General features: G+C 37.4%; 2 protein-coding genes and 1 long non-coding RNA gene across 5 annotated transcripts; 1 reads left to right on the forward strand and 2 right to left on the reverse strand.

The window, feature by feature from the left end:
- The first annotated feature begins 38,375 nt into the window (after positions 1 to 38,375).
- Positions 38,376 to 39,644, forward strand: LOC113288312. The gene is made up of 3 exons (XR_003330567.1): positions 38,376 to 38,446; positions 38,924 to 38,991; positions 39,510 to 39,644. It is a non-coding gene; the product is annotated as an uncharacterized LOC113288312 (long non-coding RNA).
- Positions 39,645 to 40,303: 659 nt separating this feature from the next.
- On the reverse strand, positions 40,304 to 44,253 carry LOC113288310 (probable inositol transporter 2). Of its 2 annotated transcripts, none has more exons than XM_026537314.1 (6): positions 43,687 to 44,253; positions 42,890 to 42,960; positions 42,067 to 42,402; positions 41,762 to 41,869; positions 41,056 to 41,655; positions 40,304 to 40,946 (listed from the first exon to the last, which is right to left on the reverse strand). In XM_026537314.1, the coding sequence occupies exons 1-6, from the start codon at positions 43,820 to 43,822 to the stop codon at positions 40,464 to 40,466; spliced, it is 1,734 nt and encodes a 577-aa protein (XP_026393099.1). In that variant the 5' UTR covers positions 43,823 to 44,253; the 3' UTR covers positions 40,304 to 40,463. The 2 variants fall into 2 exon arrangements, with proteins under 2 accessions (XP_026393099.1, XP_026393100.1); XM_026537315.1 differs by lacking the exon at positions 43,687 to 44,253 and adding an exon at positions 43,066 to 43,645.
- A 782-nt stretch (positions 44,254 to 45,035) lies between these two features.
- On the reverse strand, positions 45,036 to 47,620 carry LOC113288311. Of its 2 annotated transcripts, XR_003330566.1 has the most exons (5): positions 47,429 to 47,620; positions 46,205 to 47,226; positions 45,910 to 46,084; positions 45,775 to 45,816; positions 45,036 to 45,637 (listed from the first exon to the last, which is right to left on the reverse strand). XR_003330566.1 is itself a non-coding variant. In XM_026537316.1 (4 exons), exons 1-4 carry the CDS (start codon positions 47,599 to 47,601, stop codon positions 45,356 to 45,358), a joined length of 672 nt encoding a protein of 223 aa, XP_026393101.1. In that variant the 5' UTR covers positions 47,602 to 47,620; the 3' UTR covers positions 45,036 to 45,355. The 2 variants fall into 2 exon arrangements, 1 of the variants encoding a protein (XP_026393101.1); XM_026537316.1 differs by lacking the exon at positions 46,205 to 47,226.
- Between the last annotated feature and the right edge of the window lie 13,371 nt (positions 47,621 to 60,991).

Consider the following 60,991-nt stretch of genomic DNA (forward strand, 5'->3'; position numbering starts at 1 on the left):
ATTCTTGGTATTACTTAGTAGTGGTATTTACCACTCCTCGTGGGAACGACCTGTACTTGCCATAGTCTACAAGTTATACGTTGTGCACTTGCAGTAATATTATTGTAGGTTTTCGATCCTACCAAGATTTTGGCGCCGCTTCCGGGGAGTGGTTGCAAAATACTCTCTAGTTGATATTGTATATAGTTTATTTTTAGTTTTGCACATAATTTATTTTTATTTTTCTTTTAAATTTCTTTTAGTATTTTTATGCAGTTTGCTTGATTTTTTGTAAGGTACCTTAGTCCGAAGTGCTGCGGGCGAAAAGCAAGTATGTACTCGGCAAGCTTTTGCAAGAGCCATTTGGAAGATCCATTAGAGGTTTGCTTAGCTCATTTTGGGTTTGGTTTTGATGATGATAGTGTTATTTGTGAAGTCAATGCCTTGTTAGACTCCACATTGTTGCTAGACACTAATAAATGGAACCCCAAATTAGAACCTCTAGTTTTGTCCGAGTCTCGACTAGTTCCATCAATCGAGAAAGATCCGACCTTGATCCTTAAGCCATTAAGTCCTGAATTTTTTCGTCTTGATGATATTAATAATGAAACCGTTTTAGATGATAATGGGTCTATAAGTCGTGATATTATTGCTCCATTGAGCTCTTGTTCCGCGGAAATTGTTTCAGCTGATTTAGAACCTGATTTAGAGTGTGTTCCGCCAATAAAAACTGTCAAACAATCTGAATTTGTTGCGTATGGGAATGATTTACTTATCCCAGCTATGCATTATTTGAATATCACTTACAGTTTTCGATTGAGAATGAATTTACATATCGTTTTGGAGGTTTATAGTGTTCACAGGGACATATCTTCAGCTGACCGGATTAGTTGGGATGATCCTCAACTTTTTAGACTCTATATATATGATTGAATGTCTACTTTGGGGTACCAACCTCACCTTGTTTGAGACTACATGCTATTGGCAAGTAGGGAAACAAATACATTTCGTTTCATGGGAGTCAACCCATCAGATTTGTTCCCTCTACTCCATCTCTTATTTTTATTGTTTATTTTTGTATTTCTCATCTTAATTTCTACGTTGGATGACTCAATTACATTGAGGACAATGTAATGTTTAAGTGTGGGGGAGTGGTAATTATACATATTTTTGCAGGTTTTCACTTTTCTTAGAATAATAAATAAATAAAATAAAATAAAATAAAAATCAATTGCATAATATCTCTGTTTTGCTCGAGGACTAGAAAAATATAAGTGTGGGGGTGGTCATAAGCATGTATCTGCTACATTTTATACCCATATTTATATTAGCTATGATACAATATTTTAGTTACTAATACTATTTTAGTGCTTTTTCGAAAGTACAAGTGAATTCGATCATCCAGCGAATAAACAACAAATGTGAGACTTAATGGTGTTTGCGACGAAAATGGAAAAAGGTGGTTGGCATGGTACTTCCATATATCAGCAACCACAATGATGAAATGTGGTTGGCCTGGTATTCCATATATCAGCAACCACAATGAAAAAAATGACAAAATATAGATGGTCTGGTATCTCCATATATATCAGCAGCATAAAATTGTTTCATAGGCGAGTCACAAACGCAACAAAGGAATTGAAATCAAAATGGGGTTGGCACATGCAAACTGAAAATGAGAAGTATTTTATCTTTCTTACTTTATTACAAATATATTCCATCGGGAAAGATAATTTATTTGCCATGTGAAGAATTAATTGAAGAATATTTACACGTGAGATTATTTTGGAAATAAAATAATTCTTTCTTAATTTAGGAGATTTTGGAAATAAGGAGAGTTTATTATTTCATTGGAAGAACGGGGTGGCAATATTATTCGGGGAAAGATACCGATGACGACATCAAATTGTGTGCAAGTATTTCATAGAATAATTTATTTTGATACTTTGTTTAATGAAATAAAAGAAAGGGAAGGTGTATAAGAATAATGTCGAATATTTGAGAGGAGGGGCACCCGGCCACAGTGCCGCAACAAAGGAAGGGTTTTGAAGTTTTGTTTTCGATTCTTAATTTTTCATTAGCTAGAGTTTAATTTTAATATGTTTATGGCTTTTGATAAAGCCATTTATAGCTAGTGTTATGTTAGGATTTAGGTAGAAACCAATAAATTGTGTAAACTCTATATTTATATGCTCAATAATGATTTGAATGACTAGTAGTTTTTCTTCATATAGCTTGGTATTTTATTGTTCATGTGATTTCATTGATTATTTATGCTTTTAAATTGATATGGCGTGCTTTGGTTAAATCCCTTGACGTGATATGCTTTAGGATTGATAGGTAATGCTTTAGAATCACTACCCTTGAAGCGAAGAAAATTACAGCGGAGAAACAATATTTGAAAAATGCATGGAATAAGTTTTTAAAGATTAGTAGGGTTTGCATAATTAATTGGTGGAAACCGAAAATCCTAACAACCTTCTATCATTCTGTTTATCGTTAAATTTATTTATTATTTCATTTTGTCTGAATTTCTGAAAACTCTTAAAAACATCATATTGTTGATTAGTTATTCTTGGTATTACTTAGTAGTGGTATTTCACACTCCTCGCGGGAACGACTTGTAATTTCCATTGTCTACAAGTTAGACTTTGTGCACTTGCAGTAATATTATTATAGGTTTTCGAGCCTACCAATTGACTCTGGGACGACTATTGTCTTGGTTTAGGCAGGAATCCTACAGATTGATCTCTCGAACTTAAAGCACTCCCTTCTTGCAGTGCATCTGTGTGAGGTTGTGCATTTTCTCGGTTCAAGGAGTCTCCTCCGCACGGTCATCTCCTCGATCCTGTAAAAACCAGCAAATCGTTTTTCCCCATCTACAGTGAGAACCAGTCCGCGAACCGGCGGAAGGTATTTTGCCGAGATTTTCTGCTGGAGTTTGTAAACTCTTCCTGGTTGCTTAAGTCCACGAACCTAGTCTTCGAACTTAAGAACGGATTATCAATTGGTTCATGTTCAACTTGATTATTATCAAAAGACGGAACAAAACCTTTAGGGTTTGTCTGTGGGATACAGATTGATCCTTTGATAGACTTGTATGTGCGAGACAGATTTTTTTATTGTCAAAGCCTGCGATTTTGGATCGTAGCAACTCTTAGTTGTGGGTGAGATCATCTAAGGGAATCAAGTGCGCAGTATCCTGATGGGATCAGAGGCGTAGGAGCATAATTGTACCTTAGATCAGCGGGAGATTGATTGGGGTTCAACTACAGTCCAGTCTGAAGTTAGCTTGGAGTAGGCTAGTGTCTGTAGCGGCTTAATACAGGGTGTTCAATCTGGACTAGGTCCAGGGGTTTTTATGCATTTGCGGTTTCCTCATTAACAAAATTTCTGGTGTCTGTGTTATTTGAATTTTCGCATTATATTGTTTTATCTTTATAATTGAAATAATACAGGTTGTGCGTTAGATCATCAATTAGAGTAATCCAACCTTTGGTTGTTGATTGTCATAGATTGATCCTTGGATATTGGTCTTTGGTACCGTCCAAGTTATTCCTTGTGTTTGATTAAAGACTCGCTGATTTCTATTAGTGTGAGTAAATCAAAACAAGAGAGAGATATTAACTCCTCGATATACTTTAGTATAGATTGAGTCTGACTGTCTAGTTGATTATCTAGCAAAGTGTATTGGAGTTAGTCCATACAGATTGCTAAGCGAAATATTGTGTGGTGTTGTTAGATCCCAACTTTTTCAATTGGTATCAGAGCAGGCAAACACGTTCAAGACCTTACAAGTCTGTGTTTGTAGCGATCTGACTCTATGGACAGAGGTGTTATCTCTATTAACGTACCACCAGTCTTCGATGGCTCTAATTACTTATGGTGGAAAATTGATATGCGAGCTTTTCGTCAAGCACGTGATTTTCAATCATGGGTATATGTTGTTAATGGCTATGTTGCTCCTGTTGTGGTAGATGGAGATGTAAACGTTCCCAAGAATATTGGTGAATACAATCCTGCCGAGATACTTGCTGCAAAGCAAAATTCCGACTGTTTGAATGCGATCATACATGCCATTACCCCAAATCTTCAGCACCATGTGTCAAATTACACAAGGTCTAAAGATGCTTTAAATATCTTAGAAACCGTATTTGAAGGTAACTCCAGTGAAAAGGAAGCTAGACTTCAAAATCTTAATTACGATTGGGAGAACCTTCGTATGGCAGATGAAGATACATTTGATGAGTTTAATCACAGAGTGTCTGAAATTGTTAATGCTTCTTTTGCATTGGGTAAGACTAGTCCTGAAAAGGACATTGTGATGAAAATTCTCAGATCGCTGCCATCTAGATACGAGTCTAAGAAGCATGCCATCTTTGAGGGAAATAACCTTAATAATCTTTCCAGAAATACATTGGTTGGAAAGCTAAAGATCTTTGATCATGAGCAAACATCCAAAATTGGAAAGTATGTTTCCTTTAAAGCACAGAAGAACACTAAATTACTTGATAAAGGTAAAAGTGTTTACGTCTCTGAGGATGATCGGTCTGAGGATGATTTTTCGGATGAAGATCTTGAAAAATCAGTCTCCTTGATCACAAGACAGTTTAGGGATCTTCTATTGAAGAGAAGTAAACGGTTTTCAAGAGACAAACCTAGGTCATCAGATAAACCCCACAATCGCATTCCTCCTAAAAACAGGGATGCTGACGAGGCGGATGACGAGGATATGCCACAGTGCTTTAAGTATAAAGGCTTTGGTCATTTTGCAAACAAGTGCCCAAATCGTAGAAAATACACTGGGAACAAAGGTCTTGCCGTAACACTTGATGAGATGTCTGAGATCTATGATTCTGAGGAAGACAGGAAATCAAGTATCGGTCTTCTATGTGAAAACACTGATTTTGATAAGCAATACATATATCAACCTTGATGGTTTCGGTGAAGAAGAGAATCCAATCAAGATGGAAGAATCAATTGACCCATCCTTTGGAAACTCTGGTTGTAATGTTTCAGGATATACTATGTGCATAGCTGCGTTCACACCACAGATGCCTGAATACTATCCAAGTTTGACGTGCTCGTTTTGTTCTCATAAGGGTCACGAACTATCAAGATGCTACAAGTACAAACATCAAGTGAGGCACGCACCCAAACTTCAACGAAGAGCAAATCGATTGGCAAGGAAGCTTAAACTTGCTCAGAAGACTGTTGAGGTATGTAGGATTTTATCTTCGTCTAAGAAGTTGGTTTCCAAAGACAAAATAAGACCATTAGAGAAGAAGGTGTGGTCAAATTGCGTTGATAGACAGAAGTATGAAGATTCCTCTCTAGAGGAAAATTGTGGACAAATTGTTGTTCACCACAGCGCAAATTGATTGTGTTGTTTGGAAAATATTGTCTCATGTGCCTGGTCAAAAGAGATAAGATTGTGTACCGCTCAGGCTTTAGGAAAAGTTTTTTTTTGGTTTGTTTTTCCTATCTATCAAATAAAGTAAAGGGTTACTATCGACATTCTACTCTTTATAGGGTTTAGAGTTTGGCGTCCACGAACCTGTTTAAATGTTGCGAACCCTACATTCATTTTTTCCTCTCTAATATCCTTTATATCTTAAGACTGCTTGATGAGATTGTGAATTCCACTCAGAAAAACCAATTGTTTATAACTATTCTCTAAGCATCATGTCTTTGGATTGAAAAGATGTCAATATGATTGTTAAGCCATCAATCAAGGAAAAAGAAAAATCTCCAGTAACTCCTTCCTTGAAAAGAAAGAAGAGGAATACAAGAAAGCCAAGGGTTGTCCCTTCTAACTCTCAGAAATTTTCCGATGTTCTTGATGAGTGGAATGAAGTAAGAAAGGAGATTAGTGAAATAAAGGCTTGCGTTTTAAGATCTTTGGAAACTCAGAAGGCCCTGGTTCAACATCATCAGCCAAGACGGTTCGTTAGTGTTGACTCATTCCTCCATGAACCTTATATTCCAATGGCTGTTGACGACAAGGAGTTCGGGAATGATAAGGAATTTCTCAAAGATATTGTTGCTTAGTATGCCTTCTTTTTGGTTTAGTTGGAAGAATAACTAGTGCTTGAATAACAATGATTGTGACTACACATAGCTATTATTTTTCATCTTCTTATTCTTTTTAGGTTTTTGGTTTAAATTCTAAAGATATTTGGAGGATGATGTTTTTGCATTATTAATCCTTGTGATATGTTATATTGCAATTTTTTATGGGATATTGATGTTTATGTATGTGAACTATGTTTGTCCCATACTCTGTCAAAAGTAAAGTCGTTTGTGATCGGTATTCACGTACTGGTGAAAGAATGAATATACTTTTGACAAATACAAAAGTTAATCCTATATTGTCAAATATTTGATGGAAGATAGGTTAAAATCTTTTGTTTTCAAGGATTATGTCTATTAATATCGTTATGCAAATATTGATTGAAGATAGAATGAATCCTTGAGTATTCCGCAGTATTGATCATCCCTGGTCCATATTTTTATGTATTACTGTGAGGCTCCGTAATGCATCTTATGTTGAGCATTAAACAACCAAGTTGATTTATTAGCTTAGTTGGTGTTCCGTGAGATATGTAAGTTTTCTTATGTCGAGCAAAACAAATGACAATTAAATTGATTACTTTTGTGATTAGTTTGGTTGTGTATTCCAATTAGATTAATTGTGGGTTCTCTTGTAATTAATCTAGTTGAGTATTTTTCGTATCTCCATAAGTTCTCTTATGTTGAGCATAATCAATTGAATTGATCACCTCTTGTGTTTAATTCGATTGCGTATTCCGATTAAATTAATCATGGGTTTACTTGTGATTAATTTGATTTAGTTTTTTGGATATAGAAAATCATTCTCATGGTTTTTGGTGTCCAATAAAATCCTTCTTTTCTTTGAAATTAAGGTCGCTCTTGTTGTTCTTTCGGGAATGACATCAAATGGGGGAGAGTTCTTTTGAACTTGTGCTTAATGGTCATATCTTGAGGGGTGTGTGGCTGTGGAATATTATAGGGGTTATCTTGTATCTTTAAAATCCTTGATGAATGCATTTAGCTTCGGCTTTATGATTACATCTAAATTAGTTGGTATGTATTCTTCTTTTAGTCTATGAAACGTCTCTTTAGGAAATTTCATTAGGATCCCGTTCTTGTACATTTACCAATTTTATTGACAAAAAGGGGGAGAATTAATATGTAGTTCATACTACAAATACATATGGTTTTCGGATCATTATGTAAGGGGGAGTGGTTTCCATGTGAGATGGAGTATTGACTAAGGGGGAGTATACATATCACCGTAGTACTATTGTTAAAGTTGTGATACAATTGAACTTTGACACTGTGTAATAATACTATGACACTGTATAACAATGATCGAGACCGATGCTTTCTCATTGTTATAGCTACGGATATTCAACAACGGTGATGCTAAACTTACAACCTTTGGGATCATTGGAGTACTTGGTAGTGACGAAGATTTCGAGGAATGTTGAAGATTAGACATTTGGAATAGGTGCTACTAAAGTTTCTTTATCTTTTTTGTATTTCATATGTATTGATAGTTTTGTCACTAAAATTGACAAAGGGGGAGATTGTTAGAGCATTGCTCGGTCGAACTCGCATGCGTTGCTATCTCAAGCATGTTTGTCAATGTTAGTGATCAAAACTATAAGTTTTGATTTCTAGTCTATTATAGCTAAGTCACGGACTAGGATAGAAAGTATAGTTGAGCTCAAGGAATTCATGGTGATTCATCATACAAGCAGAAGAACTACTCAAGGAACCGGTGGAACTTCTTGAAAAAAAGGTATGTGAAGACTTGAATTTTTCTATCACTCAAAAGTCTATCTACTTTATCTCCTACTCTTTGAGACAAGAAGCCGTATGCTATATATATATACTTGGATTATACACATTTGGTATTTCGGTCCGAGTATATCTCGCCTATATATATCTCGAAATATGTGTTGGTAAGCTTTTCTCTTTGATCAAGTTTATCTTTACCTAGTGACGAAAGTCATGATATTTTTCAATCATCTTGAAAATTTCTTTGACGAGAAATGGTGTAACAACTATATAACGTCCTCTAAGAATGTTTCCATGATTGAAATGAGAGTTTAGATTACATAACCAATGATGGACATAAGCATTGTTGTGGAAACACATTTATGTATAAGTCCTATTCCTTGAACCAAATTTTGCGAACTTTGTTGATCAAGAGAAACCGGAAGAATGGCTTGTTGCCAAGTCTGCAAACTCAGTCCGCGAACTGCCGAACTTCTCATCCCGAGAAATTCTGCCGGAGTTGACAAACTAGTTGCGTGAGTGTAGATGGTGGATTTTCGACAAAGGCTAAAATCGTAAAACCATAATTGTAGTACTCCTGATCCAGCAATCATATGAGTATTGAGACCCATGTCTCTCGCCGAAAGCATGAAAGCTTGTGCTACAAAATTTCTGACTGAGAATACTGTCTCTCAGAGTATATGTAGATGTGTAGTCTCTCAGCTGAGGCAACAACACATCTCATAAATACTTAGAAATTTCAGTAATTAATTCTATATAGAATCGAATGATTGGACGGCTCCTAGACAGCTTGCCTGCTAGTATAAAGCAACAACGTCTTCAGGATGCAACGATGTTTTCCCTGACTATAAAAAGGAAAATGACGTTTCAACAAGCTCATATCTCTCAATTCTCAGATAATTAATGCTCCTAGACAGCATGCCTGCTAGTATAGAGCCATCAGTTAATTATCTTTAATCGTTAACTGAATATTCTACAATTCTTCGTAATATTTCGTCACTTCAATTTGTGGTTTTTCCCAGCATAATTCCCCGAGTTAGTGATTAATATTCAACGTGCGGGCATCAGAGCAGCTCTCGAGTAAGCCCCGACATACGAGCACCTGAATGCACAAACGAGCATTCCAAAACACGAAGGAACGATTCACCTATGCAAAATAGGAAGAAAATAATAAATAATAAAATATTAATTAAGGCGCTGGGGGAATGGGCCCACCGGCCGGACGGTCGTGCCGTGGCCAGTCCCACGCCCAATTTTATATTTTATCATATTTTTATTATTTTCCCCGATCTCATGAAAATCCCTTCATTTGAGCAAATCTCCTTCGTCTCAAGGAAACTCCCCAGTCTCATGGTGTTTCCTCGTATCAAAGAAATAATAATAAATTAGGAAAGATATCGTGGGACCGGGTTCACTAGCCGACCGTCCATGCGCTAGCCGTGGCCGGTCCCACACCTCATGACTCCTTATTATTTTATTATTATTTCCCTCATCCCATGAAAATTCCTTGAATTCATGAAATTTCTCTCAAGTCATGAAAATCATGTGAAATTATGAAACTCGTGGGACCGGGCCCTAGCCGGACGGTCATGCCCTAGCCGGTCCGACACGCCCCTTAATTTATTATTATTATTTTTTTATGTTTCCCTCGTCTCATGGAAACTCCCTGATTTCAACAAATTCCCTGGCTTCAACAAACCTCTTGATTTTATGATATTTCCCTAAAATCATGAACAATATTATAAATTTGGGAAAAGTGCCTTGGGACGGGGTCTTTGGCCGGCCGGCCATGCCTTGGCCATAGCCGATCCCACACTTCATGATTCCCTATTTTATTATTATTATTTCCATAATCTCATGGAAATTCCTTAACTTCATGAAATTCCTCAGTTTCATGATATTTCCCTCACATCAGGGAAAATACATAAAATTGGGAAAGGTGTTGCGGGACCGAGCTTGCTAGCTGGCCGGTCATGCCCTAGCCGTGGACGGTCCCACACCTTGCAATTCCCTATTTTATTAATTATTTTTCATCATCTCATGAAGATTCCCCAGTTTCAGCAAAACCCTGAATCCTTTATATTTTCTCAAAATGTTGCTCAAACGCGCATCAGAAAATATCGAAACTCTCAGGACTGAGACACGGAAATTATGGTGACATGGTCATGTCTCCTTGACCGACCAAGGCTGGACCCAAGGCTTGCAAAGAGCCGGTCCCACGTGTTCTAACAATTTTGACCTAATTTGCTCATTTGTTCATATTAGGTCCAAACTCTTCCAAGACAACTTGGAATTTGCTCAAACGACCATCAACTGGTCCCATGATCACTAAGGGCCGGCCTCGTGCCCCCTTGGTCGGTCCCTCATCTCTCCATAATCAGGTTTTACTATCTGACGCTTACACGAGCACCATTTTAATAAATGACTAAACCAACATTTAATCATCTTTTCACCGACGGGTCTTCATGAGACTTTTAGTATTTTGATCACTTGAGCATCTGGGAGCTACATGATCGACTCATCATCCCATGTAGTCGCTCCCTCCTTCATTTCGTGGTTGATTTTCAATAAATCATCAATTGATCAGCAATTGATCAAAATTAGGGTTTCGAATCCAGAGCTCTGCAAAAACGTAATTCTGAGTAGATTCAAACGCCAATAATTTTTATGTTGATCCCATGATAAACACCCTAATTAATTATACTTGGCTCAACTGCCAGTATTTTAAGTTAATATTTATCTTGGTCTTGTTACCAATGATTCCTCAAACGAGCAACATTTGCTCAGATGAGGAATATTTGCTCACACCAAAGAATATTGGTTCAACTATTAATATTCAACAATTCATTAAATGAGCAACATTCGCTCAAATGGACAATATTTGTTCACGCTGAAGAATGTTGGTTCAACTACCAATATTCAATAATTCATCAGATGAGCAACATTCGCTCAGATGAGCAATATTTTTTCAGACTAGCAATATTTGCACAGACTAAGGAATATTGGTTCAACTATCAATATTCAACGATTCAGCATCACAGTTTGCTCAGGTTATCAACATTTATTCGACAATGATATTTTTTGTCTTAGCAGACATGTTCAATTCATGAGTCTCAGAACATTTGCAAATTATGTTCAACTCAGCAATACAAGGACTCATCGTCCCATAAAGTTAGCAACTGACTAACTAAATACACGTTTGTCTTGAAGACTCCACATTCATGAGATATCAATCGTGTCACATGGGGGGATATTAACTAGGGTTTTGATCTGGCGGTCTACGGCACGTGTGTTCATATACACGATGAGAATGTGAGCAAGTCGTGCAATCAGTTGGAGGAGTTAGCAAAGTAGTGGGTGGAAAGTTAACCAAGTATCCGCACGATAAGCAACTGGTTTCAACACGATTTTCCACTTCCCCACTCTTTGACTTCAGCAATTGTCACACTTCATGGGATCATGGTGTTTTCAATTCAGCAATATAAAAAGGCCTTTGAATCTTGATTGAAAAAGACAAGAATTTCTCGACAAGTTCATACAGACAATCTTTCGTCTACACGAACTCATCGTCTGAGTAATCACTCTCAACTGAGTAAATTCAACCATTCAGAACTTTCTTACGCAGAATACACAACACACCTATAATCTCGATCACCATTGATCTCACACGTTTCTCAGCTTCCCTCCTATAGATCAGCCCATCCTCTCTTGTGACCGAATTGATGATAAGCATGTATATGCTACATTTATACCCATATTTATATTATATTCAATAATTCATCAGATGAGCAATATTTGCATAGAATAAGGAATATTGGTTCAACCATCAATATTCAACGATTCAGCAGCACCGTTTGCTCAGGTTATCAACATTTATTCGACAATAATATTTTTTGTCTCAGAAGACATGTTCAATTCATGAGTCTCAGAAAATTTGCAAATTATGTTCAACTCAGCAATACAAGGACTCATCGTCCCATAAAGTCAACAACTGACTAACTAAATACACGTCTGTCTTGCAGACTCCACATTCATGAGATATCAATCGTGTCACATGGGGGGATATTAACTAGGGTTTTGGTCTGGCGGTCTACCGCACGTGTGTTCATACACACGATGAGAATGTGAGCAATTCGTGCAATCAGTTGGAGGAGTTAGCAAAGTAGTGGGTGGAAAGTTAACCAAGTATCCACACGATAAGCAACTGGTTTCAACACGATTTTCCACTTCCCCACTCTTTGACCTTCAGCAACTGTCACACTTCATGGGATCATGGTGTTTTCAATTCAGCAATATAAAAAGGCCTCTGAATCTTGATTGAAAAACACAAGAATTTCTCGATAAGTTCATACAGACAATCTTTCGTCTACACGAACTCATCGTATGATTAATCACTCTCAACTGAGTAAATTCAATCATTCAGAACTTTCTTACGCAGAATACACAACACACCTACAATCTCGATCACCATTGATCTCACACGTTTCTCAGCTTCCCTCCTACAGATAAGCCCATCCTCTCTTGTTACCGAATTGACTCTGGAATGGCCATTGTCTTGGTTTAGGCCGGAGTCCTACAGATTGATATATCGAACTTAAAGCACTCCTTTCTTGCAGTGCATCTGTGTGAGTTTGAGCATTTGCTCGGTTCAAGGAGTCTCCTCCGCACGGACATCTCCCCGATTCCGTAAAAACCAGCAAATCGTTTTTCCCCATCTACATATTGGCGTCCACAGTAGGAGATTAATCTCTCGGTTGCAATCTCAAGATTTCACAAGATGGTTGATCTTAGGTCACACACGATCGCATATCCTAACACAAATGATGCTAACACTAGGAACGACACTAATGATGATATTCCAGAAACCGTTCCTGCTTCCAACAATGTCGGTGGCGTCACTCCTCATCAGAGCGATAATGGAGCACATCCCTTGTTTGGTCGTTTCCCTGAGGAAATCATAGAAAACCCACCTACCATAGCTGATCTCATGAAGGTGAAAGAGACTCTTGCCAAGAATCAGACTGACATGGCTGCAACACATAAGGAGCTGTGCAATTATCTCAAAAATCTCACTGACAAGCTGTCATAGAAGACTCAACAAAAGGGAAAATAAAAAGAAACATCCTCAGATGTTGATCCCGAAGTAGTTCCAATTCATACAGTGGATGACAGCGAAGTTCGCAAAGCTGCAGATGATCCATCAGCAAAGGAATCGTCGATTTCATTACTCGGGAATATTTGGAACGCCTCTTAGAGAACCGTGGAAAAGACAAGACATCACGTATCCATCGTCACCATCCTCCATACCCTGCTGCTATGCAAAGGATTCCTCTTCCAAAAGGTTATACCTCTCCAACCTTCACTTTATATGACGGAACATGCAATGCTCGGGAGCATGTTTCTCGGTTCCTGGAAGCCTTGGGTGAACATGAGCATAACCATGTTTTTCGCCTCAAATAATTCTCAAAGTCCTTGAAAGGCAGGGCATACACCTGGTACAACAACATCGCACCTGGAACTATCAACAATTGGGGAGAAATGATTAACGCCTTCTACAGAAAGTACTTCTTTGTGTCAGAGCAAGTTACTGATCTTGGAAGAATGTTTCAGATAAGCAATAAACATCCCAATGACTATGTGAAAAGATTCAGGATTCAAGCCTTGGACTGTCATGATCCAAACATCACGGAGCAACAACTTGTAGACTTGTGCATCAACGTAATGATCCTGGTCTATAGAGCCTTGCTGGAAAATATCTGTTTTCAAACTTTCTCACAGATTCATGAAGCAGTCAAACGATCAGCGACTACTGCACATGCTTTACTGGAAATATCAAAGTCTGCAAGGTCGAGGAACCTCGAAGCATCCAACGCCTAGACAACGATCAGTACAATCTCCAGCCTTCAACAAACATTGTTGCTGAAAGGAAAGCCGAGACACAGCATCAGAACGCTTATCCAACATCCTAGGCTCCTCTGAAGGCACAAAGAAAAGATAACCAATCCTGAAATGCACAAACCTCAACCCGGCATCAACGAACGGGGAAATGGTCTGACAGACTCAAACTTCTCTCTTCTCATGAAAGAGTGATCGATTTACTAGAAGTCTGGGTTCAAGATGGTACAATCAAATTTTCGTTCATTAGGAGAAAGCCAACTGAAGAAGAAATGGAGAATCTCCGGTACTGTCGCCTTCATAGGTTCATCGATCACCCAACAAGAAAATCCAATATTTTGAAGCATATTTTCAAAGAGAAGGTTGATCCACAATAGCTTCAATTGGGGACTGAAGGAGTACATAAGAATCCTCTCCCAGTCAGAACCTATACACTCTCTGAACAACCTATCAAAGAGGCAGTTCAATCCTTGGTCGAACGTGAATTGCGCTATCTGTCGAAGGAACAAAGGAGAGACATGTTCACAGCACTGAACCACATCATGTCAAGAAGTCCATTACGGAAATATTTCTTGAGCCTCCATCCACAGACCAAGAGATGTACGACTGGGGACTGCTTACCACAGTCAATCTCAGAAGAAACGAATTTGGAAGAATGTTGATCGATGATGGAACCGCCATCAACAACATTCCACTGAAAACCATCGGATCCACAGACATCACTCGATAAGAACCTACTCATGCTCCCATCTCAATCAGAGACCTTGAAGGAACGCTCGAAAATACTTATGGCTACATCACTCTCAAAGTGAACATAAGTTCAACATGGACATAAACCAAGTTTCACATAATCAGGAAGATCCAGGATATGATATGTCCTTCAGATGAGCGTGGATCCACGCTGAAAAGATGGGTACTCACAAAGCACCTTTTGTTACGCATCTCTCCAAAGAAGAAAGTTCTGATCCAGAAGATTTGGCGGACGTTCCATCATCAGAGCACTTGGAGGAATTGACGAGGTTGAAACAAGAACCTGCAAAAGATGCATAAGAATTCATCAAAAGGTCCTGCACTCAGGCAAGTCTCATTCCTCCCATGTCTATGTCATTTATTTCCTCACATGTTATTCTAGCATGGGGACTCAATTCTGCTAGCATCTCTGCTATTGCAAGATGCTATAAATGGGTAATTTCACTTCAGCAATATTTTACCAAGAGGTTGAATCTGACATTTTTCCGAATCGAGCATCTCACTGAGACATTCATTACTGAGATGATGTTCAAGCACGACAAAGAACAATTTGGGAATTTCTCCATAGCCTTGCAGGAGTGTTCATGTGTGCCAAAAAATCAGAAAGCTCTAATATCTGCACAAGTGTTGAATCCCACTACCACGACTAAGGAATGCTGAATCAACAGAAGATAGTTGGGACCCAAACGATCAAACCTAAGACATGCTCAAGGGATATGAAGCTTCAACGCTCGAGAAGCCTTCAAATTATACTCCCAATCAAAGAGTACACCTCCGGCGTATCTAGCTTCAACAAAAATATCTCGACGATGACACACTGATTCAACACCAGCGCAATCAAAGTGTAACTAAATTACAATCGCTAATCTTCATTATCCCATGATAAGACTTCTGAAGCAGATGCAACATCATTCATCCATGGATGGCACAAACTCCTTCAACATATACTGGAGACTTGATCTTATTGGAATTTGCAATCTGATGTGATTCCATGAAACTTCACCAACAGAACCTCTCTATATCACAAGCCTTGCATGACCAAGGAACTTTTCTCCTCACATACGGAATGGAAACTGCCGCTGTTATCTGCCACAACAACATCGATTCCTTGACGAAGCCACTTCACAGTAAATTCATATTCAGGATAATTTGGGTTGAAATCCTAGAACATCTTCATCTTAGGAATGCTCAACTCACCAACTAGTTCGTGAATGTAAAAGGCTCACTGGATGAAGGAGCAAAGACTATATCGATAATCATGGTTCTAGCCCTTTTCGGTCTCTGGAGAAACTCCAACCATAGTATCAACATAAACAAGGATATGTGGAGAAACTCCATTCATAGTCTCAGCATCAACAAGAACATCTAGAGAAAATTCATTCGTGATCTCAGCATCAACAACGGTCTCAGGAGAAACATCCTCATGACAAGGCTTCATCAACTAACCATTCTCTGAAGTGTTACACATGAAGCGAAATTCTCCAAGAACTAATGATTCATATCAAGATGTGTAGACATGATAAAATGTTCACATGAAAGTCTTCCCAAAGCTTACACGACTGGCGGGCAGAATTCAAAGTCTTCTGCAAGATCTTCTCATCACCTCTACAAATGAGATACAACACACTTCAGGTCATGGGATTACACAAACGTACCAATGGGTGAGGAATGGGACAATTCTTAATGAAAGAAAGATGTTCTTCTATGTCTCTTATACAACATACCAAAAGGGTGCATCAATCGGATATACGAGCTGAAAGATATGGCCTTTACCGTCAGGTCTACAAAATCTGAAAATTTTGTACGGGATTACAAATTACAAATGTGCATCCTTCGTTGGCTGACCTCTAGAACTCCAAATTGAGTGATTCTTTCCTCATGTGATAACTCAGTCTATTACCTTCAAAAGTTTGGGTCAAGCACCAAATTACGACACCATATGAGGTTCCTATAGCTTCCAAAGCATACAACATGCAAGCAGCAATTCTTAGACGGGATTCATAACTTCCACAATCGATCGGTGTCCACCGGGTCTTTCCACTAATTCCTTCATCAAGGTATCTTCAACTTCGACCACCTAGGTCCTTACATCAATTTTTCTACCTGGGTTCTCTATCCAAGTCTTGTCAGAAGAAGAGAAAACGAAAAGGAGAGATTTAACAAAATACCGGGGACTGACGGTCCACTGATCATGATGATCAGTTTCACAGTCCAAGACCCGTGGCACCAGACTCTCATGTGATAATCATTCATCATAAAAGGAATGCTACCACCATGACATGCAACCATGGTCATTACATCATCCCCTCTTGAGAGCAACCTCAGTTATGGTCCCGTGACCAGGGTTTCAGAAGTGATGTTTCTACGGCTGACAGAAACAAGATGGCACTGCAAGTACCATGCTCATGTATCAATCAAGGGTTCCTGATCTCAAATTAATCAATGACATTGAAATCCTTCACCAACCTTTCAAGACACAAGCGAATTGTCTAAAGACACAACAAGAGTGTTTTACAACAAGCTCGTCTGAGATGATTTTACACTGTCCCGCACAAAACAGCAAGCTGAGATAAATTGGTGAAGAATATAGGGATGGGTCATATACCATTCTCTTCGTCTCGATGTCATATACAACATACCCAAAATTCACATCAATTGGAGAAACGAGCAAAGAGATGTGGCCCAAACATTGGACTACATGCCAGCTAAATATTTTTGGAAGTCTCCTAGAAGTTTACTGTTTCGCCTATTTCGGCCCCTAAACATGCTCGAAACCCAAAAAACAATTTTTCTAAAGCTTGGAAATTTCCTGGGCATGAAGAAACATGGGTAGATCACGAAAATCTGACATCATACGAAGATTCTACAGTATTTTCAATGAAGACCTAACTTCTGAATTTTCTGATGACGAATTATGACGAAGTTTATCATTGATCCACGTCAGGAGCTACACCATCAACGCAAGGCCGCACTTCACCTTCAATTGATAGTCTCACTTGCTGAAGTCAACGGTGTTTCCTCTGATGAGAGACGACTCCTAGATGATCGAGAGACATACAATGTATCATCTTTCTAGCGTCTCTGAAAGGTTGATTCACCTCGGCATGAACTTATGATCTTTGACTTGGTATTTCTGGGGTATTTCCCGGAAGAGCCGGAAGAGTGGATGTAACCAGAAGTCACCACTATATGATGCGAAAGACATGGAGTCATGGATATACCAATGACAAACGCGTAACAAAAATGGTAAAAATCCAACTCTTACCTATTTACAATTTCACTAGATGTAGTGATTATAACGTCAGAATTTCAAAAAGTTGCTCATTCCTTCAAACCTGCAAAGACGAGCAAAGTTCGTTATTCAAAATCATGACTTGATTTTCATAAAACCGTGAACAACCCACGTGAATTTTAACATCCACTGGTTTTTCAAAAATTGGACAGACGTCCATTCTACAATTGTGAAAACTTATATACAGACATTATTTCACCATGTATAATTGTCTACTTTCAACAGTTGTTCAAAATCAAAACATTGGTTTTACAAAAATATATATATTTAACGTGAAACTCACGTAAGTTTGAAAAATAACATATATATATATTTCCGCTTCCTCGCGCGAGCATCTGTCTTTGAAGCGAGAGTATATTTTCAAAGATTTCTGAAAGCTCGAAGATAAAATTTTTCATGAAAGCTCATAAACAAAAGTTTATTACTAACAGACGCACATCTGTTCAAAAAAAGAAAATTTCTCATACGAGCATCCACCTTTGAAACGAGAGTTTATTCCACTTTGTGAAGTCTCACATATTTAAAAAATAAAATTTTGTTTTGCGTGAAACCTCATAGAAATTTTTTTTATCATTAGACTCAGGTCTATTTTGTTTGTTTCTTAAACTAACGAACGAACATCCACGCTAAAACATATTCATTTCTTGGGCCCGGATCCGTGAATCCTAAACCGACCAAGGTTTCATCATTCAATCAGCGGTTCAACACCAATTTATGCTCATTAGACGATGCTCTATCATGCCACTGGGATCTTCGTTAAAGCCGTGGTCCAATCGCGCAATCGAAAATCCGGTAACGTCTTATCTTACGACTAAGTTAAATTACTTATATCGTTCATAAATGGAAAATCACCATTTAGTGCTGACTGAGGAACATGACTGTCCCTCACTAAGAAGGGGACTTAATGTAGATGGTGGATTTTCGACAAAGGCTAAAATCGTAAAACCATAATTTTAGTATTCCTGATCCAGCAATCAGATGAGTATTGAGACCCATGTCTCTCGCCGAAAGCATGAAAGCTTGTGCTGCAAAATTTCTGACTGAGAATACTGTCTCTCAGAGTATATGTAGATGTGTGATCTCTCAGCTGAGGCAACGACACATCTCATAAATACTTAGAAATTTCAGTAATTAATTCTATATAGAATCGAATGATTGGACGGCTCCTAGACAGCTTGCCTGCTAGTATGGAGCAACAACGTCTTCAGGATGCAACAATGTTTTCGCTGACTATATAAAGGAAATATGACGTTTCAACAAGCTCATATCTATCAATTATTAGATAATTAATGCTCCTAGACAGCATGCCTGCTAGTATAGAGCCATCAGTTAATTATCTCTAATCGTTAACTGAATATTCAGCAATATTCTACGATTCTTCGTAATATTTCGTCACTTCAATTTGTGGTTTTTCCCAGCATAATTCCCCGAGTTAGTGATAAATATTCAACGTGCGGGCATCTGAGCAGCTCTCGAGTAAGCCCCGACCAAAATGCTGCAAATGTACTCAGCAATAATGCACAAACGAGCACCTGAATGCACAAACGAGCATTCCAAAACATGAAGGAACGATGAACCTATGCAAAATAGGAAGAAAATAATAAATAATAAAATATTAATTAAGGCGCTGGGGGACTGGGCACACCGGCCGGACGGTCGTGCTGTGGCTAGTCCCACGTCCAATTTTATATTTTACTATATTTTTATTATTTTCCATGATCTCAAGAAAATTCCATATTTGAGCAAATCTCCTTCGTATCAAGGAAACTCCCCAGTCTCTTGGTGTTTCCTCGTATCAAAGAAATAATAATAAATTAGGAAAGATGTCGTGAGACAGGGCTTACTAGCCGGCCGGCCATGCCCTAGCCGTGTTCGGTCTCACACCTCATGAATCCTTATTATTTTATTATTATTTCCCTCATCCCATGAAAATTCCTTGAATTCATGAAATTTCCCTCAAGTCATGAAAATCATGTGAAATTAGGGAAACTCGTGGGACCGCCCTAGACGGATGGTCATTCCCTAGCCAGTCCCACACGCCCCTTGTTTTATTATTATTATTATTTTTTATGTTTCCCTCATCTCATGGAAACTCCATGATTTCAACAAATTCCTTGGTTTCAACAAACCTCTTGATTTTATGATATTTCCCTAAAATCATGAAAAATATTATAACATTGGGAAAAGTGCCTTGGGACGGGCTCTTTGGACGGACGTCCATGCCTTGGCCATAGCCGGTCCCACACTTCATGACTCCCTATTTTATTATTATTATTTCTATAATCTCATGGAAATTCCTTAACTTCATGAAGTTCCTCATTTTCATGATATTTCCCTCACATCAGGGAAAATACATAAAATTGGGAAAGGTGATGCGGGACCGAGCTTGCTAGCTGGCCAGTCATGCCCTAGCCGTGGACGGTCCCACACCTTCGAATTCCCTATTTTATTAATTATTTTTCATCATCTCATGAAGATTCCCCAGTTTCAGCAAAACCCTGAATCCTTCATATTTTCTCAAAATGTTGCTCAAACGCGCATCAGAAAATATCGAAACTCTCAGGACTGAGACACGGACATTATGGTGACACAGTCATGTCTCCTTGACCGACCAAGGCTGGCCCCGAGGCTTTCAAAGAGCCGGTCCCACGTGTTTTAACAATTTTGACCTAATTTTCTCAATTGCTCATATTGGGTCCAAACTCTTCCCAGACAACTTGGAATTTGCTCAAACGACCATCAGCCGGTCCCACGATCACCAAAGTCCGGTCCTATGCCCCCTTGGTCGGTCCCGCATCTCTCCATAATCATGTTTTACTATCTGACGCCCACGAGCACTATTTTAATAAATGATTAAACCAGCATTTAATCATCTTTTCACCAACTGGTCTTCAGGAGACTTTGGTATTTTGCTCACTTGAGCATTTGGGAGCTACATGGTCGACTCATCATCCCATGTTGCCGGTCCCTCCTTTATTTCGTGGTTGATTTTCAATAAATCATCAATTGATCAGCAATAGATCAAAATTAGGGTTTCGAATCCAGAGCTCCGCAAAAACGTAATTCTGAGTAGATTCAAACGCCAATAATTTTTATGTCGATCCCATGATCAACACCCTAATTAATTATACTTGGCTCAACTGCCAGTATTTTAAATTAATATTTATCTTGGTCCTGTTACCAATGATTCCTCAAACGAGCAACATTTGCTCAGATGAGCAACATTTGCTCACACCAAAGAATATTGGTTCAACTATTAATATTAAACAATTCATAAAATGAGCAACATTCGCTCAAATGGACAATATTTGTTCACGCTGAAGAATATTGGTTCAACTATCAATATTCAATAATTTATCAGATGAGCAACATTCGCTCAGATGAGAAATATTTGCTCAGACTAGCAATATTTGCACAGAATAAGGAATATTGGTTCAACTATCAATATTCAACGATTCAGAAGCACAGTTTGCTCAGGTTATCAACATTTATTCGACAATGATATTTTTTGTCTCAGCAGACATGTTCAATTCATGAGTCTCAGAACATTTGCAAACTATGTTCAACTCAGCTATACAAGGACTCATCATCCCATAAAGTCAGCAACTGACTAACTAAATACACGTCTGTCTTGCAGACTCCACATTCATGAGATATCAATCGTGTCACATGGGGGGATATTAACCAGGGTTTTGGTCTGGCGGTCTACGACACATGTGTTCATACACACAATGAGAATGTGAGCAAGTCGTGCATTCATTTGGAGGAATTAGCAAAGTAGTGGGTGGAAAGTTAACCAAGTATCCGCACGATAAGCAACTGGTTTCAACACGATTTTCCACTTCCCCACTCTTTGACTTCAAAAATTGTCACACTTCATGGGATCATGGTGTTTTCAATTCAGCAATATAAAAAGGCCTCTGAATCCTGATTGAAAAAGACAATAATTTCTCGACAAGTTCATACAGACAATCTTTCGTCTACACGAACTCATCGTCTGAGTAATCACTCTCAACTGAGTAAATTCAACCATTCCGAACTTTCTTACGCAGAATACACAACACACCTATAATCTCGATCACCATTGATCTCACACGTTTCTCAGCTTCCCTCCTATAGATCAGCCCATCCTCTCTTGTGACCAAATTGACTCTGGAAAGGCCATTGTCTTGGTTTAGGCCGGAGTCCTACAGATTGATCTCTCGAACTTAAAGCACTCCCTTCTTGCAGTGCATTTGTGTGAGGTTGAGCATTTTCTCGGTTCAAGGAGTCTCCTCTGCACGGTCATCTCCTCGATTCCGTAAAAACTAGCAAATCGTTTTTCCCCATCTACAGTGAGTACCAGTCCGCGAACCGGTGGAAGGTCTTTTGCCGATATTTTCTGCTGGAGTTTGTAAACTCTATCTGGTTGCTTAAGTCCGCGAACCTAGTCTGCGAACATAAGACCGAATTATCAATTGGTTCATGTTCACCTTGATTATTATCAAAAAACGGAACAAAACCTTTAGGGTTTATCTGTGGGAGACAAATTGATCCTTTGATAGACTTGTCTGTGTGAGACAGATTTGTTTATTGTCAAAGCCTGCGATTTTGGATCGTAGCAACTCTTAGTTGTGGGGTGAGATCAGCTAAGGGAATCAAGTGTGCAGTATTCTGCTGGGATCAGAGGCGTAGGAGCAGCATAATTGTACCTTGGATCATTGGGAGATTGATTGGGGTTCAACTAAAGTCTAGTTCGAAGTTAGCTTGGAGTAGGCTAGTGTCTGTAGCGGCTTAATACAGTGTGTGTTCGATATGGATTAGGTCCCGGGGTTTTTATGCATTTGCGGTTTCCTCGTTAACAAAATTTCTGGTGTCTGTGTTATTTCAATTTCCGCATTATATTGTTTTATCTTTATAATTGAAATAATACAGGTTGTGAGTTAGATTATCAATTAGAGTAATCCAACCTTTGGTTGTTGATTGTCATTGATTGTTCCTTGGATATTGGTCTTTGGTACCATCCAAGTTATTCCTTGTGTTTGACTAAAGACTCGCTGATTTCTATTAGTTTGAGTAAATCAAAACAAGAGAGAGATATTAACTCCTCGATATACTTTAGACTAGATTGAGTCTGACTGTCTAGTTGATTCTCTAGCAAAGTATATTGGAGTTAGTCCATACAGATTGCTAAGCGAAATATTGGGTGGTGTTGTTAGACCCCCGATTTTTCATAGTCCATCTAGAACACCACACTATATTAATACGTTACAAACACTAGCCTACTATCAAACTTCGGGCTGGAATTTAGTTGAGTCCAAGTTCACCCTCCAAGAATCTTAGTCGTGGTTGTGCTCATGTACGTTTTTTGGATCTTGCAAGACCCTACACAATGGATTATATTAGCTGATGTTCATTACATCCTAAGGGTTGCTTCACCATCAATGAAAACTTCTGATAATTATCCGCATATAACAGAAAGCCTATTGATTTTACTTTAGATATTTCAACCAAGGTTTAGAAATATGCTTGCAGTAGAACAGGTCTAGCAAACCTCAAGGATCTGGAACACTTACATTCTTATCAATGAGAAGCCTAGATCACTACCACCTCAAAAGAACAATCCAAACGAATCAAAGAAGGATTTAGATATCTATCTTGTATAATCACAAATTCTGGGATGAAAAGAACTTTGTGATTTCTATATATCTTATTCCTGATCTATAGTTTGTGAACTACAATAGCCAGTGGAACAAGATCCGAATTCAAGAACTATCAGGTAAAAGATAGTCTGACCGAATTTCACGAATCCCTAAGTGAAGTCTTCAAAATTGTAACCTAATGTTGTCTCACTACATGAAACCTAGGTTATTGAGGATGACTCTAGCTTAGCAGCTAGGACACCATAGTGCAAGGAATTAAGATTTCTTATTGCATAGAGTCCTTTTTTTACATAGATTATCAAGGCTTAAAGTATGTTTGAATTAAAGCTAATATTGCTTAGATTCTAAGCTAAATAACTTCTCCAATGGCTGAAATTCCTAGTTAGGATTCATGTAAACATGTGAGAGCTTTTCTTTGAATCACTAATAAGAATGCACTATGGTAATGTAGGTTACGGAACCATGGTTCAGCAAAAACAAGTGAGGTCGTGAACCTTCAAACGATAATGGTGTTAAGAATACTCAAGACTAAATAGTAATTCACAAGTCCAATAAGATTTTGTGAATAAAGGTGCTTTAGAAGTATTTATGAGAGATATAGCAAAAGTGCAAGAATACCTCAATAAGTAGTATACAAAAGTAGAATGGCACCTTTAAAATAGTATTTCTTTTTGTTTTCACAAAAGGTTTACAAAAACATGTCCAAATTGACATAATATATGCAAACGGGGTTCAAATACCCTTTGCCAGTTCGTGAACCGTGCACAATAGTGGTTCGGCAAGACCAAGCGAGGTCGCGAACCATGAAGCTATAATGGTGTTAGGAACACTCAAGACTGAACAATAATCCACAAGCCCAATAAGATTTTGTGAATAAAGGTGTCAGTCTTAGAAGTGTATATAAGCCCTAACGTTGTAATGCCAAAATGTATTGTTTCTTTCTCGTTTATCCTCATCTGACCCATTATTTAATTGTTGCAACATCTGTAAATACTTTCGTTGTACATTATTATACCGAGTAATACTCATTTCCATCTGCTCATCGGGAAAATCAAAAGTAGATTCATTCATCAGAAATTATATCAAATTGAGAAATTTATTTTAGAAAGAGATAATTTTTGTGAATATTAATCTATGTTAAAGGAGAGTTGAGTTATTTCCATTATGTAAAATGAGAGTTGCATAGGATTTGGAGAAATAGCCGCTCAATAACGGCCAATACAATGTAAAAGTGAGTTACATAGGATTTGGAGGTAGAAATTGACGTTTAGTCCCAAAGTTACTGGGCTTGGGACGCTTTAGTCCTCTCATCTCAGGCCTAGTACTCTCTAGTCCAAAAAAGCCCCGTCTCAAACAATTTAATCCAAATATGGACGAGTTAGTCCAAAATTTGGGTCCGATCCCGATTTTCATGTATTTCCAATATCCCGTAACTACCCTTGAGACGATTCCATACATAAAACGAGGATTTGAAATCGAAAATTTCAGATCTCAAACATGAGTTCAAAATAGGGAGTCGGACAGAGAAGAAATTCGTAGGCGATTTAACAGTTTCAGAGAGAAATTTGGTTGCGATTCAACTTCAGGTTACTGGTAAAGTGTAGTTACGGGATTATTTTTGATTTGGTTAATTTGGTTGCGATTCACGTCATATTTCAGAGATAGATCGATCCAGAATTCAACTTAAGTTTCAGCGATTTAACAGTTTCATAGAGGTTAGGTTGGATTTCATCGTTTCTGATATTTAACGAAATTCAAATTCAGGTTAATCTGTTTTTTCTTCATCGTTGAATATCTTTTCTGATATTTAGTTTTTTTATTTATTTTATCAGTTGATGATATGAATTCAATCTGTTACATCTTATTGTTTGTATGTTATTGATTTGATTTTTGGTGTATTTTAGCTTTTGATTTTCGTTAAATGATTTTGATTACTGTTCTTTGGTGTTTGGTGTTATGATGAATGATATGAAATCGAACTGATATTAGATCATATGCTTTTGGTTTATTCAATTATGTGTTCTAGTAAGATTCTGAATCTTATATCTTCGATTAATCGATGGAGTAGTTTTAATTTGAAGTTTACTGTTATTTGATTTTTGCCTTCGATTAAATGTGTACTTTCCTGTACACTCTTCAAGTTTTAGGTTATGCGAATCTGAAACTATTATTATATCTTTTGTTATATGGAGGTGTATCAAATATGTCTGAGAAGTTTGTTCATGCTGTTTTGAATCATGGTGAACATTCTTCTGCGTTTCGTGTTAATACTTTAATCACCGTTGATGAATTGAAGCATTTTGCCTGTAAGCAGTGGAGGTCTTTGTCCCCTTTGAGTATACGTTTTTCCTACATGGATACTAATCAAGTATTTTTTATACAAGGTGATATACAACTTCAAGGTTTAGTTGCTCTTGTTATTCAGATGAACAATGAAGATTTCTATTTGAATGTTGATGTGATTCCGAAGCATACTGGTTATAGCACTAGTTCAAGGTCTTTGTCTCGTTCTAATTCTGGTTGTAGCAGTAGTTCTAGTGCTAGTACTTCAAACTCTTGTGTAAGTGAAATTCCTAAACTTGTAAGGGTGGTCGATCATGACGCGGACAAGGCCAAGCCTCTCATTATCGATGAATGGCGTTATGTTTTTGACAATATTGGTAGAGAACTTGTGGGTAGTGTTAAAGATGTAAGGATTGTTGTTGTTCAATACAAGATGTGTACTGGTTACAAGATTCTTATTCTTAAAAACGACAAGACTCGTTTTACTGCAAAGTGCGAAGAAGATGGTTGTGGTTGGAGGATTCACCTTGGGCCTGTGAATGGTGACATTTCTCGGTTTGTGCTGAAAGATTTTAACGTTATTCACTGGTTAGTGGTGTTCACTTGTTTTTTGATCCATGTTATATATTTTTAGGTTTTAATATGTGGATTTGTTTTAGGTGTACATTGTGGTGCACATTACTTGTTGTAGGCTTTTGGGGTGGCACTTGTGGTGTAAATTTCATATTCTTGCTTGGTCTGTGCTTTCTTTTTGCATGTGTGTTGTTGTTTTTGAGATTTTATTAAGTGTACAATGTGGTGCACATTACTTATTCCAGATTTTTTTTTGTAGTTGTGGTGTTGGTTTGAGGTTGAAGAGTCCTGTGGTGACAACCAAGTTAGTTAAGCATTTGATCGCTGATAGTATACAGGGTGATCCCACTTTAAAACCCAAACAGATCATGTCACTCTTTAAAAAGACTTATGGGTCCAATATTAAGTATCACCATGCCCGTAGAGGGAAAGAAGCTGTATTTGAAGATCAATATGGTGACGACAAGAAGTCGTATATCGAATTAAATTGGTATGTGAAAGACATTGAGCAAACTAATCCTGATAGCTTTGTGAAACTTGAAGTTGATGAAGAAACTGGAAGATTTAAGCGGACTTTCATCTCTTTCGGTGCTTGCAAGCATAGCTATAGGTATCTCAGACCCATGATTTACTTGGACGCTACTTTCCTCATTGGTAAATTCAGGGGTACTTTGATGGCTGCAACATGTGTCAATGAAAATGATGGTTTTTACCCATATGCCTTTGTTATTGTTTTATCTGAAAACAAAGACAATTGGTTTTGGTTTCTGGATAATCTTCAACAAGTGGTCGATGATCGTCCGATTGTTTTCCTTAGGGATCGTCACGAAGGACTTCTGCAGGGCATTCCAAGAGCATTTCCTGGTTCATATCACAACTATTGCTTTTACCACATCAAGTGTAATCTCCTTATTGGAAAAGGTGCTGCGAATTACAATGTCGTTATTGATTTGTTTTGTAAAGCTGCTTACTCTTACACAACAACGAACTTTGAAGAAGCTTTGCGGGGCATGCATGCAATTGGTTGTGGACATGTTTCTAATTATCTCAGGACCATTCCAAAGGAGAAATGGGCAAATGCATTTTTCCTGTATGCACATATGCTTCTCACTCTTCATCTATTGTCGAGTCATTCAATAACTGGATTCTTGAGTTCAAAAAGATGCCTGCTTTTGCTCTTCTCGATGCGATACGGTGAGTTTTATGTTTAGTGTTTCATTCCTTTATTTTTTACTGTCGCACACATGGATTTGCTTGATATGTACATACTTGTACACATGTTATATCTGTGATTCTGCAACTCTGTGTACATTGTTGTACACATGTTTTATTTGTATTTATTTTATATCATGTTTTGATTTTATGTTTTGTGTTTTTATTATCTTAGTTTGAAGGTTATGCAAATGAATTCTAAGAGAAGGGTAGAAGGTCTTGAAAATTTTAACACTAGGCTTACTCCCGTATACGAGGATTTACTAAACGAGAACATCAACATTGGTCGTACTTGGACTGTTGTTGTGTCTATGGAAAGATTGTATGAAGTCAGGTCTCCCCGCACTCATTCTGTAGATCTGTTGGAGAGAACTTGTACGTGTCACGGGTGGCAAGTAAATGGTTTTCCCTGCGCACATGCTTGTGCTGCCATTCAATCTACAAGGGAGGACATCTATTCATTTGTTGAGCCATACTTCACCACTGAATTGTACAACAGGACATACCAAGAGATCATCTTGCCAATCCTCAATTATGACAAGCCGCAGTCTTATGATCCTAGTGATAGGATTATTGTTCCTATTCATGTGCCTCCACCCGGTAGACGAAGAGAACAGCGTTTCAAGAAGGCTTGGGAGAAGCAAAAGAGGTCTATGATGTGCACAAAGTGCTTCACTCTTGGTCACCACAACAGAGCTACCTGCCCCATGACTTGATGCTTTTTATTATGTTTGATTTGTTTGAAAGATTCTATGTTTTTTGGTTTTTACTTTTGGTAATGTCTTTTCATTTTTCTATTCATGGATAACTAGTGTCAGGATCTGTATACCATTATGTACACCTTCCTGTGCACTTTACTTTTCTTACCTGTCTTTTTACATGTGTAGCATTATGTACACCTTGTTGTACAATGGATGCTACTATTTTATTTTGTTTAGTAATATTCTATCTTTTCAGTTCTAATGCCAGTAATTACTTTTTATTTTTGCTGTTTAATGATTGATACTAGGTTATTACTTTTTCTATTTTATGTTTCTGTTAGAACATGTGTACCATTATGTACACCTTCCTGTACCATTGCCTGTCAGATTTTATACTCTGTCAGAAACTGTGCACAATCATGTACACCTTAATATTTCCTAACTTGTAATACATACTTTAGTACTGACACAAGTCTATTTTCAAAACATCAATATTGAAACTAATAAAAACCATTAATTCAAGGTCTTTATAATAGTGATAAGTCTTAAACAGAAAGTTGAAAACTTGAATTTGTCTGAAGATTAAAAATGTTTAGAAGAAATTCAGAAAGTGATCTTGAATGAAGATTAAAAACTCTTCTTCCTCTTCAATGGTTTCTTTCCTGTAGTCTTGCGCCACTGATTATGCTCCTCGTCCTTCGTTATATCCCACACCTTTTCATACCATCCGACTTTTGTCAACATCTTGGCCACCAATTTTGATCTCATTTGCTGACAAATGTCTTCGGCCCTCTGCTGACCTTTTTCCATACCTTTTGTTGTCTTCATACTTCGTTTCATAAAGTAACAAGTATATATTAGACAGTCCGGGTTGATTCCTTATGAAGGGCATGTCATGATGTTTAATTTGTGCTCTTCTATAGGTGGGTGACCCTTCAATGCTCTCTTCTTATTGAGTTCCACTTGTACCACATCTGCTAGTTTCTTTGCATCGTCTTTATATGACTGCTCATTTTCTGAGTGTAACGAGTTATACTATTTCCATTCCTTAGCTTCGAAATCAAAATTCAAAAGCGACCAGTGCAATTCATCCTCGTTTGATCTATAGAGTGATTGATAGGGATTACAAGAACTTCCAGATTCTCAGGCATGTCCCGTATGAAATCAACCACAAGGTTTTGCACCTCGCTGGTGACATTATACTTGACATAGTACTGCAATTAATAATTTGTTAGAAGACAAAATTAATTAGGCTCACCTTAGTCAGAAAACTAACAAGCATGTACACTACTACAAAAAACTAACAAATCAAACATTGTAGGCCTGAAAACAGACCGTATATCCATGTATGATATACATGTGTACACCTATGTACACACCTATATAAATCTAACAATCAAGAATTAGCAGACCATGTGTCAATCATAGATGCATATTGGTGTACATCTATGTACATAGATAAATAAATCTAACAATCAACACTTAACAGACCATGTGTCAATCATATATGCATATTGGTGTATATCAATGTACACAGCTAAAGAAATCTAAAAACACATAGAACACGCCATGTAAATTAGGTGTACAACTATGTACACAATATTAAAGTAACTATATATGACATTTCTTATTTGTTTTGAGAAACTTACACATGCAGTAGGACTCATAATTTCACAGCTCAGGTACTTTTTGTCATCTGGATGACGGATGCTATCTCTGACAAGTGCTCTTATACATCGATGGATGTAGAACTAGAGTACCTCTTGGTCCAGATATTTGTTGAACATCAGTTCACGAAGTACTCTTCCAACAATCAAAATATCTTCCTTGACTATTGGATCATCCAGTCTTGTTAGTTGCCAAGCTACAGAGCTGCGGAAACATAAAGGAAATGTCAACATGGTGTAAAAATTTGTGCACATAATTTTTTTTTATAAGATTCAATCATGGTGTTTTGTGAACTTACTTAATGCTTGCATAGTCGAAGAATTTTTGTACCCTTTTTTTGTCATGTCCTGGTTACATAGCATGGTATAGTGGTGATAGACGAACATCTGGCAATGGATTGTGAGGACGATATACATCTCCCTTTCTCTTTATTGGGGCAGGATAGCCAGGTTCTTGTCCCTCTTTGATCCCCTTTCCTTTTGGATCTTCTTTTATCACAACTCGTTTGGTTTTACCCTCGTCAGTGAATTCAGGATCTAGCTTTCTTTTTGCATTTCTCTTTTATGGTTTCTTGGACCACTTGCCAGCGGCTTGTGTCTTCAACATCTCTGCTTCCTTCATCCCCCCTGCTCTTGTCCTCACTGGAGTCGTCTTCTCTTCTTCTACCTCTTGGCTGCTAAAAAATTCACTAGGATTTTGTTTAATGAACTGCACTGCTTCTTCAATGATCCTTTCTCGTACATCTTCATTGGATAATGATTTTTGCGACGACTCTTCTTTTGGATCTTCTTGGCTCAATAATGCAAAGATTGGACAATCGTGGCGGATCAGGGTTGCCATCTTTTCCTTCACTTCAGATGGTTCCGTTCTGTAACAACCTTTTTCAAGATTTACGAATACAGTTTCAGACAAGTTATCTATAAGGTCCTCAATTGATGTATAAGTCTCATTCTGTGATTCTTCTCCTTGTGTGAGTAAAAGGACTTCTTTAGGATCCAACTGACATATGGCTTCAGCTGCAATTATAGTAGCTTCATCAATTTCAGCTGTTCGAGTGTCATCCATCACATTTTGGTCATCAAGGTTCACTTGGTCTTGTTTATCTTCATTGATTACACTTGTCTTTGGCATAGAAATACTGAAAAATGAAATTTTTATGAGAATTTTCAATGGTGTACAGAGTTTTACACCAATGTACAGGTATGTACACAAATTCAGAAGAAGTCATAAAGGTGTACATCCTTGTACACACATACTGAAAACAAAAAAAAAAAATATAAGATGAGATCATTTTCTTTATACCTTTGCTTGTTAGCAGCTTCACACCCAGCTACTTTGTCAATTTCATCAGTTTGAGCAGTATCCTGGTCATTAAGGTTCATATGCTCTTCTTGACCTTCAGGGATTTCAACTTCCTTTCGCAGAAGAGTGCTGACAAAAATGCAATTTTTTTTAGAAAATGAGAAATCACTAAGGTGTACATCTTGATACACACGTAGAAGAAATCACTAAGGTGTACATATTGGTACACATATATAGAAAATGAGAAGAAATGCGAGCTACACATATACCTCGTCTTGTTACCAGTTTCAGACTCAACTCCTTGGCTTGTTCCATCCTTGCCATCCTTTTCTTCATTTGCCTCATTGGTCTTTGGTGAAGGAGTGCTAAAAAGATTCAAGTTTTGAGAAAAGGTATTAGCTTTCACACACTGGTGTACGACTATGTACACACATAAAAAAAAGAAATGACTTGCAAATTAAAAAAAAAAGTGATGTTGTACCTTTGCTTTTCAGGAGTTTAGGACGGAACTTCATTCCTTTCAGATTCAGTTCCATGCTCGTCATCACCACCTTTGCTACCCTCTTTGTCATTGTCATGATCATGCATATCACCACCCTTACTACCCTCCTTGTCATTGTCATCACCATCATCATCATCATTATCATCATCATTATGATCATGCATATCATCATCTTCATTGTGCTGCTCCTTGTCATTGTCATCACCATCATCATCATCTTCCTTGTGCTCCTCCTCAACCTTGTCATCCTCCTCCTCCTCCTCCTCCTCATCCTCATACTCCTCAATCTCATCATCTTCCTTGTACTCCTACCCATCATCCTCATCCTCATTCTCCTCCTCCTCCTCATCCTCCTCAATCTCCTCATCTTCCTCAGTTTCAAGCCGTATTTCCTTTGCACATTTAAAGATTTCATGCAAAGTGTAATTACAGAAATCATTAGCTTCTCTTTCTGTCAAGCTCATTATACCAACTTCATTAAATTTTAGTATTTTCTCTTCAACGAAACTAAGAAGCCTTTCTTGCCTATCCAAAAATTCAGTAAGCTCCTCATCCAACTCCTTTCTTCACATATCTGAAATACGCAGCTTTTCCTTCACATCATCTATGATATTTTCTTGTTTCTGCCTCCGGTACTCATCCAAAAGCAATCGCTCTTCATCAATATAAGCCTTCACCCATCCTGGTTGCATCTGAAAACATGCCAAAGTATCAACATTGATCACAGGTGTACAATTTTTTACACATGTTGTAAGAGTGTACATTGTTGTACACAAGACAAATTTCTTAAAATCTATCAACAATGTACAATCCTTTACACCTTATTAAAGGTGTATATCAATGTACATATACTATTCTAAGAAAGTTTTTTGAGATACCTTTTTCATGGCATCATTCAGGTCTTTCTCCATTATATTACTGACGTCATTGATGATCCACCTAAGAAGCCTTGGCACACTTTCCTAATTGCTTGGATTCATGATTTTGTTGTGTACAGCAAACCAATGCAGCATTAACAAATAGGTGAATAATTGGAAATGTAAGAGAAATGAACAAACACAATGAACAGAATTATTTAAAATGGTGAATGGATATATCAGGTGTACAAATGTGAACTCACCAACAGATAAAGCACACAACCATTAACTTTAAGTGGTGAATCCCGATGTTTCTTAATGCTCGCCATGAGATACTCATGTATATGAACTGGCCAGCAAGTTCTCTTCATCCTATCCAAAGACTCAAAAAAGTGTGCAAACTGGTTCTTGCTAATCATACTTCCGTTTGCCTGGGTAAAAAAGACCGTGATACACAAGTACATAGTAAACAACACCACTAAGTGTTCAGCATTTCTTTCAATCTCTATTTTCGACTTTGGTTTTAACTTCATGATACGTACGATTTCCTCCTCCACATCTTTTTTTCCCAGCTCAGTTCGTTTCTTAAGAGTCAATCTGTTTATCAGCGGACCGTATTTTTTTTCAGCTGCAGTTTTTACATATTCCCCTTTTTCAACTTCCATTGGCACCATCTTAATCCCATAAAATAGAAACAAATCCTCAGGTTCACTCTTTACTGCCACTTGCTTGTTCTTCTTGGTAATATCAAACATGAAATAATGTCCCCCTGAGTCACAAATTTCATGGCGGTACTGTCTCGCAATTTTCAGAATTGAGTTTGGGTTCTTAGTCCATATATCATCTCTCTTTTTACTTGTATCTTTCTCATCTTTCCGGTATGCTTTTTTGTGGACAAAGATATCTACAACAGGCCAAAATGGTCCTTCTTTTTGCTTCTCTAGTTGATAATTGGTGAACCATACTTTTTCTCCTCTTTTTGTTTCATCTTCCTCAAGGTTTCTATTCACAAAGTCACTGAAGGCATGGAAACTTGACCTATATGGTTTGTTGGTATCTACGAAAATGAACCAAGAAGAATAATATATTCATTATACTCATACAAGTACAAACCATATCACTGTACGCATAAATAGGACCATATCATACAGGTGTATAGCTGTGTACACTCCTACAGAAAACTAAATAAAGCAACATTTGTCCCCACACAACATGCCATAAATCAATGTGCGTGTACAAATCTTTACACTCATACAGAAATCTATCAAAAACAGCTTTAAAACACAGACAACAGGCAAAATAAAGGTGAAATAGCATGCTGGTGCAAAGATGTGTACACCAGCACCAAAAACGATGGGATAATATGTTGAGAACATACACATTAGTCCATATGAATATGAAATAGCATGTTGGTGCAAAGATATGTACACCAGTAAACACAAGTGACGGCACAACAGGTTGACAACACGCACAACAGGCCATATGAAGGTGAAATAGCATGTTGGTGCAAAGGTGTGTACACCGGTAAACACAAGTGACGGCGCAACACACACATTAGGCCATATGAATTTGAAATAGCATGCTGGTGTACAAACCGGTACACTGCTACAGAAACATCTTTAAAACAGACAGAACATGACATGAATCACTGCAGCAGCATTGTGGTGTACTAGTATGTACACACCAGCAACAATTCCAATAAAAATTGCTAAAAAAACCCAGATAGAACTGGACATGAATCACTGCAACAACATGGCGGTGTACAGATCTGTACACATGTACAAGAAATTGCTCAAAAATAGACAGAACTGGACTTGAATTGTTACCTGTTTTTGAGATAACAGATGTTGAAGACTTTGGAGGCTTTGGAGGATTTGAAGGATTTGAAGGCTTTGATTTCTTCTTAGCTGGTGATTTTTTTGAAGTTTCTGGTACTGAAATTGATGTTGAATCTTCTAACGATCTCTTCAATCTCGTTTTTGGTCCTGTTGATTTCCGAATCTCTTCTGCAGCAACTGATGGTGTTGGGGATGAAATTGGTGTTGAATCTTTTAATGCTGACTTTGATCTCGTTCTTGGTGATGTTGATTTTTGAATTTCTTCTACCGCAACTGATGGAATTTCTTTTTCAGTTGATGTTGAATCTTCCACTGTTGGTGGTGCGTTTTTTTTTAAGCTACTTTTTTTCCTTTCAACATGATGTTACTGATTGTTCAACCATCTAGTTGTTTTGATTAGTAAGATGTCAGAGTTTTTGATTGAAAGTTTCTGTGAATTGAAAATTTTTTAGGGTTCAAAATGTTGAGGTATGAGTAGTTTTGATTTTTTTATTCTGCTTTTCAGTCTTCAAAAGAAAAAGAAGAAATAAATGATTTGTCCGTTACACCGTTTAATTCAGTTTTTAATTCAGTTTTTTTTCCAAGCTACGTGTCACAACTACGTTTATGGTGTCAGTTACAAAACTGTATACATTCGCTGCACGTGTGCTTTATGAAAAGCGTGCGAAGGATAGCAACGTCTTTATACATTTTTTGGACTAATCTGATCCTAGTTGGATCGAAGTGGACTAATCTGTTCTTTTTTGTGCGGTTCTGGACTGAACCGTTTTTTTCCCGATTTGGATATATAGCCGCTCAATAACGGCTAATACAAAGTAGTCGTTGACAGAATAATCTGTTTTATGCCGATTTTTCCATAAAGGGGAACCTTATTTGCAAGTGAAAAACACTATAACCCCCTACTATATGAGTTGAATATAGAGAAGCCCCACAAAATGGATCCTTCACTATCAACTCCATTGCTTCACATTTTGATATTTCTAGGCCCATAACTTTAGAATTCAGGGCTTAACAATAAAAATATTATCCAAAATAATTATAACAATACCAAGACTGCCCTTTAGTATATAATGTAATAAAACTACCTATAGATTATCTTGTCGGTTTCATTTTCGTTTTCACTTTCTCTCTCTTCTTTCTTTCTCTCGGCTCTGGCGAAAGTAGGATTTATTTTTTCAGATTTATTTTCGGTTTTTTTTTGCAGAGATTTCGTTCTGATTCATTAGTTTTTATCTCCGAAGAGAACGAAGATCGCTATTTCGATTCGTTGTTAGCATCTTTGAAATCTATAATCAACATCAGCAGTGTATGTTCTTCAAGATCTATTTCCAATAGAGGATGAAAAGTCGATGAAAATTCTTAACAAGAACCGAGAACGAAGATTCGCTCTACATAAATGATCCGACAGATAAGTTAATCTATTACTATCATGTTAATTTCATCATAACTTTTAAGTTTTTGGTTTCAGAAACCTATTTATTTCGATTTCATCTCGAAAACCTTGTTCGAATCATGAATGGAGTTTAGATCTAATAGTATCTCATCTTAATCTCTCTTTTGAGATGGAAATTTCGAGAAAAAATAATCAACAATTTTTTTCTAGGGTTCTTGAGTGAGATTTGATTTATCTCAGAATCTATAATTCTGATCGGAAAAATATGTTCAAATTTGAACTAAGCATACTTTGATTTATATCACCCGTTTAGTCGATTCAAATTTCATTAACTTTTGAATTCCGATCTCATTTCGGCAACTTTTCATAATTGGAGAAATTAACCTTAATGTATAGTTGATTAAAATTGTTATCTAAACCTAATCATGACGAAAGTATGCAGTTGGAATGAATTTGTCAGTTTCTTTTTGCTGGTTATTCTTGTGGTAGCTAGTAAATTGTTTTTATTTGACTGTTTTGTTAGAATGCTGATTGATGATCAGATATAACTGAAAAATCAAGTAAGGTTGACAAGAAATTATGTGGGGGATATGAAATATATTGATGGACTTTATGTATTTCAATTACAGGAAGGTGAAATTTCGATTAATGGTGGCATTATTTCAGTTCAGAGCTTCAAACTACACGCGGTATATCTTGCTTAGCTGAATATCTAATATTGTGATTTAGGATAAGATTTGTAAGGATTGTACTGATGCAGACATACAGTGGATCCAGGAGTTATGGACACAACGATACTAATTTATCCTAGATTTTTTTTGAGGCTTTGCATGTTAGTACTATATCAGATTTGTTTGACAAAATTTACAACTTAGCGTGGTATAAAATTTGAACTATAATTCAGTGTTTCTTTCTCCTGTAAATAACACAATTGGATTAGAATTAGATTGTCAATTGCTAGAACATAATTGAACTTAATAGTCAGATAGTCCCCGTGAACCTCGGCCGCCTGGTTAACCACTAAGGATTTGTCGTTGTCTTCTCCTCATCTTCACCGACTAACTCAATTTTGGTGCAGAACTTTTACTAAGCATATACATGAGTGCTAGTAACGTTGATAGTTTAATGGATGTGTAGCTACTAGTTACACATGCTAATTAGATGTGTAACTTCTAGGTACACAATCTAAATATATGTGTAGCAACTGGTTACACATGCTAATTAGATGTGTAACTTATAGATACACATGCTAATTGGATATGATATAAGTTCTATGTTTTACTTATATATTGATTAATGGATTTTGAGCAGTTGGTGATGTTGGTGGTGGCAATTGAGCTGGAAGTAGTGCGCATGGTGGAGAAATAAGTGGAGATGATGAATAACTATGTCGTCCATGATTGTCAGGGAAGGGAAAAGGTTTGTTGAAATTCAAAGCTGAAACTTGAAATTCACTACATAGAGAAGGAAATCATGAGTATTCATGAAAGCTGAAATTCAAATAAAGACTGAAATCCTCATCAGGTTTGTTGCACTCATTTGTCATTACTGGAGTAATAGCAAATAAAGTGTGCATGAATCATTCGGTGAGAATTTCTAAATGATTCATATGTACTGATATCTTTCAGGTACAAGGCGTGGTTCAAGATCGGGCTATCAAACAGTAGCAACAGTTTTTGGTAAATGGGATGGCAACATGCATCATGTACGTGGAGACTGTTCAAGGAAGGGAAAAGGTTCAGAGTTGTTTCCTGATTCACGGATGCTTTGGAAGCGGAAATTCCCAATGCCATATAACTTGACGGCTTTGTTGTTACACTCAATGAACTCGTTCATGGATTAAAGGTTTGACATCCACAAAACTGGCGATATGTTTGTTGTGTTATCTCCATTCGATTTAGTTATTTTTACTTGTGGTTTTTGATGTACAACTTACTCCATTGGTGTAGGAAAAGTTGCCACCGACAGACTCAAGGCTCAGATCTGATCAGAGATGTGCCTTGAGAAAGGAGAATATGAAATGGCAAATTTATAATTTGCATCTTGAGCAAAGGCAGCATCACCTATATTTTGGTGAGTACAAAAGTCATATGTATGTGTAACTCCAAGTTACACAAGTAAGATGCGTGTGTAACTCCTAGGTACACAAGTCAGACGCATGTGTAACTTTCGATTACACATGCCATATGCATGTGTACCAGCTGATTACACATGCTTTGTTTTATCATTCAATGAGTAGACCTTGCAGTTAAAGTTTTGAGTAGACCTTGCAGTTGATGTGGTATACTCATTCAATGAGTAGACCTTGCAGTTAACATTTTGAGTTAACGTTTTGAGATTTGTGAATTTTGAATTATGCATGGTTTGGGTTTCGAGTATCCCTAGTTTATTTAGCATTAGTGAAGTAAGATACTACTCTTTTTAATAGACTGAATCATGCCATATGTTGTTGTTGTTGGTGATCATCAGTATATGTCCGAGGATATACTAATTGAATGTGTAACTACTAGTTACACAATCAAATTGGATGTGTAACTTCCGATTACACATGCCATATGCATGTGTAACTTCCGGTTACACAAGTCGTATTACACATCTACTTAAGTTCTTATTGCAACTGATCTCTTAATTGTAATTTATTTTTGAAGTGCATGATGAGGGCTTACTGTCTTGGACGAAACTGAAGATGCACTTTTATGTTTTGGGTTATATGGAAAACCAATACATTTCAGGTCAGTGTCAGTGCTAAAATGGGGAATTCAGAGCTCAATTTGTCTACTTTTTTTTTTATGAACTTCGATATTATCCATGGGTTTTGTAAGTGTTCTTGATAACTTGACTTTCATATTTCAGTATCTAGTTTCAGGTTTGTATCCTTACTGACCTTTTTTGGATGTGTAATACCTTTTATTTTTTGACAGAGTCCTACAAGATATTTTTTCTATTAGGAGTGACGTTATAAAAAAGCATAAATAGGAATTGATGTGTTATACTAGAACTTTGTACTACAAAACTATGTTATAAAAGTTGAGAACATTTAGAAAAGTTAGGTGTTGGCTTGTTTTTCAGATTATGGCTGTAGTGGTCTTTTGGAATCAACAATCAGGGGATTCCATTATAACCAAATGTTGTTTGAGTAATGACTTGTAATTGATGAAATATCATTTCTTTCGAATTATTTGGTGTCTTTTTGTGCTCGCAATGCTAAGGTAGTTTCCTTGAAAAGTCTTAGTGTAAGATCTGGAATACATGCGTCACGCAGTTGAAGTTGTGCCAGGTTCGGTTCTTTTCTTACATTTTCCTATCCTATTTTTCCCTATATCTTAAAATATTTTTATTATTTACATTACTCAACTATAATTAGGCTAGGTGATTTTGGATGTTACCAAGATGATTCAGTAAATTACTATGTAATAATTTTCCTTGTTGCACTGTAAGTTGAATATTTAGTGTTTTTGCTTTATATGTACAAAGAGATTTCAAGTTTACATGCCACTATATATGTGTAACTATTGGTTACACATGCCACTATGCATGTGTAACTCCTAATTACACATACAACAGGCATGTGTAACTTTCAGTTACACTACCCATATCCATGTGTAAGTCCTAGTTACACATGCTAAAAATGAATAACAAAATTGTTTTTTTGCATCTCTGAATATAAGTACATTTAACCTTATATGTATGTTTAACTCCTAATTATACTAGTCACATGCATTCGAAAGTGATTATGCATTGTTTTGTATGTCTTTCTTTTAATCTCATAAAATATGTTTGTTTGTTATTCTTCAGGTTGCAGATAACTTCATAAAAGCTGGTGGCTTATTTGTGGTGGTGGAGGTGCAGGTTTTGGAGGAGGATGAGGAGGCAGTGGTGGTGGCTAGCAGCGGTTGTTGGGCCTAGACAGATGCATGTAACTCTCAATTACACAAGATAGATGCATATGTAACTCTCAATTACACTAGACAGATGCGTGTGTAACTTCTAGTTACACATGCTAAGAAATTATTATAAATGAATATTAAAATAATACATGTACTTTTTGTATGCATTCTTTTTGATGTCTATTTTTTGATATGTAACTTTGCATTACACATGTCATAATGATGTGTAACTTCTGGATACACATGGCATATGCATGTGTAACTTCTGTTTACACATTCACGCGATATTTTAATAATTTTGGGCCTAGATTTAATAACTTTGGGCTCAAATTTAAATTTTATTTAATTTGGGGCTTGAAAATATATGTAAGGGTATGAGTGTCTTTTAATAATTCGGGGCCTAGATTTAAACTTCTTTTAATTAAGGACCTCATGTTATGGGTTATCCATGAGTTGGGCCTTACCCTAAGTTTCCCTATTTGCAAACTCACGGGCCTTAGTAATGTGGGATTATTGATTGAGATGTATCCGTACTCGTGGATAGGCAGAAGCCGCAGAACAGAAGACTGGAAAAGTGGGCCCTTCAGTGTTTGGGCCTCAAGCGGGTGGACTCCTACTCTAACATCTGCTGACTACTGCGGCTGTTCATCAGCTCAAGAAAATCCAAGGATCTTCCAAGAAAAAATAAGAACAACTTTCAAATCATGCAGGAAAGATGTTATCATCTTCATATATATATCGTTGTGCTAATACAGTTATACTGTACTTATTCGGTCGAATATTATACATATCAGGGAACCCCCCTATATCTGTTATTACTCATGTTTACTATACATGCTCGTAACCAAGTAACCTGTTCAGTTCATACACTTGAATTTTTGTGCAAGGGTTCTGGTCTCTTGTTCCATAATTTGAAGTGTAGAGCTCTCTCTTCCAGCATCTTCTCCACCTCCTCAATTGGTAGGCCTTTGGTTTCTGGCACGTAAACAAGGACAAACAATAGTGCATTGACAGAGATTACCCCAAATATAAAAAATGTCCATGAGGTACCAATGGCTTCTGTTAATGAAAGGAAGGACTGAGCAACTATCAGGTTTGAAATCCAGTTTGCAGTGGCAGCTATTCCTCCGCAGACCCCCCTGAATCTCAGTGGATAGATTTCTGAGTTTACAATCCATGGTACAGTACCCATTCCTGGTGAAAAAAATATAATGTACAGAGCTAGTCCAATCAATGCCAACCAGCCGTATTTACTAGGGCAACCTCTTGTGTACCAGAGTCGATCATCGCTATGGCAAAGATCTTTCACTGTTGAATTTGAGATCAAACAAGCCCCTGGAGATAACTGCATCAAAATTGCAGGTAATTCTTAGTTGATAAATGTAACCTTCGATTGTGAACCAGACACTATGTTTACTGTTTTATGAACCAAAAGTATAATAAGTCTAATGTACCTTATTGTTACCAGAAGCACAGAATCCGCAATCTGGAGATGAAGCCTTTAAGCACTTCATGCAGTTCCAGTCAGTGGACCTTGCTGATCCATAACTGGGGCAACTGTAATTCGAGAAACGAGCCGTTTCCTGCCTGCTAACGGCTGGTGAATGAGAAGTTGTTTCATGGAATACAGACGATAGAACTCCAAGAGATATGATGACACCACTCAAACTAATAACTAGAAGCTTCTTCCTCCCCGTCCGGTCAATGAAGTAAATACTGACAATGGATCCCAAGGCATTGAGACCCGCGGTAACAAGAGAGAGAAGCAATGCTGTTTGGTTAGATGCAATACCAGCTAGCTGAACTATGGTAGGACTGTAATACATAACTGTATTAATTCCTACAAATTGTTGGAAAATTTGAAGCCCAACACCTGCGATTAGACCTCTCCTAACAGTCTTGGTTTTCAACAGCTCAATGAAGTTGATTTTCTCTGAAGAGCCCTCTTTTGTTGTCTCCTTTTCCACTGAGGCTTTCAGATCTTGAATCTCTTTTTCGACCTCATTTGATGGGTATATTTTTCTTAATATTACTTTGGCTTCTTCCTCCCTTCCCTACGATTGTCCAAGAAAGTACTAATTAAGAAAATGAAGCAACATTGCATAATATAAAGGGTATGACCGTATGAGACTAGAAGAGAGAAGACGTCTAGGCGAACACCTTTCTGTAAAGCCAACGTGGTGACTCTGGAAGAAGCCACATTAGCACGAACTGTAACAGGGCTGGAAGTCCAGCAATTCCAAGCATCCATCTCCACGTTCCAGGTGCCTATCAAAATCTTTGCAAGTCAATTTACTTCCCTGATCTATGAGAAACACAACTACACTTAAATCAATAATGTGCCTTGTTCTCAATCACTAGTTTTACTTGTGTCGAACTGCAGTACATTTTCCATGTATAATTTTGAAAAGAAAATTTCAGGAAAGCCTTTTTGTTTGTACTTTTATGGCATACTTTATGTGTACCTTGGTGAGGGCTAAATTTATGAGGTAAGATAGAAACTGGCCTCCTGTTATAAGGAAGCCATTGGTACTGACTAAAGCTCCTCGGATTTTGGCAGGAGAAGCCTCGGATATATAGAGTGGGGCAGTCATCGAGGCCATTCCAACACCAATACCCACAAAAATTCGTCCTCCAATGAGCATAGCGGGATTCGCTGCTGCAGCCATGATTATTGACCCGAGAAAGAAGAGGAAGTCAGCAACAAGGATTGAGGTTTTTCTTCCAAACCGGTCTGTCATCCATCCTCCAATGGAAGCTCCTATTATGGCTCCTGCAACTGCCATGCTCACGATACTTTCCTGCAGTAAATCGCATCATCAAGTAAGGTTAATAACCACATTACTTACTCCAGAAAATCTGGCCCAGCAAATAATAGGCAGAGCATAGTCGATTTCAGTCCCTTACTATAGTTTCTATGCGCAGAAAGGAGATATACAGAAAAACAATGTCTTTAAAATGGTGGAGCTCTTTGCAACTTAGTTTTGTGAATGGTTGATGGAGAAGAACTGATTATGTTTGATTTGGTTCCGGCCGGCCAGACACTTAAATTACAATAGAGCCCCACTCACTGTATTTAACCTATATGAATTTTAATAGGAAACTGTAAATGTGGTCATTTACAGTTTGGAGCTTTATGAATTTTAATTTACAATGCTTTCCTACTACGCAAGGAAGGTTGCATTATTGTAGGTGACATTTCAGTGAAAGAGACTATGTTATGTCACATGATATGGTAAGGGAAATAATTTGGAGCTTCATCCATTTAAACATGATTTCAGTTCTTACTTGTAGAACAGTCTCCCTGTCAACAGCCTTGAAGTCATCTCTTATGTAAAGAAGAGCTCCTGAAATTACTCCTGCAGAAAGAAAGAAAAAGCATTAATGGAACAAACTTCATAGCATACGTTAACAGACGTAGAATTTATCTTACTTAATTGGTGTTGTTTGTGTTTCTAAATCACCTGAATTTACATCATATCCTCATTTTTCTTGTTTGATGAGGTTCAGGTCCCAAGGAACAAAAGCCAACAGTGTACTACCTCCTCTAAAGCGTGTTAGCTTTTTCTGAATAGAAACATGCATCTGGCTGCTAGGGTCCCCAGTTATCAAGAGACAAATAAAAGAACAGACCTATTTTACTATACTTGTCAGGAAGTAGTTCCGGCTCAAATTCATATTCCAAGAGGTTGCGTCCAAAGAAATTTAAGGAAGAAAAAAAGACACAACATGTGAAAATAAGTAAAACGTGATTTATGAGTGCTGGATTTCTACGACCAACTTTGAATATGTATAACAATTATGAATGTTGTCTTACACATCTATTATGAATTTATGATCCCCAAGCCATAATATATGCATAACGAGTGTAGCTATTCTCGGGTTTCTTGTTTGTAGAAAGGATCGAGTTCTTATGGTTTCCATTTTACAAAGTCCCAAGAATCCAGTTTTTTCTTTTTCTTTCTCTGATATAAACCGTACGGGGAAAACTGAAAATGAAATAAAATCAAACCATACATTTTTGTGATTTTAATATCTGAAATTAGTGCAAACATGAAAGAAGAAACATATAATGATCACCTCACCTGTATCGTAGCCAAAGAGGAGGCCACCGATTCCGGCAGAAAAAGCAAGACGAAGAACATAAGGATTCTTCCATGCTAGAGAAAAACACTCTCTGAAAGCTGAAGGATCAGTTCCTGGATGTATGCCTCCCTCCATTAATATTTTCTTGCACAGAGCTAGCGAAGATGTTCCGTGTCAGTAATTATATAGAAAGAGATACATGCATGTAATGTAACTACGTAAGAAAAAAATGAAGAGGAAGAGGAATATTCAAAAGTGTGGTTTAAGAATCGAGGAGAAGATAAAAGAAAAAAGAAGAAGTTTTGAGATGAAAAGGAAAAAAAAGATGAATGTGACTGATCGAGAAAGAAAATACAGTATGATGAGAAGCAGAGAAAAGTGATCGGATAAAATAAAGTGAGAGTTAGAGAGTGTTTATTTTTAAGGAAGGGTGTATTGAATCTCAGTGGTATTTGGTATAACTATAAAGTCAATGGATATTGACCTTTGTTTTGTTACTTGTGGATCTTTTTTTGACCTTTGAGAGTTAGAGAGTTGCTTGGAACTCTAGCTATAATTCAAAGACAAGGGGAAAGAAGCACATTTGATTAGATAAGCACATTTGGTTTAGGTTTTGTAGTCGAGGCCTAGTTTAATCTGATTTGGTCTTATTTGAGAATATAAGTTTGGATGATTATGGCTCAAACTCTCAATTTTTTCAAGATATGCAATTCACGAATATAGCTCTTGTTTTGTGGGCTAAATGAGCCACTTTTGTTATCTTTCTAGTTTCTTCGGCATATGTGATGGAAATGGCCGAAAGGCTATACATTTTCTTTATTTCTTTAATCAGAGCTAGACATGTCTTCACGACACGCAACGAGGAAATATGGAATCTGGATTACCAAAAGGGTATACCGTAAATCAAATCTAAAAAATGCATGATATTTACAGTATTAAGTTGTGGGGGAAGTGAAACAAAATGGTTGGTTTTGACCAGAAAACAGTCGGGTACAAGTAAGTGTATATATGTGATAATAACAGTTCACTCTTTTTAGGTAGACCACGTAGCCCAAACTTGATGGGATGCTAGATGCATTATTGTAGTGTGGCAGACATCATCAACTGAACTTTTGGGTCCATTTTTTGTTTTGTGTTGTATCTAGAACTCAACTGCCATTCTGCCAATGGGAAACTTGCACCGTTCTTGTGAATGGACCGACCAGATTTCAAATATTTGGCTTGCCTGTTAACATAGTATTCGCATGTTCGTCTATGACCTAAATCAATGAAAAATCTCTGGAGTATTTCATACAGCTGGTGGTATACAAAATGAAACATAGCACCAAAACGAACTCTCCTGGCGACAAATACGGAACTGAAGAAAACCTTTAACCTTTTAACCAAGGAACATATCCTATGTGTATTGTCTCGGAGCAGTAAGAGGAAACACGAAATATGATCTATTCCAGGTTATTGACCATCACCAAGAGATGTCAAACCATAAACTGAAACCCACTAGATTCATTAAAAAAGAAGAATAAAGAGAGTGAACTTTTCCCGCAGAAAAACTTAAAAACACAGGAACAGAGCCTGGGCTGAAGGAAGCTCTTAGAAGTTAGGCAGATAGACACACAGTGACTGATGACCATTGCTTGGGCCTTCACTCCCTCCCACCTTACCACCCTCTTAGAAGCACATAAATGTGACAGCTGAAGACACTCTTGAAAATGTATGTAGCTTCTCACAGAAATTCGTCAACCGTGTCGTTGTCTTACCAGGACCCCACTCACAGCAAAGAATCACTCTTTCCAAGACTGCTGCATTCCTTAGCAAAAGCTCCAGAAACTTGAGTTCATTAATGCGACCTTGGACAGGTATAAGCTTAACAAACTTCAGGTGATGCATCATGCATGGCAGTGATACTTCTGTTTCCCAATCATCTCCTACATTTTGTGGATCAGAAATTATCTAGGACAACACAAACAAAATAACAGTTGAAAGTAGCACTGTAAGTAGTGTTTAAAACAGGCCATGGTATAATATAATAGAAGGAAACAAAATAAGAAGCGGAGCTAGCAAGAACCATGAAGTTTATGAGTTATTACCTCATCAAAGAATGGATATACTAGAGGCTCGTCTGAATAATCCTGATAATGAGAAAATGAAGAAAAGAAATGCAATAAGGTGGCATTCATGTTGAGAGCCGAAGGAATAAATATATAATATATCAGTTTGGTTACCTTGTTTATTTGGATGTAAAGGGATTCAAGTTTAGGAGAAATCTTGAGTAAATACGCTATTGCAGGAAAGCAGTTTTTTCGAAGGTATGTTTGTAACTCCAAAATTCGTAAATTAGATAACTGAGGTGGTTGACATTCAAATAATTTAGAAGCTCCTGAGATAACCTGAGATAACCTGCGCATACACATGCGAATAAGAGAAGCTTGAGTTTCAATCATGTTGTTATGCTGTAACACATTTTAGAAATTGCGCAATCTATTATTTGAGTAAAAGAGTCTAAGAAAAGAACCGTACTTGAAGGAAGCATTCTGGTAAAATTAAATCTTTCACATTACGAATTCCTCTCAGCAAGTTCATCATACTTTGCGAAACGTGTTTTTTGCACTCAGCAGAATCCATTAGATAGGAATCATATTCCTCATCATTGTCTAGTAACGTCATCCTAAAATCAGCAGTTACAAGAGAAGAAAGGCTCTCTAGGGCATAATTATGTGACAAACATCTTCCGCAAATAAATGATGTAAGGTTTGGAGCATATAACCGGATCATGTTACCTTCTTCTGAACCATAATCATTGCTATTCACTTTGAAGTACTTAAGTTTAGGAGCATACACATTATCCAAATTGACACAACATCTTTTTATGATCAAAGATTCCAGAACTGGGCAGCTAGAGAAGAGTTTATTCGTTAATTCTCTCTTATAAATTGAAAGACCGGACAGCTTCAAATATTTAAGCATAGGTAAATGAAAATTCATTGATTTAGGTAAACTTACGATAGAGTCAAAACTAAGACCTAGATCCAAGCTTAACTTTGTCAGCGACTTACAAGAGAAGAGGGATTGAGGAAACTTAAACTTTTGATATTCCCATAGAGACAAGATAATATGGAGATCTTGAACATTACGACTTACGGCACCAAGGATCCATGTGTTAACACGAGTTGCAATTTCAGGATCACGCTGACTCCAATCAAGATGAATTTTTTCTATATCAGAGCTGTCGCGAAGCATGAGTACTCTATCCACAAAACTAAAATTTTCATCTTCACTTTCCAAAAATTTGCAAAAATCCGAATCTAGGTTTATAGTAGAAAGAGAGGTCCAAAAATACCTCCATCTTTTCGCCAAAACACTGGTTCGGAGTACATATGTCATATCAAGAAAAGATAAGATATGATAAATTAAACAATCGGGTAAATTGCTAATTCTATCTTCTCCATTATTTTCACCATCAGATAAGATGGGTTCATTACTTGTTTCTTCCTCCATGGTTTATGTGTATCAATTTGCTTACTCAGAGTAAAAATTGTAACCTAGAAAATCACATACACAAAATAATCAAATAAATGTATTGACTGTTCAGTACTCTAAATCGGAATGATTCGACTTTTTTTAGATCACTCGCAAACAAAACATAGGGTTTAAGAAGTACTTATGTGTAATCCAAAATCTTTTTTTTTGATCAGAAATCCAAAATCTTGTTCCTAGGTTAAAGAGAGAGAGGGAAAGAAATACCTCAAGTCGGCACCGTACATAAATAAATGGCAGAAATGTAGCAGCTTCGGATCTATGTCTGGAATCTGATTACAGACCAAATAAGATGAACTTGAGAAAGAGTCTAGGTTTTCACATTTCGCGAAGTAACGCTGTTTCAGGCGCCAGGCTTGGGGAAATGGTGGGAACAGCATTTTACCTAACACACCCTTCAAACTCGATAGACCGAACGGGGGTTTTATCCCACGGTTCCCGTGTGTCACAGCCTTAAAATGCCTCTACAAATTTATTGGGCCTGTATCAGGCGACACGGTGGTTCTATGCACAATTCTATCTGCCACTAGGGGTGTGCAACGGACGGACGGTTGCGGATTAGGGGTCACCCGCAACCAAACCGTCAAAGTTACGGATTTGAAAAATCAAACCTTGACCGGCCCAATCATTCTCGGATTTTACATCCGCGGATTGTACGGGCCGGTTACGGATTAACCGCGGATTTGTTAGGCCAAGCCCACTAATTTTAGAGCAGAAAATGTTCCATTTCGGCCAAGCCCACTAACAGCTCTAGTATAGTCACTTGTAGCTCCAGCAAACTTTGTCTAATCAGTTTATCTCGGAAATATAATTATAATTTCTTCACTCGGTGTTCCTTCCAAATGACAAATCTAAGAAGTTACTTTTTCAACTGCGATTAAAGATGAATCATAAGTTTTCAAGAGCAAGAAATATATCTTAAGTTTTTCAATTTGAGTTATGGGCTTACTAGTTTTACTTTACTACCCAACGGTGCGGGTAATCCGCGGTTTTTAAAAGACAACTGCAACCGCACCGCGTGCGGATTTGAGAACTCCACCCGTGTCCGGCCCATACATCTTGCGGTCTGGGTGAAATCCGCAATTTTACGGACGGATACTGGTCAAATCCGCGGTTACGGTTTTTATGCTCACCCCTATCTGCCACTAATCAGTCTTATAAGTTTACACTACCAAGTGCAAATAGTAATAACCTCTCAGATTGGCAACTGAAGACTTAAGGACTTTCTCAACACTTATCGCATCCCATACTGCATAAGAGGGTTTGTCATGATAATTAGCTTCACGAGATTAAGGACCAGCAGAACAATAAACAAAAGGGTTGTGTAAGCTGAATCCTTTCAATGCTAATTAACTCTCAATTATGCTAACAGGGGGTTTTTCTACAAAACGAAGACAACTGGACTTATCATTCTTTGGCTTATTTATAGTGCTGAAGCAGTGCCAAACTCATATGCAACTGATTGGACAGCCTACAGGCATACATCTGTCCCTAGGAAGTTTCCATAACCGCCAATATGTTTTTCAACAGCTACGTTTTTGTGTTTTTCGACAATTGATGCTACACTTATACTCACGGTTAGGAAGTGCCGAACAAGGTTATAAACCTAGTTTATAACCGTTCCAATACATCCCTTACTCGGCCATGCGTGTGATGCTCATAAATAAAAAGTTTTCCAGTTCTTTTGCATCTCTTGCACCAGAAAATGCTCTTGGTTTAAGGACTTCCATTTTTGGAAAATCTCCACCACCGGCTATGATGTTGGTAGTTTCCACCACCCTTTTCAAAATTAATGCCTATCTCAGCATTGAGTTCAGGTGGTTGAATTCATGAACATGGTCTGTGGATCTTTGCAATTCCAACTTGGCCCACCAGGGCGCCACATTCCTTATCTACGCTCAAATGCTTTCGCTCGATTAAGTAGGATCGGATTTAGATTTTGATCATTGGCTCTGCGTTCCCTTTTGCTAGTGCGCTCTTCAACATCATTTAATTGATCAATCAAGTTATCGACTTCTTAATACTAGTACATGAACTGATAAGTGCTTAATTCTTATATATGTACTACTAAAATTTGCGTTTATCTAGTTTTTTATTTTGTACATATTTATAATTTTTGTTTAGTTTTGCAGTTTTTAGAAGAAAAAAAACTCGATGGACTAAAATGCGGAAACTTGCAGATAAAATAGAGGAAATGAAGTGATTTATGAATAAATAGGCTAAGCCCGAACGAAATTACACGGAGAGTCATTTCATTAATTCCAATTATTTGGATATGAGAGTGTAGCAAACATGTCAACGCATGTGGTAAACATACTAAGGCGTGTGTATAAAGTGTAGCGCGCATTCATTCACAAATATGGATAACTACGTCGACATCATTTGGAGAACAGAAATGTTTGGTGTACGAAACATTTGCACCGTGATGTTTGGTGTGAGAGAAAAAAAACTGGTGGACCCCACCCTTAACCCTACCCCCTACAAATCTCTCCCAAGACTTCCCTTAGATCTGATCTCGGTGCACAAACTCGGTAGGTCTATCACGACTGTTTGGAGAATTAGCATAATATTTTCTACCTATGGAAAGATATAAGAGACAATCTCGTAAATAAGGGAAAAAAATGAAGAAATTAATTGGAAATCCACATATATCACATAATAATTCATCAGATTATTTGGAGTTACAAATTGCACAATATTTTTTTTCTTCTGATCAGACAGATGTATCTGAAACAGTACAATGAGAGTATGCCACCAGGCTGTACAGACTCACATTCTTGTAACCTGAAAATCTTTGGGTTTGTCTGTATCATCATTCCCTAAACATGTTTTTAACGATTAGCTAGATAAAATTCTTCCAGCTGCAGCTAAAAAAAGATATCTTTAGCTGGTTGGCAGACACGACCTGCACCCATAATCAAAACTCCAGGTCATGTGTGCAAAGTCGTGCCCCTTCTCTGTACACTGACCTTGTCGTTCTTCATAAAAAAATTGTTCTCATTTTTACAAGCTTATTATAGGTGCGGCATAGTTTATTAGAGGGGCGGTATTGTGATAGTAATGTCCCTTTAGTTGGTTAGGGGACGTCCTAAAGGAGATGTAAATTGACTAGATTACCCTTTTCACCTTAAATCAACCTAAATCAAATCAATTTTTTTTAAACCTAGTGAATCAGAAAAAATCAAATCAGTTTTTTTCATCTTCTTCATCTTCTCTTCTCCTCCATCAACCGTAACTTCCATTAAAACTAAAAATTTCATCGACTTCGATTAATCGGCGATTTGAAAAATGTTTGGAAAAACTCAGTTAGGATTTAGTTTATCGTGTTGGATTTAAGTTAATTTTGTATCAAAAATTAGGGTTTTGTATGAAAATTAAAATTGAAATTTCTGGTTGCATGTGAGTTACGGTTGGTAACAACTCAAATACCAACCGTATGTTCTTAGTTTTGAGAAATATGTTCAGTTACGGTTTGTATTTGCATCAAATTTGTCAACCGTAATTGAGTTACGGTTTGTTACTCAAAAAACCATACCAACCGTAAATAATCCCGTGTCTTAAGAATTTATCAAATAATGATTTACGGTTCAAAAGTTAAGTTGACACACCAACCGTAGGGTAGTTACGGTTGGCCTCGATTCATTAATTACCAACCGTAATTTAATTACGGTTGTTGTCCAAATTTAATTACCAACCGTAAATGGTTATACGATTGGATCTTCCCCAAATTTAACCAGTTACGGTTGGTATTCGATAACTTACGAACCGTAACTAAGAGTTACGATTGCTCACGAGCAAAATTGCAACCGTAAGTTCTTCTGAAAATTTAAAAGTATTGATTTTGTTACGTATTTTAGAGAATTTTGAGCGAGAAAAAGCTAATGGGAACTAATTTAGAAGTATATCGGGTCACTGGAATCACTCATTTTGGTTGAGTGAATCAAAATCTAGGGTTTCACAAATATCACAAAAGTTTTTCTTTTTCTTCTCCTCTGAATTTTTTTTTTTAAAACTCTAAAAATCTGATTTTTTTTTTATTTTGAGTTAGTATAAGTGAAACTAATCATTAACACTAAACTTGATTATCATCACTAAACTAGATTATCAATAACGAGGGTTAATTTGTCATTTCCAGTTTTTTTATAAGGGACACCTTGAATGATCATGTAATGACCATTTTTTTCCTATTAGAATGCCGCCCCTCTAATAAACCATGTCGCCCCTCTAATAAGCTTGCATTTTAAACTAAATTTCCCGTATCCATCCACATTTGCACTAGCAAAGGAAAAAGGATACAAGAAGAAATTAAAGCTATTAACAAATGCAACAAACAACAACAACAACTCCCACCAGCTATTAACAAATGCAACAAACAACAACAATAACTCCCACCAAAAAAACAACAACAAATCTGCGCCAGCTCCTTCTCTGATTCAGAGCTATGATGCTTCTCAAACATTTCACTGTAAAAAATTTCCAAATTTTTGCCGATGTTTGTTTATGTTAGCTAGCAGTGGTGATGCTGATAAACACACTGAAGTGTGAATGTCTTCTGATACTACTAATATTTTTGGCTAACCAAGGCCCAGTAGGGTTATCTTTACGACTAGCACTCACCTTGAATGTTTTGGGCGCCGCTAAAGTCCTCATTTAACTTCATTTCTAGAGTTTGATTTTTGCCGCGGTCACTTGTTCTCTTCTATTTCTCAGTTTTTAGGGTTTCATTTCCAGAGTGACTGCGAACACTGAGTTTTCCTAAATCCTGAGGTATGCATAATCTTGTCTCTTTTGATCAGGCACATGAGACAAGATGCACTAACCAATACAATTAAGTTGTGTTGGGGTGAACAATAATCTATCCATCATAACCTTTTCGAAAGGAATTTATAGATCACTGTTTCTCAAAGTGTTTAGACCATAATTTTTTCTTTAATGACCTAGTCTTTTATTTGGAAACTAACTTCTTTGAAGAAGAGATGCGTTTACATGCCTCTGATGATTTTTGAACAAGTTTGAGCTTGTTTGCTAATCGATTCGCTCTTCGTTGAAGTTCGTTGACATATCTCATTTTATGTTTGTACTTAAAACACTTTGAAAGTTCATGACCTTTGAGATAACAATAAGAGCATGTCAACATGGAGGATGATTCAGACGCCCGATATGTGTAAGCAGATAGACACATAATGGAACCTGAAAAATCAGAAAAAGAGTTTCCAGTAGAAACGGGTAGATTCATTTTTTCTTCTAGACCGGTTGAGATTTCTTCTGAAAGAATATCAAGTTGATGTATGTATTGCTATAATTATCAAAATCAATATTTTCACAAAGAAGTGCAACACTTGACTTTTCGTCTTCATAAGAAGCGTAGTTGTCAGACATTTCATCAAGAGTTGCAGCTAGACCTTTGTTCTCAGTGTATTTTTTACGATTTGGACACTCATTTGCAAAATGACAAAAACATTTATACTTAAAGAAATGTGGCATATCCTTGTCAACAGTATCGTCAGTATCCTGGTTTCTGGGAGGAACATGATTGTGAGGTTTAACTGATGACTTAGGTTTATCTCTAGTGAACCGTTAAATTCTCTTCAAACAAGGTCTCTAAACTGTCTCGTGATCAATAAGACTGACTTGTCAAGGTCTTCATTTGAAGAATCAGTCTCAGAAAGATCATCTTCAGAGATGCCAACACTTTTATTTTTATCAAGTAATTTAGTGTTCTTTTGTGCTTTGAAAGCAGTATCCTTTCCAGATTTGATATATGCTCATGATCAAAGATCTTTAACTTCCCAACGAGAGTATTTCTGGAAAGAACATCAAGGTTATTTCCTTCAACGATGGCGCGTTTCTTAGAATTGTATCTAGATGGCAGCGATCTGAGAATCTTCATCAAAATGTCCTTTTCAGGAATAGTCTTACCCAATGCAAAAGATGCATTAACAATTTCAGACACTTTGTGATTAAACTCATCAAATGAATCTTCATTTGCAATACGAAGGTTTTCCCAATCAGAATTTAGGTTTTGAAGCCTAACTTCCTTTTCACAAGTATTCCCTTCAAATACGGTTTCTAAGATATCCCAAGCATCTTAAGACCGAGTGCACGTAGTCACATGGTGCTGAAGATCTAGGGTAATGGCATGGATGATTGCATTCAACCCGTAAAATTTTTGCTTTGCAGCAAGAATCTCGGCAGCATCATAATCACCAATATCCTATGGAACAGTTATAGTGCCTATTGTAACAACCAGAGGAATATATCCATTAACAACGTAAACCCATGATTGAAAATCACGCGCTTGAAGAAAGGCATGCATCGCAATTTTCCACCATAAATAATTCGAGCCATCGAAGACTGGTGGTACTTTTATTGAGATAGCACTTCTGTCCGTAAAGTCAGATCGCTGCAAACACAGACTTATGAGGTCTTAAACGTGTTTGCTTGGTCTGTTACCAATTGAAAAGGCGGGGGGTCTAACAACCTCACCCAATATTTATCTTAGCAATCTGTATCGACTAACTCCAATATACTTTCAAGAGAATCAACTAGACAGTGACTCAATCTCAAGAAAAAGTATATCAAAGAGTTATATCTCAATTTCTCAATTCAATCCGTAATCAAATAAATGGGAATTTGCGAGCCTGATTGAATACAAGAGAAATAACTTGAACGGTACCAAAGACCAATGTTCAAGGATCAATCAATTTAATCAACAACCAAAGGTTGGATTTACCACTTGATCGATTCAACGCACAACCTGTGATATTTCAATTATATAACAAAATATAATGCGGGAAAGAAATAACACAAACACCAAAAGTTTTGTTAACGAGGAAACCGCAAATGCATAAAAACCGCTGGATCTAGTCCAGATTTGAACACCACACTGTATTAAGCCGCTACAGACACTAGCCTACTCCAAGTTAACTTCGGACTGGAATGTAGTTGAGACCTAATCAATCTCACATTGATCAAGGTACAATTGTGTTCCTTACTCTTCCAGAACCACGCCGGATTCTGAGCACTTGATTCCCTTAGCTGATCTCACACACAACTAAGAGTTGCTACGACCCAGAGTCGAAGACTTGGTAAACAAATCTGTATCACGCTGAAAAGTCTATTGAATAGATAAATCTGTCTCCCAGAGAAATACCTACGAGTTTTATTCCATCTTTTGATAAATCAAGGTGAACAGGAACCAATTGGTAAACCAGACTTATATTCCCGAAGAACAACCTAGTATTATCAATCACCTCACAATAATCTTAATCGATTAACGAAACAAGATATTGTAGAATCATAAACTATGAGGCGAAGATGTTTGTGACTACTTTTCAATCTTGCCTATCGGAGATAAAATCTTGAGCAAATCTTAAAGAAGATAGTACTCAATCACAATAGAAAACAGCAAGATCAGAACATGCAACTACAGAGAAAATAGTTGGGTCTGGCTTCACAATCCCAATGAAGTCTTTAAGTCGTTAACCTACAGGGTTTCGTGAAAAACCTAGGGTTAAAGGAGAATCGACTCTAGATTATGCAACTAGTATCACACAGGAGGTGTGGGGATTAGGTTTCACAGTTGCTAAAGCCTAATTAAAGGAGAGAATATTAACTCTTATTTCAATCATTGAAACATCCTTAGAAGACGACAATGGTAATCTTACACATCAAGTAATTTTCAAGTGATCGAATGATCAATACGAAACTTCCCGAGCTAACATCAAATGACTGTCTCACACAAATCATATAAGATGTTCAAGGTAATTTTCACATGATCATATTTTGACTTAATATTTAGTTTCCAACATATCAATTGTTTCCAACTAAACTCGTCAAGAATACGATGAACATAGCTAAAGCAAAAAGCTTCCGACATGTATTTCGAGTATTAGATAAGCGAGATAAACTCGGCTCGAAATATCAAATGTGTATAATGTAAAAGTATATATAGCTATAAGACTTAGTCTCATTAAAAGATATAATGGAATATACTTCTGAGTGATACATAAGTTTTAGTCTCCACATACCTTTTGTTGATGAAGTTCCTCCAAGCTCCTTAGCAGATCTTATTCTTCAATTGGTGAACGCCATGAAGTCTAAAGCTCAACTACACATTCTATCCTAATCCGAGACATAGCTATAAGTAGACTAGAAATCAAGTATATATACAGTTTTGATCAACTAAACTTGACAAACAAGCTTGATATAGAAACGCTTGCGAGTTCGACTTAGCAGTGCTCTAACAATCTCCCCCTTTGTTAATTTTAGTGAAAAAAACTTGAATACATATGGATTACAAAATAAATAAACTTTTTATCTTCTCATTGATCATGCTTGATATCCTTGGATCTTCAACTCTCCTTGAATTCTTCGTTACTCCAAGTACTCCATCGATTTTGAACGTGTTCAACTCACCATCATTGTTGTTGAAGATCCATAGCCATAACAATAAGAAAACAGATGTTCTCAAACAATTAACCATTGATTGGATATAGCACAGTATGTGTATGAAAAGGCGAGGGTACCCAAATACACCTCAAGCTAAAAATTTTCCTACCTATAAGTCCTTTCTCTGAAAGTGATTGTCTATGGATTGAGTCGAGACAATAGAACTAATCGGTTCACACTTCGTGTGATCGTCTATGGATACGAGATCGAGACAATACAACGACGAAGTATGTTACTTGATAATAAGGCTCGGGCTTAACCAAACACAATAGCATTCACTTATCAAGTAAATAGGAATTAACGTTTGTGTAATTTACATTAATTATAATAAAAAATTATAATGCGAAAATATAAAGTAAATGACACAACAAGATTTTGTTAACAAGGAAACAAAAAATGCAAAAAAACCCCGAGACCTTGTCCAGAATTGAATACTCTCGGGATTAAGCCGCTACAAAAAATTACACCTAACTTCGTAAAGTTGAGACCAAGCAACTAAACATATAGTTCACCTAGTTCCTTCTGTATTCCCACGCCTCCAACTTATAAATAAGTCATGTACTTGGAACAATTCCTTTGGTTCGTATTCCAAACAGTAAATGAACAACAAATTTGTTTGGTATCAATTCTCTTCAACCAAGTGATATGAGTCGGACAAAGGATCTTCTGTTTATCTTAACATAAACTCCTTCGTCGGGTCCTTAGAACTATATTATGTTCAACTACCGAAGTAATCGTTTAAGATTAAGCCAACAACATTATTAATCGAAAGAATTGTGTTGATGCCGATCTACTCAATTAATCAATCCAATCTATTACAAGGATAAACCGATTATTAATTGGATCCTCTTTTACCGAAACAAGTATTGTGCACACAAAAGATTATGAACCCACAAATCAAAAATCTTCAATAGCTTCTTCGTCTTCAAATCTTCTTAGATCTTCAATAATAACCTGCACACAATCACTTGAATCTCTTGTGATCAATCACGCACAGAACCGAGTCTGTTAACAATGGATTATCACAAGATCGTCTTTAGAACTAACAACAGTCTAAAGATCCATGTAGAAACTCTGAACTAGTTTGAGTGAGTCTTATATCATAAGAGAAGATTCTCAAGTATAAACAAACTAGGTGCAATCAAAGTTCAACCACCGTTAGTCAATCAAATCAATGAAAACAAAAGATAAACCGCAATTATCTAGTTTCCCACCAACGGTACACGCTAGAGCTTCTCAATCCCAAAGAATACTTTAAACTGAGCGGCCTTAAGAGATTTCGCCTAATTAGGTTACTCTCCTCTCCGAATAGGCGGCTACACCAGTAACAACACAACAAGAGGAAGCTTGTTGTTAAGAAGGATTAGTTTGCTAGAAAGGAAAACTTCAAGTATTCATAGACAAGGAAGTTTGGACACCAAGGAATTTCCAAAACCGAAATATTCTCAAGATATTCATTAAATCATAAATTCGGTTTTCATAATTCCTGAAAATGCTCTGTCCAAAAATAATGATCGAAATCTCTCGGAAAATCTCTAATTAGTAAATGCACATTACTAATTCTTATTTACCTACAAAATGAAATTAATAACCTTAATTAAAAGATTCTTAATTTATTTATGTTTCGATCCTGGGATTCTCTTCCCTTAGCTATTAAGGAATAACTCTGAACAATTAAAGAAATAAACATTCATAGCACGTGTTCAAAGTATGTCGACATCCTTACTTTGTAAGTTCTCTTTCACACTTACAACCTTGAAACCGATTTTCCACACTTCCAAACAAGTTTAGAATTGGTTCATCTGTATGACTTCCAAGAACTATGCGATTGATAAAATAACATTCAATCACAATCATGGGTTTAACGGTTCTACCAAAACAAGTTTCGGTTCTACCTTCCATGTGAGCACTGTGCATAGTCACACTAGCTTTCCAAAATTCGGTTGATTAGGTACTAGGATCGGTTCCCCACATATATATGGTATCTAACTTATATGTGTTGCACATGTCCATAGAATGGTTCCCCTTTGCCTAAAAATGTGTTGCACATGTTTATAGGATCGGTTCCCCTTTCTGCTATAAACCTTGATGCACCTCATACAAGGATCGGTTCCCCTTTGTGATGTACTGCACCTCTTACTAGGATCGGTTCCCCTTTCCCATATTTGGTCAGACATAAAACCACAAACCCGATCATACCATCTCAGGTGATTACTTAAGATCGGTTTCACTAATAAAAGTCATACCAATACATAAGTCAGGCCTTTGTGAATAGTTCTACCAAGAACATAAACAAGTCGTGAATGGTTATACTCAATCATACATATTGGTTGTTAATAAGATGTAATGAATAACAAAACCAATAACGGCCTGGCGATTTCCTTTTCGATTCACAAACAAGTTTATGAACTTACTTCCTTATAACACATTTAAAACATTGTTCCCTAGGATGAAATCCTCACCTTATACTCATACATAATCACAATAGCATTCAAATGATTATGGCGATGTTGTATCTACAAAGTTTAATGGTTAAGCAATAAACCTCGTATTGTATTCCTTAATACTATGTCTATCTAGAGTTCAAATATGCTTCGCATTTTTGTTTTCAATATGCACGACTTGAAAGATACGTCATGGAATGAAACGGTTCAAGTCAAATATCACTAACCTCAAGTGGAAGGATGATTGTTGTCGTTGTAGATCCTTGTTTCTTCACATCTTCAAGTCTTCACAATACTTATAATGTCTCATTATCCTAATACTTTCAAGCTAACCTATACGAAGTTGACTCTAGTACATAATCAAGCGACTCTTAACATAATTTTTGATTCACTAAAATATGACAACCAAACTTGACATACCAACGCTTGGTGGGTTCAACCGAGCAATGCTCTAACAGTGTACTTGTATGCTAACTGTCCTATTTATTCCAAGTCGGGGAATTCAGTATGCAAACCCGTATGTGTATTGATTCAACAGTTGAAGTCCGGGAACTATAGTATGCATACCCGTATGCATACTGATTCAACTGAGTTTGGTCATGAACGACAGTATGCGTACCCGTTTGCATACTGGCGAACAAGACCATGCGTACCCGTTTGTATACCTGAGTGGGTTAAGTTCTAAAATCGGTTATGTATGTTTACATACTCATGAAAAAATACATTAATATATTAAGGAATGCAATCTTTGCAAACCGTGGCTATAGTGTTCATGAATCGATTCGAGTGAATCAAAACCGATTTTGCTTCAATTGTGTCTTGTATACTTCTACGAGAATATAAACAATTGAACAACTTTATAACTAGTTTAATTTGAGTCATATGAACAAGTTGTGATAAAGATGAACAAGGTTGATATGAAAGTGTTCATATGGCTAAATTCGGTTAACTATTGTTGAGCCAACCAAGTGTACACGTTTAGGTGCGGTTACCCGTATCTAAATGAAGCCATATTTCATTTGTGTGTAACAAGCTAAGTCAATCAAACGGTTGAAAGATATTAACTTGACTCAAATCAGGTTTTCATCTAACAGTGAATATAATTGAATATGTTACCAAGGTAGCATTTATTGCAAACCCTGATTTGAAGACTATATAAGGGAGAACTCTAGCAACTGGGAAACCTAATCCCTAAACCTCCAGTGTGATACTAGTTGCGACTAGAGTCGATTCTCCTTTAATTTAGTGTTTGTGTGCGAAAATTGTTTCTTCTGGTTTTGGTAAATTTGGGTGTGTGAAAGAGAAACTAATTTAAACCCTAAATAATGCACTGCACGGGAGTACTTTTGATTCGAGAGATCAATTTGTACAATCCAGGCCTAAACCAATAAATGGTTGTTCCAGAATTTCTTCAGTCACAAAGTGAAGGAGAAGGGTTGGTCTTAGGGAGGGAAGCGAAGAGAGTGTTGAGACCAGAATCGTTGATTCTGAAGGTGTGGTTGTTTATGACTTGTATCTGAAAGTAGAACTAGATAGCAGAATGGAAAGCTACCAGGTGATTTCTAGATACTATATTGTTGCCGCCCAAAACTTGTTATTTGGTGAAAATAGGTGAAGCCTATTTATACAAGCAAAATGTACCCTGGTCTCGTAAGAAGTGGAAACAATTGAGTGGTGGACGAATAGAGTAACGTGTAACCGCCAGACATTATACTTCCATGATGAATGAAGTGAATTCGTGTAACCGTCAGACGTTATGCTTCCATGATGAAGGAAATGAATTCGTTTACACCGTCACTTTTCACCACCACTAATTGTCCCGCTTCATGACAATTTCTTGTAACGTGCGCATTGCACGCGGACGCGGTAAACCGCCAAACCAATACCCTGATGAGCATCACCCAGTTTGTGACATGTTTGATGTCTCGAGTGTTTTCGTGGAAAACATGTAGCATTTTGCTACGTGTTGTAAGTTAAAATCAAGAGGCTTGCCACTGGAAAATAACATGTGATGCTATTAGGCTCGTCTTGGCTGGTCTCCTAAAACCTGTCACAAGTCTGTTAGTTCGGTGGTGAACTTCGATGGCTGAGATCGCATCTCATGAGGAAGGGTAGTCGTTGATTATGGATACCTTGTGTTGGCGCCTGATAATGGCGCGGTAGCGTTTTGGTGTACGCCAATGGTAAGATGGCATGGATGGCATGGCTCCTGCGTGCCAGTGGCACGATGGTGTAAGTGGCGCTTGGTGTAGCCATGGCCACTAGATTTAGGCGGATGGTCGCCTGGAACTTTCCACAAGTCCGTCAGTTCGTTGGCGAACTTGGATGGCTGAGATTTGTAATTCAAGAGAGAGGGCGGTCATTGATTATGGACATATCTCGTTGTATAGCAAAGTGGCGCCATTGGCATAGTGGCGCCTGGTGTAGCCATGGAATAGCGGCATGCCAGTGGCATAGCCGTGGCGTGGCCACGCCTGTTGCGTTGTAGTACGGACAAAACTAGGATTTGGCTCCGTGGCCAAAGTTAGGTCTTGACGGCATGTCCAAGGATAGGGTTTGGCGGCGTGGCCAAATTTAGGGCTTGGCGGCGTGGCCAAGGCTAGGATTTGGCATTGTGGCCAAAGTTGTGGCTTGGCGGCGTGGCCAAGGCTAAGATTTGGCGTCATGGCCAAAGTTAGGGCTTGGCGGCATGGTCAAGGCTAAGATTTGGTGCCGTGGCCAAAGTTAAGGCTTAGAGGCATGGCCAAGGCTAAGATTTGGCGTCGTGGCCAAAGTTAGGGCTTGCCGGTATGGTCAAGGCTAAGAGTGGCACCGTGGGCAAAGTTAGGGCTTGGCGGCATGGCCAAGGCTAAGATTTGGCATCGTGGCCAAAGTT

This window comes from Papaver somniferum, chromosome 6 (assembly GCF_003573695.1).
Source record: "Papaver somniferum cultivar HN1 chromosome 6, ASM357369v1, whole genome shotgun sequence".
In the NCBI taxonomy this organism is placed as follows: domain Eukaryota; kingdom Viridiplantae; phylum Streptophyta; class Magnoliopsida; order Ranunculales; family Papaveraceae; genus Papaver; species Papaver somniferum.

What these genes read in the sequence shown, in the direction of transcription:
- LOC113288311 (XM_026537316.1), bottom strand. Translation starts at nt 47,601, where the DNA reads ATGCTGTTCCCACCATTTCCCCAAGCCTGGCGCCTGAAACAGCGTTAC. An exon ending in ATGTACGGTGCCGACTTGAG is followed by an intron (nt 46,085 to 47,428) that starts GTATTTCTTTCC and finishes GTGTATGCGCAG; the next exon opens with GTTATCTCAGGTTATCTCAG. An exon ending in TATATCCATTCTTTGATGAG is followed by an intron (nt 45,638 to 45,774) that starts GTAATAACTCAT and finishes GTGTTGTCCTAG; the next exon opens with ATAATTTCTGATCCACAAAA.
- LOC113288310 (XM_026537314.1), bottom strand. Translation starts at nt 43,822, where the DNA reads ATGGAGGGAGGCATACATCCAGGAACTGATCCTTCAGCTTTCAGAGAG. An exon ending in CCTCTTTGGCTACGATACAG is followed by an intron (nt 42,961 to 43,686) that starts GTGAGGTGATCA and finishes TTCTTTCTGCAG; the next exon opens with GAGTAATTTCAGGAGCTCTT. An exon ending in GTGCTTCTGGTAACAATAAG is followed by an intron (nt 40,947 to 41,055) that starts GTACATTAGACT and finishes ATTTTGATGCAG; the next exon opens with TTATCTCCAGGGGCTTGTTT.